This window comes from Sabethes cyaneus, chromosome 3 (genome assembly GCF_943734655.1).
Source record: "Sabethes cyaneus chromosome 3, idSabCyanKW18_F2, whole genome shotgun sequence".
NCBI lineage: Eukaryota > Metazoa > Arthropoda > Insecta > Diptera > Culicidae > Sabethes > Sabethes cyaneus.
In genome coordinates this window covers 103978444-104050532 of record NC_071355.1, presented here as the reverse complement: position 1 = coordinate 104050532, position 72089 = coordinate 103978444, and the positions used below count along the sequence as shown (strand labels likewise).

Here is a 72089-nt window from a genome sequence, read left to right as displayed (position 1 = left end):
GAGTGAGAGCTGATTTTGCTATGCTGGCCCAGCGAAAACTAATGTCGAATTTGTTTATTCAATCCGGGTTGAAACTGGATGAATTTTATCTGTCAGATAGGAGCAAATGAACACAAAAAGTTCATCCAGTTCCAATCCGGATTGAATAAACAAATTCGACATAACTCTCACTCGTTTTGTTTACATTGTTTGTTAACAATTGTTTGCTTTTGTTAATTCTATGTAGATTTGCTCTCAGAAGCGAACCATCAAACTGTCAAAAGTAACCATGCTCTCGAGCAGGGTTATTTTCGAAAAACCATCGAACTGACAAATTTTAACACCACTTCGCGAAATTTTTAACTTTTTTGTTAAAATTTGACAGTTTGATAGTTATTTCTCCTCGAGTGGTTAAAATCAGTTAAGAATGCGAACCATTTCATATTTGACACATTGATAGTTTGTTTTACTCAATGAGAGCATATTAAATACGATCTAGAAATAGTAGTTGTTTCGCAGTAACATTTTTTTCGCACAATTTCAAAAAAACGTGCCGGTCGGAAAGGGTTATCATTTATTATTGGTAGAAAAAGCTACTGACAACATGTTTGAAATAAAAAATATTTCAAAATTGGAATAATCTTGTAGGACATAGAAAACTTCACTGACACACTTTGCCCCATCCTACGTCGTCGTATACTTACTACTAGTAGTAAAATATTCGTATAATTTTTAATCAAATACTGCCAGTACGAGTAGTTGAATAAATTGATTAGTTCAAAAGAAATATGAAGATGCCCGTTAATTGTTTAATTAAATAGACTGAATCGCATAAAAAACAAATATGTACTGTTCTACTGGAATATTTTTTAGTCGAATACTACTAGCAAGAATAGTTGAATGAATCGATGCCCACCGATTAATCGGTAATCGAATATTTGAAAATTTCGGACATCACTACTTACTACGTTCTGTTAGAAGTAATTTTATATTTACATTATATCATTTCAGGTGATCGTAAGGACCCCTTAAATGCGCTTGTAAAAAATGGGGGTTCAAAACGTAATGCCTTATTGAAGTGGTGTCAGAACAAAACTGTTGGCTACAGGAATATCGACATAACCAATTTCAGTTCCTCGTGGAACGACGGCCTCGCATTGTGCGCTATAATGCATTCCTATTTACCGGACCGGATACCTTACGACAAATTGAGTCCCAGCGACAAACGTCGAAATTTTAGTCTAGCCTTTGCGGCAGCTGAATGCGTTGGAATAACAACGTCCTTAGTAAGTTCTACAAATTGCAGAAGTGCTTGATAATTATAACAATTTTGTTTATTTCTAGAGCATCGATGAAATGTGTCAGTTAGAGAGACCAGATTGGCAACAAGTGATGGGCTACGTGACGGCTATTTATAAACACTTTGAGACTTAAAGACAAAAAATCCATTAACTCTATGACTCTCGTATAAGCAGTTATATGTTTATTTTATCCGCGTTACAATGCCGTTATTTATTAAATTGCGTCACAGAACTGACGCAGCGTTGTTAAACACCTGATTTAAATTTAAAATAAAACATTCTGTAGTTTGTCTGTCGAATGAATGTTGAAGTAATTGGGATCCGAATTGCTTCTTGTCTCTTGCACCCTCGACGTAATGTTTTGAATATTTGAAAATATAAAGAAAAAACTAGCTGATTGCCCGATCTTACTCGGGGAGCCTTTGTCTCACAGCCACTTGTATATCGGTTATTGTAACCGAAATGCTTATAATGCAAAAATACAACGCTTGTTCCTCTTTCGGACGTTCCTCCCCATTTGTCGGCTCCCCCTCTTTTGTCTACCCGGCCACCTGCACATCTGTTGTCTTTGCGGAATTCCCAAGAAAACCCATAAAGAAAGAAAAACAAAGCCATTTTTCCTATTTGCACCTTCCGCTTTCAACAATGGCCACTCGGGGGGGAGTAGCTGTAGATTTGTCCAGTGTAATTATGCACCGAATCAAAGTATGTATAAAAAGTGTTCGATCATTAGTACTAATTGTTGCTGGCCGACTCCGTTTGAGTCACAGGGGTAATCATTCAAACAGCGTGGAGTTCATCTGAGAACACCATGTTTTTCCCATTGTAAACTTTATGTGGCATGCCCAAGAGTGGGCTCAGCCAATAATTTGTGCATACTTGCTCCTGGTGGTGATACTAAAAACATTGCAGATGAAAGGAATGACCGGTTTGTTGTATCCTTGGCAGAACCACTGTTGCACATAAGGTGCATTTTTTTATTAGGATAGCATGTAATACTAAACTAATAAACAATTATATAAATAAAAAGCTGTGTTTAGAAAAGTACAATTGGATGTTCATATGACCTCTAAGGAATCATTAAATAACTTAAAAGGAACAAACAAAAAATTTATTTAGTTGATTATATCAACTTTTTTCCGATTATATCAACCCCAAAAATAAATTTTTTGTTTGTTCCTTTTAAGTTATTTAATGATTCCTTAGAGGTCATATGAACATCCAAATGAGCGTTTCAGGCGTTTTAACCCTTTATGGGCCAGGCTGCGGTCCAAACAACAAAATACGTAGTCGCGGTAGATTACGCCGAAACGCGAGATTTTTCACGTATGGTGTCTTTAGCAATATTTTTTGGTATAAAAAACCCTCCATCTGACAAGATGAATCCCTTTAAAAGTGAAATACGAAATTTATTTTCTCACATATTCAAGATACAGGTTTGACGTGTTCAAGATGTAATAAGGCCATTGCAAATAATTTTAAAGGTTTTTGTCACCCCCCTTCCCCTTGGAAATTGGCTTGAAAAATCGGGGGGCAAAAAAATAATTTGTAGGATTTGAGTTATTTTTTTTCATAAAGTCAATTGTCTGTGGGTTCTACAGCCTGAAAAACTCGAAAAATGAATGTACGAGTTGAATTAATGCTTCTAGCACGAAACAGAAAGGAAAATTCCAACATGTCCCTAAAGCTGGCAGTACAAAGTTAGCAGAATATTAGCTGCACCATTCAGTTAATTGATGCTCAATTAATGCTAATTAATGCTCCTGACGACGAATTTAATGCTCCATTGTTTTATAGGAAAAAACAATGCACTGCTAGCTTTAGATAAAGTTAGCAGGACAATGTTCGGAAATGGCACTTCCGGTGCAGATAGAGCTACCCAAGTATGTCCATAATTTAATGCTCATTTAATGCTCCAGGGAAAACATAGTTTCGGTAAGTTTGGTAGTCATTTTCCATGAAAAATTGAGCGAAAAAGAAAATGTACTGCTAGCTTTTGATAAAGTTAGCAGGACAATGTTCGGAAATGGCACTTCCGGTGCAGCTAGAGCTACCCAAGTATGACCATAATTTAATGCCCATTTAAGGCGAAACCGAAAGTGGCTAACGTTATTGTGTTAGTGCGACAAACACTGTACTGTACATCTCATGTATCCGTTAAAAACCTATAAACGTTTATTTGAATATTGCATTAGTATTGGTAATATATGTCAAATAGCGGAGCTTGCAAACATAAACACAGCTGATCCGCAGCCAACCGCACCGACTTCGCACATCCAGAAATATGGTTTGTTTTCTTTGTCCAGGCATTCAGATTCAATCAAAATTAACAGCAGCAACTGAATAATGCGTAGGATCACTAGGATGTTTAATTAATCCGCTTGCATCGGAGGCCAGCTTATGATTCCTGCGTTTGCTTTTTGTTTGTTTACTTCACTCTAAGCTTATCGAAGCGGCGAAAGTTGAAAGCTCTTTAAAAGCTCATTGATGTGACGAAAGTTTAATGCCGTGTTGCTGCTTTTTCGGAAATCGCTGGTACAACGAAATATGTGCGCAACCAAATATCTATTAGCTAATTCCAAATTATACATTGGTAGCTTTTATGAACACGTAATGATCGATATGATCAGTTAAATTTTTTTCATTGGCAATTATGTTTTGCTAAGCATTTGTTGATATATAGCAGATCGATAAATGGAATGACAAGTTTTAGGAAATTATAATAGCACTGGAAGCACTGATTACGTGGCGAAAGCGTGCTCTGCCAATACAGATACATTTTTAAGGCGCAAAACAATACATGCTTCGAATGGTAGCCATTTATCCAGCCATCTTTGAGCCACCTTCGGTTTCCCCTTAACGAACCGTATCTCCCTCACGCGCCCAGCTATTAACAAAATTTTCTCGTTAATATCAAACACTATTCACATATACAGTTGGATTTCGAATTTGGCATGGTTCGATTTTGGCATGCCTCGATTTTGGCAACAAAAGTATTCGTTTTTGGTAACACAAGACATTTCACTTCCAAAAATATGCTTAAATATCAATCGGTTACATACTTTAAATAACGTAAAAATGATGCCCTCAGGATGTTAATGAAAAAAAGTTATGTGGTTTCGAACAATAATATTTTTATTGCCGTAGGACTACGTCTTACCGCAAGGTATAAATAACTTATTTGCACCGGATGGATAGCTCTTGGCGGGCTTTTTAAACATAAAATGGTTGCAATCGTTGATGAATGATATTTAGTCAATTTCTAAAGCGTTTAGATGAAATTTTTTCATGTCGAAAAAGGGTCTCGACTTTGGCAACATAGGCGATACGCATTTTGTGTGTGTGTATATATCCTATCTATCTCACGCTGTCCGGCAGTGATACTGTGAAAAAAAGGTAACTGCAGTGATGGTTAGTCCATGCAATTATCTTAGTTTCGGGTTATAGATGGTGTTAGCCTTACTGACTATTCAAAGACCCATGAAGAATGACTGAGTACTTGCAGCGCATTCCGGAATTATTTTATAGTCAGCAAACCCCGCCAGAAGGTAATACTAGAATCATATAGATTTTACTATTACATTCGGACTTTCAACTCGTTTGGTATGTTATTACCAAAAGAGTCGACCCGTATATAGTAACATGTGAAAAAATTCGACTTGAAACGATCTTACCAAATTGCTGATTGAGTCAGTATAACATTTTCTTACTAATCGCGTCATTTGAGTTTCCATCAGTGCGTCTTATAGCCAATAATTAAATTAATTTTTCCTTCTTTCCATGTGCATTATTTAAACTTACTACGGCCAAACTTTTACTGTATAGATAATGAGCAGATGAGCTGAAACGAAACAAATAATTAAATTAAAATAATATATTAGGCTTACCCGATAACAAGGCCATGCGGCTCAACCGTCTGCCCAAAATCTCAGTTTTGAGATCAAGCAGCCGGGAACCACGCAGGATCGCACCTCCTGCTTAGCTACTCAATAGAGTATTACCGGGTATGGTCGCGTGGAGACGCTAGGTGGGAGCTTGGGCTCTGGGCTGGCGAAAGCTATGTTGGACGCTTTCTCGTTTGCCTACCCCATTTCATACCTGGCAACATAGGCGACACGCATTTGTTGCCAAATTCGAAATCCTACTGTATATGCATTTTGATGAGATCAAAAAATTGTTATGCTAAAATGGCTTGACTGTGCTACAGATTTTTTTAGATCATTTTATTCATTTTAATGATTGAAGGCTACTAAGTAAGTTAAAGTTGTTTGCAAAATGTTTTGTACCTTACTGCCTTATACTAAGTTGACGGTCAAATAAACATTAGCACCACTACGGATCCCATCTGCCTTGTCTTGTCCATCATTTTTGAAAGAAATTAATGCTTGACTATTGAATAGTAAAGAATTGCAGGCAACTAACTGACGCAAAGCAGCAATTGAAACATTCAAAACTGTTCTCGGATAAAAGAGTCGCTAATTTTCCTCACTTTGAGAATTGCTGCGTTACTTCACTTGCACAAATATTCCTTCAGCCGTGCTTCCTTGTAAGACAACAGTTCCGAAAAAAATCTTGCAGTCCTATTCGCGTTTACATCCTGTTTACACTTACACGAAAACCCATTGTCAAAACTTGCGTGAAAACAGAAGCCAAAATACTTTCTTCACTTTTTTCTCACGCAAAAACCAAACATTAGCAACTTCGTAGTCGCGAATGTGGATGCAATCTGGCAAAAGGAAAGGATTGCTGCTCACTTTTCTGTGACGTTTCACCTTCAGGACATCAATTTGGACTAGATTCAATGTTTAAAATGAACTAGGTTGAAAGGAAAAGGTGGTTTTATGCTTTAACAAAATTGTTTACTTGCAGGACATCAAACTGGACTAGGTTTGTCGCAGTCCTAAGAAACCTTGTTGGGGCGAGAGGACTTTATCACTCTGGCATTCTTCCCAAGCACAGATATCAAATTGATACCCTGCGGTAAGGCGTAGTTCTACGTCAAAACATAGTTTCGGTAACTTTGGACGTCATTTTCCATGAAAAATTGAGCGAAAAAGAAAATGTACTGCTAGTTTTAGATAAAGTTAGCATGTTCGGAAGTTCGATTAGTTTTTGAGTTACGCAAAAATTTCTGTTTTATTTGTATGATAGTCCTTATCCCCCTACCACAGGGGTGAGGAGTCTCAAACCATCATAAAAAAAATCCTGCCTCCAAAGCCCCCACCATGTCAAATTTTGTTCCATTTGCTTGATTACTTTTCGAGTTATGAGGAAATTTGTATTTCATTTGTATGAGAGCCCCCCTCCTAAAAAGGGAGAGCGGTTCTAATTCATCATAGAAAAAATTCATGCCTCCAAAAACACCCACATGCCAAATATGGTTCCATTTGATTAATTAATTTTCGAGTTGTGAGAAAATTTGTATTTCATATGTATAGGAGCCCCCCTCCTAAAGTGGGGAGAGGTTTCAATTCACCATAGAAAAAATTCTTGTCTCCAAAAGCACCCACATGTCAAGTTATGTTCCATTTGCTTGATTAGTTCTCGAGTTATGAGGAAATTTGTATTTCATGTGTATGGAAGCCCCCCTCTTAAAAGGGAGAGGGGTCATTATTCCCCTCCTAAAGAGGGAGGGGAGGGGTCTCAATTCAGCATAGAAAAAAAATTGCCTACAAAAACATCCACATGCTAAATTTGGTTCCATTTGCTTGATTATTTCTCGAGTTATAAGGAAATTTGTATTTCATTTGTATGGGAGCCCCCCTTCTAAAAAGGTAAGTGGTCTCAATTCCTCATAGAAAAAATTCATGCCTCCAACACCCACATACCACATATGGTTCCATTTGATTAATTAGTTTTCGAGTTATGAGGAAATTTGTATTTCATTTGTATAGGAGCCCCCCCCCCCTCCTAAAGTGGGGAGGGGTCTTAATTTACCATCGAAAAAATTCTTGTCTCCAAAAACACCAACATGCCAAAATTTTGTTCCATTTGCTTGATTAATTCTCGAGTTATGCAGAAATTTGTGTTTCAATTGTATGGGAGCTCCCCCTCTTTAACCATCGTAAGAACCTTCCCTAGCCCCAAAAACCCCTATATGCAAATTTTCACGCCGATTGGTTCAGTAGTTTTCGATTCTATAAGGAACATTCGGGCAGACAGACAGAAATCCATTTTTTAAGGCATAGATTCGTATAGGAGCCCCCCCTCTTAGTGGGGGGAGGGGACTTTTGCCATCGAGAGAACCTTCCGTAGCCCCAAAAACCCATACATGCAAATTTTCACGCCGATCGGTTCAGTAGTTTTCGATTCTATAAGGAACATAAAGCAGACAGAAATCCATTTTTTCAGGCATAGATTTGTATGGGAGGAGCCCCCCCTCTTAGTGGGGGGAGCGGACTTTTGCCGTCGAGAGAACCTTCCGTAGCCCCAAAAACCCCTACATGCAAATTTTCACGGCGATCGGTTCAGTAGTTTTCGATTCTATAAGGAACATAGGGACAGACAGACAGAAATCCTTTTTTATAGGTATAGATGATAGACTTAGTAGGAAATCATTTTTTTTATTTATTTATGTGTCCATGTCCGCCGGTCCGGCAGAACAAAGGGATGAAATTAGAGATCTCCACTGCTGACGGTTACCCGCCATGGCTTTTACCTGTCGCCAGGACAGGTTCTCGTCTACAGCCCGGATGTCGTTGGCTAAGCTCCGTCTCCACGAGCCTCTGGGTCTGCCTCTTCTACGCTGTCCTTGTGGATTCCAGTCGAGTGCTGCTCTGCAAACCTCGTTCGCTCCTTTCCTCAAGGTGTGTCCGATCCACTTCCACCTACGCTCACGAATTTCTGTGGCTATCGGCCGTTGATGACACCGACGATGGAGTTCCTCATTGGATATCCAATTATCAGGCCACCAGGCACGAATAATATATCGCAGGCACCGGTTAATGAATACCTGCAGTTTTTGCGTTGTCTCCGCTGAGACGCACCACGTTTCGCAGGCATACAGCAGTACGGATTTAACGTTTGAATTAAAGATTCGGGTTTTCGTACGTAGAGTGATCTGGTTTGAGCGCCAAATGTTTCGCAGACCTGCAAAGGCACCCCTGGCCTTCCTGATCCGTGTGGCTATATCAGTCTTGGTACCACCATCGGGCGTTGTTTGGCTACCAAGATATTGAAAGACGGCTACCTGCTCAACTTGTTGTCCTGCTACTGTAAAGTTGGTGGAATTGTCAGTGTTCACTACCATAGACTTAGTTTTCGCTACATTGACTGTAAGACCTGCTGCCTGGGAGCTCTCGGAGAGGTCGTCTAACTTGCTCTGCATATCGTTTCGGCGTTGTGCGAGCAAGACAATGTCGTCGGCTAGGTCGAGGTCATTTAGCTGCTCCATCGTTAGAGGATTCCAAGGCAATCCTCGATTTGGTCTACTGTCAATTGCTCCAACTAATATCTCATCCATAACGATGAGAAACAGAAGCGGTGATAAAATGCAGCCCTGTCTCACGCCAGCAGTAACCCTTATGGGGTCGGACAAGACGCCGTCGTGCAAAACCTTGCACGAGAACGCCTCGTACTGAGCCTCGATGAGATGGACTAGCTTATCTGGAACTCCTCTACGCCTAAGTGCGCCCCAGATGTTTTCGTGATTGAGTCGGTCGAACGCCTTTTCGAAGTCAACGAACACCAGCAGAAGAGAGTCCTGGAATTCGTTGATCTGCTCCAATATAATGCGGAGCGTTGTGATATGGTCTACACATGATCGGCCAGCACGGAATCCAGCTTGCTGCCGCCGGAGAGTAGCGTCGATCTTCTCCTGGATCCGGTTGAGGATTACCTTACAGAGTACTTTGAGAGTAATACAGAGCAACGTGATGCCACGCCAGTTACCGCATTCCGTTAGGTCTCCTTTCTTAGGGACTTTGACCAATATGCCCTGCATCCAGTCCACCGGAAAAGTTGCGGTTTCCCAAATATTGCTGAAAAGCTGATGCATCATCTGGGCTGACAAAGATGGGTCAGCTTTGAGCATTTCGGCTGAAATACGATCTATCCCTGGCGCTTTATTGGATTTCATACTCTTGATGGCTGCTACAATTTCATCCAGCGATGGCGCCTCCGAGTTCACGCGATTTATTCGACGAACTGTAGGCGTCGTACGCTGCTGGTTTTGTTGGTCTCTGACATTTGAAACTCGGAAGAGTTGTTCAAAATGTTCAGTCCATCGCTTAAGCTGTTCTGTACGGTCAGTCAATAGCTGACCAGCTCTGTCCTTTAGCGGCATCTTTGTATTCATCCTGGCACCACTAAGGCGGCGAGAAATATCGTACAACAAACGGATATCACCATTGGCGGCGGCGGTTTCTCCTTGTTCGGCTAGGGAGTTAGTCCAGGCTCTCTTGTCCCGCCTACAAGCACGTTTAACAGCCCTCTCCAGTTCGGCGTATCGTTGACGGGCAGCTGTCTTAGCCGATCTGGTCCGCGCTCGCTCAATGCCGGCTTTCGCCTCTCTCCGCTTGTCGATCTTCCTCCAAGTTTCATCCGAAATCCACTCCCTCCGCCCACTGCGCGCTTTGCCGAGGGTTTCATCACTGGTCGTGATGAAGGCGTTCTTGATGCCGGTCCATTGCTCTTCGACGGTTCCACCAGATGGCAACTCCGAGGCTCGAGATTCAAGTTGTTCAACAAAGGCCCTTTTCACCTCAGGATTCTCCAATCGGCGGACGTCGTAGGGGCACCCAACTTTCTCCTCCCGTCGTTGGACACGTGCGACGCGCAGACGTATCTCAGCGATAACAAGATGATGGTCGGATGCAATGTCAGCGCTGCGTTTGTTGCGTACATCAAGAAGGCTCCTTCTCCATTTCCGGCTGATGCAGATGTGGTCGATTTGGTTTTCTGTTCGGCCGTCGCGGGAAACCCACGTGACTTTATGTACTGGTCTATGGGGGAAGAGCGATCCACCAATGACCATGTCGTTATTACCACAGAATTCTGTAAACAGCTCCCCGTTTTCGCTCATCTCTCCTAGGCCATGGCGTCCCATGACGCGTTCAAGGTCCGCGTTGTTTGAGCCAATCTTCGCGTTGAAGTCGCCCATGTGAATTTGGATGTCCCCCTTCGGGATTTTCTCAACCACGCTGTTCAGCTGGCTGTAAAAGCTCTCTTTCTCCTGCAGGTCGGCAGCATCTGTTGGCGCATAGCACTGGATTGCCGTAAGGTTCCTAACCCGTGTTCTAAATCTGGCAACGATTATTCGCTCATTTATTGGTTCCCACTTCATCAGGGCCGCACGTGCCCCTGGGCTCAGTAGGAATCCAACTCCTCTTTCTCGAGTAGCATTTTCACCTCGTATGCCAGAGTAGAGCAAGACTTGCCCGGATGATGTCCTGTGTTCGCCAGTACCCGGCCAGCGGACCTCGCTCAGCCCCAGGATTTCAAGCTTCAGACGGCTAGCTTCCCTTGCAAGTTGAGCCAGCTTGCCCTGCTGGGCAAGGGTCAGTATATTCCATGTTCCGATTCGTGTCCGTGTTTTCATGCTAAAGGTCGTTGCCAATAATCCGGAGAGATTTCTTCTTTCATTTTCATTAACTTTTTGTGTGTTCTGGTACAGTAGGCTGTTAACCTAAGGTCCTTATCCCGCTGATGGGGCTGCCATCTTAATGTGGGCGGGAGCCACTGTGCCCCCTTTCCTGTTAGCATACGACAACCGAAGTTGCGTACCCCAGCCGGCACCTCGTGGAGGTAGGAATAGGAGTTAATGAACAGAGGTTATGGAATGCACATGTTCACCCTTTGCCAGCCGTAGGAAATCATTGGTTGACTCAAAATTCATCAAGCCCGCCATTATACTTTTTTCACTCACCTGGATTCGAACATACATCCTGTCGGTTGGAAGCCGTCGACGAACACATCTGAGATAATCTGACATATGATAGGCACCGAGCTTTTAGCCGATGTAGTTTTACAAGTTTAAGTTTGTCAAGCGTGGAACAAACCTCGACTAAAATATATTTAAGCGCTGAAGAGTAGTTTCTTAAACCATGTTAGGCATCTGCTGTACAAGATTACTTTAGAATCATTTATTCAGCACATGTTAAGCATTCAATAAACCATTCGTACGAAACAAGCGTGAGTCGCTGAGAACACTGTGGTAGACACAACTTAAGGAACGATGGTTTTGCGTTTATTCGCCAGCGGGGTGCTATCCTTATCTTAACGAACGGTGTTTGACAGTTGACTTAACGAAAGGCGCTATTTGCAAGAAATGCAGGAAATAGCGCCCGTCTGACAGGTAAATTTGCTGCCAACCTTGTCGAGATGTGCTGAGGATGTTGGCAACACCTCCTCGACATCGCTATCTTGGTCTACAGAGTTTGACAGTACCCCCATTAAGTTGGACCCCTCACTATTGTACCCCAAACAACAATGGCCGTCGCATTGATTTTCTATGAAGTGATTTCCCGCCCAGTGTTTTTGACGTTTCAGTTTCAGTCACAGAAAAATGGCGACGTGCCGGGGGGTCGGTTGGCAACAAAAACATGGCACCCATCGCAAGCCCCTGTTATTCGCCTATTAGTTATGTGCCAGCGATGGGTGCCATGTTTTTGTTTCCAACATCTCAGCACATCTCGATAAGGTTGGCAGCAAATTTACCTGTCAGACGGGCGCTTTTCCTGCAATAGCGCCCTTCGTTAAGTCGACTGTCAAACACTGTTCGTTAAGATAGGGATAGCACCCCGCTGTTATGTGCTGATTATTTTGAGTATGGCCACGAATCATCTTCTTTTTCCATACCTCCTAAAATCTCATTGGTCAGAAAGCTTTATATGCCATCTGTCAAATTTTTATGATGGTGATGGGGTAATCATTATTAATGATAGTAAGACATCAACAAATCAATGTGGTTTCAAAAGTTTCAGATTCATTCAGTGTTGTGATTTGGCTAAGTAATCTTATCCATAGGTGCTCATTTTATTGTCTGTTCAATTAGAAACAAATATGGGGAAACGAAGATTTAATGAAAAAGGTCGCCAACATGTTGAAACTATAATAGATAATAGCGCTACAAAACAGGTAAACATTATTTCCGATATGTAGGCACACATATCAACGTGCCTCATGTGTAAACAAACATTTTTAGATTTTAATATAACCAAATGAATTTTTAGATTAAGCTTGATTTTGGTGTAAACTACAGAGAATATGGCTCTCACGATGAGGCTAACTTACTAGTTCTTCCTTCGAAAAAAAGACCAACTAAAATCAAGCATGACAAAACTATAGTTACTAAAATCTTGTCAAAAAAGCAGCGTAAGCGCCTGGAAAGGATTGTTGATCAGAAGAAGAAAAAGGAGAACCGATCGTCCTTAATTGCTGCATTAGCAAAAGTACAGGTTCCAGCGGAAGAATTGAAAAGTTACTTGAAAATTAGCGCGTTACAAACTAAGGGTTTGAAGCAGTATTTTAAAGAACAAAATTCTGCAAAATCTAGTCCGAGTAAAGTCCTTAAAGAAAAAGAAAAACGACAGAAACACAAATATATTGGCACGAGTAAGAAACATTCATCAATTAATACTATTAGCAAACAAATACGAAATAATTTACACACGGTTGGATTTGATGACAGCTCAGAGGAAGAAATATGCAATGATTCCTTTCCAGTAGGCAATTCAACAGAATCTAATGCACTAGAATACACTCCGTGTAATGAAACTACTGAAATTGATATTAGTGTGCAAAATGTAGCAAAAAATACAAAACCTGATATAAAAGATATGCAGAGAAAACCAGTTATCTTCGTTCATGTTGATCGGGATTCAAAGATTCAGGCTGCACGACTTCGGCTTCCAATTCTCGCCGAGGAGCAGATTATTATGGAAACTATTAGCGAAAATACAATTGTTATTCTTGCGGGAGAAACTGGAAGCGGAAAAACCACACAGGTTCCTCAGTTTTTATATGAAGCAGGATATGCACTACCAGAACGTGGCATTATTGCTATTACTGAGCCTCGACGCGTTGCGGCTATTTCGATGTCGAAACGAGTCGCTAAAGAAATGAACCTTTCAGAAGATATTGTATCCTATCTGATCCGTTTTGAAGGAAACGTTACCGATAAAACACGAATAAAATTTCTCACTGATGGCGTACTACTCAAAGAAATTCAAAACGATTTTTTACTGAATATATATTCTGTGGTTATATTGGATGAAGCACATGAACGTAGCGTGTATACCGACATACTTATTGGTTTGCTGTCACGGATCGTGATTCTACGTGCCAAAAAAGGAAATCCCCTTAAACTCATTATTATGTCTGCTACATTAAGAGTTAAGGATTTTACGGAAAATCATCATCTTTTCAGTAAAATCCCGCCAGTTATAAATGTTGAATCGCGTCAATTTCCGGTTACAGTCCATTTCAACAAAACAACTGCTACCGATTATGTACGAGAAAGCATTTTGAAAACCATGAAAATTCATACTAGACTGCCGGAGGGCGGTATTTTGGTTTTTGTCACTGGCCAAAAAGAGGTTAATTATGTAGTTAAACGGCTCCGAAATGCATTTCCTTACAAAAATGCTTGCATGGAAAAACATGATCTTCAAAAGCAATCATATGAACTTGATAGAAAACTTACAAACATTTGTGGTTTAAAAAATACAACCAAAAGTGGCAGTAAACGAAGTAATCGAAAATCGCAAGCTGGAGTTAAACTACCTAAGATTAACCTTGATAATTATGAAATGCCATGGGATACAGAAGATTTAGAAAAGGACCAAGTGAGTGATTCAGAATCCGACTTTGATGAATTTATGTGCACCTCTGAATATTCGCCTAGTCAATCACTTTGGGTGTTGCCATTATACTCTCTGTTGTCTTCTGAAAAACAACAAAGGATTTTTGATGCCCCTCCCGAAGGAACACGACTGTGTGTTGTAGCTACAAATGTTGCGGAGACATCTTTAACTATACCGGATATTAAATATGTTGTTGATTGCGGTCGCCAAAAGACCAAACTCTATGATAAAGTGACGGGCGTTTCCACTTTTGCAGTGACTTATATTAGCAAAGCATCTGCTAACCAACGAGCAGGAAGAGCCGGGAGAGTAGCTCCTGGTCATTGTTATCGGTTATATTCCAGCGCATTATACAATGACGAATTTATAGAATTTACAACACCTCAGATTCAAGTTAAACCTGTTGACGACTTAATGCTGCAAATGAAGAGCATGGGCATTGATAAAGTTGTGAATTTTCCTTTTCCTTCGCCGCCAGATCGTGCTCAGTTGAAAATAGCGGAAAACCAATTAGTACGTATGGGAGCTTTGCAAGAATATATAGTAAACAAAAAAAAAATTCATTCTATAAGCCGTGTAACTGAGCTTGGTCGAACTATAGCAGCTTTTCCAGTCTCTCCCCGGTTTGGAAAAATGTTGGCTCTGAGCCATCAGTATGGTTTACTTCCGTATGCTATTTGTATGGTGGCAGCACTTTCTGTACAAGAAGTTCTTCAGGAGGTATCATTCTCTGAAAATTCAAACAGCTATCAAAAATGGCGTAATAAACGAAAAGCTTGGGCTGGAACTGGCAACTCATTTCTACTTGGTGATCCTATGATTTTACTTCGAGCTGTTGGAGCTTCAGAATTTGCAAACAGTAAAGGTCGTCTCGCAGAGTTCTGCGAAGAAAATGGTCTTCGCCTAAAAGCTATTAAAGAGATCCGCAAGCTACGAGTTTTACTCACGAATGAAAGCAATGCAAATTTACAAAAACTTAATTTAACAGTAGATCCTCTGATGCCGCCACCAAATGATGCGCAAGCTAGACTTTTACGACAACTAATGCTCATTGGGATGGCCGACCGTGTGGCTCGCAAAATTCCTGATGCCGAGATCAAACTTAAATCTGATAGAATTAAGTACAAACACGCATACAATATAAGTGACGTGGAAGAGCCTGTCTTTATACATACTAGTTCAGTACATAGAAAGCAAGATTTTGAATGGGTCTGTTATCAAGAAGTGTATGAAACCATGGATGGAGGAACGACGAAAATGTTTATTCGTGGAATCACTGTGATAGAACCGGAGTGGCTTCCGCAATTAGTTCCGAGTTACTGTAATGTTATAGTACAAAATGAACCAGAACCTACATATGATGCTGCTAAAGACAGCATAATGTGCTCCGTAAAAGCAACAGTAGGGAAATCAGGGTGGAGTCTACCGATAACGATGATTGAAATGCCAGACGGTATAACAAGATCGCAGTAAGTATATTTAAACATTTCATCCATTTTCATCAGTATAGATATTCTATGTATTGTATACATTGCCTTGCCTTAAAATTGGCGGCTAGAGGAAAGGGTGATGACAAGGATTAGTTTTGTTTTTTTTTATTTTACCTTTTTTATAGAAATTTTCATAAACAATCAGAATGGCCAGCGTAACTTAGTAGCTAGCGAGCAGTGTTGGGCACCGCTAATTCGGTAATTCGCAAACCGACCAATCGAGAAACGCTAGTTATGCTTTATAATTTATATTCAGACTAGCCGAATTGTTGGCCCATAATTCCAAATGAAGTGTCGCTGTTTATTTTAAAATTAATAAACTGTAAAGTATTTTATCCATTATAATAGGTTTTTGATCTTAGTTATATTAGGAAAAGTTGTGTAATATATGCAAATTAGTAATAATTTGTATAGTGAGATTACAATGCAAGTTGTTGCGATATTTTCAAAAATAAACAGTGACTGTTAATTTGCAGTTTGCGATTTGTGATTAGCGAAACTTATCGAGCATGTATCGGTTAGCGAATTAGCGGTGCCCACTGCTAGCGAGTATTTCCCACATAACAACGGTAGCTGAATTGCAAGAGCAATTGCTGTTTACGGGTTGGTTTAAGGCGATCAAAACATGTTAACATGGCATGTTTAAACTATTTTAAGGTTTTCAAACCAGTTTTCTCCCAAAAACTGATAAACAAGCTTAATAGCAGATTTTTCTGTTAAACAATCTGCTTCTAAACAGCCATAAAATCAAACATTTTTACGACAGCTTAAAGTAGTTAAAGTTGCTTTGTAAACCAGTGGAAGCTTTCTTTCATGTGGCACACAGTGAGTACTTTTGGATCAGAAGATGGCGGTTCAATTCCCGGAAGAAGACGACATGTAATTTAATTAGCTTGCATGTACGAATTAAAGTACCGCCATCCGGGGTGAGATTGTGCCACGGGGGTGAGATTGTGCCAAAAACCAAAAATGTTAATTTGTGAAAATTTATTATATCTATAGAAACTGGTGACCTAAATTCAAAATGATGATGAACATAACATATTTATTCATAACTCAGAATGGATCACAGATAATATTAACAAACTATTTAGCCTAAACAGGGTTTCAAAGTTCGCGATCAAAAATACGCGGAAGTAATGCTTGTAAAAAATGTGCCGCATAAACCAACCCAAACAAGAAATCGCATTAACTTGCTATCTTGAAGGTATATAAACTAATCATTTACAATGTATTGAAAGGTTATTATGCGTTGGCAAAGGTTTTGATTACGAAAATAATATTTTTCGAAACTTTGTACTTTTCGAGCTTCACGGGGGTGAGATTGTGCCAAGCCATAATGATCGATCCAATTTGTGGATTTCACATACACAACAAAAATACGCCAGTATACACCAGCACACTCATATTCTTTACTATTGAGCACAATATTTGGACAGATTAGATTGCATCATCCATTTGGGAGCAAACAGCAGCATAGGTCTGCTAAATAATTTAAACTAATTTTTACATTTTCTCTGGAAACTTCAGCTACTTTGAATAAACACTCTAATAAGACGAATATATTATACCGTGTATAAACTGCCAGTTTTAAGGAGGGGGGAGCGGCTGGGATAGGTTACATGTTCTGCGGCCGCGGGTTCTCGAACGAAGTAATGGTTACTTCTGTTAAATGATCAAATAGGTATGCCCCCTTAGGATACACACCTACATATATATCCCCCTTGTTAACCCTAGAAACGCTACTGGCTATATAAAGGCTATCCATTGACTACGAACTCATTTTTAGTTATTTCAAACCTCTCCGGGTTATTTTCGTTCATACTTTTTGTATGATTCGTTGTTTTTGGCCGACCCCCTGCCCCTAATAGTCCACTTAGTTCATGGACGGCCCCCCATGTGAACTACTTTATACTGATATTTATGTGTATTGTTTATAAATATGCTAATGTTCACAGTTTAGGTTTTTAGCCTAACTTTATGTTTTTGGCACAATGTCACCCCCTAAAAGGGGTGAGATTGTGCCAAAATTCATGCACTTCCAGTAAAATTAGGTTTCATTGTAACTAAACCATCTCTACGGTAGTTGTTAATTGAACAATTTAGTATATATTGACCGGTTTGAAATCAACTTAGTTCCTAAATTGTGTGTATACTGAGCTAAAGAACAAAAATATATGCTTTTTTGGCACAATCTCGCCCCGGATGACGGTAATTCTAAATTAAAAATATAGCATACGACGCCATAGCAAAATGCATATAAAATGACGCGTTCCATTCTTTTAAAAATAAAAATAGATTATCTATTGGCTGCATAAAGGTTGATGAGATATTGATTAAGCGACCGCAGAAGCATTGCAAAACTATTTCTAAACTAAAAATAGAATTAACAGCATTACGCAAATTAGCTATTCAAAAGCGCGCAAAAATCTCTATTAGGCTCCATTACAGCTTCGAAAGCAGCCATTAACAAGCCCGAAGCTTATTAAAGTCACCGGATTTAGATGTTTAAGAGCTGAAAAAAGGTTTTTATTGCTAAAGCTAAACCGTTCTTGAGCCATAGGTTGAATAAAATCTATACCTATAAAAATGGATATCTGTCTGTCTGTCTGTCTTTCGGTATGTTCCTTATAGAATCGAAAACTACTGACCCAATCGGCGTGAAAATTTGAAAGTATAGGTTTTTGGGGCCAGGGAAGGTTCTTATGATGGTTAGAGACCCCTCCCCCACTAAGAGGCGGGCTCCCATACAAATGAAATACAAATTTCCTCATAACTCCAGAACTAATAAAGTAAATGGAACCAAATTTAGTATGTGGATATTTTCGCAGGCAAATTTTTTTCTATGGTGAATTGAGACCCCTCCCCTCTTTAGGAGGAGCATTATGACCCCCCCCCCCTTCAATAGTGGGGGGAGGCTCCTATACAAATGAAATACAAGTATCCTCATAACTAGAAAACTAATCAAGCAAATGGAACCATGTGGGGGGTTTTGGAGGAACGATTTGTTTTTATGAATTTAGACTCTTTCATAAAATACTAGCTGACCCGACAAACTTCGTATTGCCACAAATTAACCTGTGTTGTACATAAATCATGAATCTCGGATGATCTTTGTCACTATCTCGAGTTTTGCAAGCCCCCCAGTGGGCGGCGCTTCCGACGGCGGGTCACCGGCAACACTCGCGACCGGCTCGTCCTGAATGATCTAGTGTTACTATAGATAGTTTTTGTCGTCTTGTTATTGATTAATGATTTATGGAAGAGTCTCGAATTTCTCGAGTTGGATTAGTTTTTGAGTTTCGCAAAAATTTCTGTTTTATTTGTATGAGAGTCCATATCCCCCTACCACAGGGGTGAGAGGTCTCCAACTATCATAAAATAAATTCAAGACTCAAAAATCTCCTACATGCTATAATTGGTTCCATTTGCTTGATTAGTACTCAAATTATAAGGAAATTTGTATTTCATTTGTATGGGAGCCCACCCTCTTAAAAGGGAAAGGGGTCGTAATACACCACAGAAAAAAAATTCTGCCATCTAAAACTCTCACATGCCAATTTGGTTCCATTTGCTTGATTAGTTCTAAAGTTATGAGCAAATTTGTATTTCGTTTGAATGGGAGCCCCCCCCCCCTCCTAAAAAGGTAAGAAGTCCTAATTCATCATGGGAAAAATGGTTGCCTCCAAAAACACCCACATGCCAAATATGGTTCCATTTGCTTGATTAGTTCTCGAATTATGAGGAAATTTGTATTTCATTTGTGTAGAAGCCCCCCCTCTTGAAGTGTGGAAGGATCCTAATTCACCGTAGAAAATATTTTTGCCTCCAAAAACCTCCACATGCCGAATTTGGTTCTATTTGCTTGATTAGTTCTCGAGTTATGGGGAAATTTGTATTTCATTTGTATTGGAGCCCCCCTCCTAATGTGGGAAGAGGTCCTAATTCATCACAGAAAAAATTCTTGCCTCCGAAAACACCTACACGCCAAATTTGGTTCCATTTGCTGGATTAGTTCTCGAGTTATGAGGAAATTTGTATTTCGTTTGTATAGGACCCTCCCTCCTAAAGTGGGGAGGGGTCCCAATTCATCATTGAAAAAAAACTGTCTCCAAAAACACACATATGCCAAATTTGGTTCAATTCACTTGATTAGTTCTCGAGTTATGAGGAAATTTGTATTTCATTTGTACAGGAGACCCTCCTCTTAAAGTGGGGAGGGGTCCTAATTCACCATAGAAAATTTTCTTGCTCTCGAAAACCTTCACATGCCAAATTTGGTTGCATTTGCTTGATTAGTTCTCGAGGTATGAGGAAATTTTGTATGGAAGCCCCCCCCTCTTAAAGGGGAGAGGAGTTATAATTCCTCTTATAAAGAGGGGAGGGGTCTCAATTCACCATAGAATAAATTCTTGTCACCAAAAAAAACACCCACATGCCAAATGTTGATCTATTTGTTTGATTAGTTCTCGAGTTAGGAGGAAATTTGTATTTCATTTGTACAGGAGCCCCCCCTCTTAGAGTGGGGAGGGGTCCTAATTCACCGTAGAAAATTTTCTTGCCCTCGAAAACCTTCACATGCCAAATTTGGTTCCATTTGCTTGATTAGTTCTCGAGTTATGAGGAAATTTGTATGGAAGCCCCCCCTCTTAAAGGGGAGAGGAGTTACAATTCCCCTTATAAAGAGGGAGGGGTCTCAATTTACCATAGAATAAATTCTTGTCACCGAAAACACCCACATGCCAAATTTGGTTCCATTTGCTTGATTAGTTCTCGAGTTATGAGGAAATTTGTATTTCATTTGTATAGGAGCCCCCCCTCCTAAAGTGGGGAGAGGTTCTTATTCATCATAGAAAACATTCTTGCCTCCAAAAACACCTACATGCCAAATTTGGTTCCATTTGCTGGATTAGCTCTCGAGTTATAAGGAAATTTGTATTTCGTTTGTATAGGAGCCCCCCCTCTTAAAGTGAGGAGGGGTCCTAATTCAACATAGAAAATTTTCTTGCCCTCGAAAACCTTCACATGCCAAATTTGGTTCCATTTGCTTGATTAGTTCTCGAGTTATGAGGAAATTGGTATGGTAACCCCCCCTCTTAAAGGGGAGAGGAGTTATAATTCCCCTTATAAAGAGGGGAGGGGTCTCAAATTACCCTAGAATAAATTCTTGTCACCGAAAACACCCACATGCCAAATTTGGTTCTATTTGCTTAATTAGTTCTCGAATTATGCAGAAATTTGTGTTTCATTTGTATGGGAGCCCCCCCTCTTAGTGGGGGGAGGGGTCTCTAACCATCACTAAAACCTTTCCTGGCCCTAAAAACCTCTACATGCAAATTTTCACGCCGATTGGTTCAGTAGTTTTTGATTCTATAAGGAACACAGGACAGACAGACAGACAGACAGACAGACAGACAGACAGACAGACAGACAGACAGAAATCCTTCTTTATAGGTATAGATTAGTCAATAACAAGCCCTAGTAGCACAGGTGTTACAAACAAGTTGTGGTAACCGATTAATGACTAATTTCAGTCATTAATAGGTTACGGCAACCAGAAATAACAAAAGTGTGCTACTAGGGAGACCACCAGAAACTATCAATAGTAACATTAGAAGATTCAGTGCGAGACGGACACAGGCCGCGAGTGTTGCCGGCGACCTGCCGTCTCCTTCAGTTGGATCACCCCTGCGAAATGGTACTTTCTACGGAAAGATTTTCCGTGAAATAATACATCCCGCGTAAGGTTTTTCGCGAAATGGTATTCTGCGAAACTCTATATTCCGCGTTATGGTCAACCGAGAATTGGTGTTTTTTTTGTATGCCAGAAGGGCATTGGGTTAAAAGGCCACTGCGACAGTCTTAATGATCGTCTTTTGTGGCAGGCCCCGATTGCTGTACACAGTTTACGGATCGCTCACACCTATTGGTGGAGTTTAGCGGAATAGTTGTAATCCTGTGCCCCAATTCGGTACTACATGGTTTATAAAGCCAATGACCGTTTTGGGATTTAGGATCCATACCTGATATGGAGTAAGAAGGAAACTTCCTAAGAAGTTGTGCCTTGATAATGCAAGAGCTCCGCAATAGCAGAGCAGATGCGCTGAATTTTCAGGTTCAGAGTTACAAAAGCGGCAGGTGTCGGATGATACCTTGCCGATATTCTTTAAATGATAAAGAGCGGGACTGTGTCATTGGCCAGCTGGTTGCACTGAACCCTTCAATCACTGGTTTGTGTTCCGCCTCCTGGCCGACAAGAGCATTGAAATCACCGATAACGATCTTGATATCATGTTTGTGGTGGTCCAGACACCAAGATTTCTCAAAAATAGAGCCTGATAAAAATAATCGGAAAGAATGGAGCAACGAGCAATAGTAAATTGCAAGATATTATGGTGTCCCAATTATGATGTTTTTATTTCAAAAGACAAACAAATGAGAACTGTCAAAAGTTCAACCATTTGAAACATAGAGATTCGAGTAAATTTCATGAAAGTGCAGTTGCAAGACGCAGTTCATGCCAACTCGACCAAAGGTTGCCACGCCCCTTTCAGAATCCAATGAAACTTTGTGTGTGTAGAGCAGTGGTGCCTAGGCATATGCATGATGCGGGTCAAACCAGATCGCCCATGAATTCCGCGGGCCGCAATAGTCTCTGAATGGCCAGTGCATAACAAAATGTAAAATAGGCGACAACAAAAACCATTTTCTAGGAATCACCATGAGATTTAAACCGGAAAGCTTTCAGATTTACAACATGTGCGAGGCATAACGATTAGACAGAGGGACGCCTATGTCATCAAAAAAATTTCTCTTAAGTTCACCATCTTTCAAATCAGTCCGCGAGCCGTACGAATCATCTCAAAGGGCCATCTGCGGCCCGCGGGCCACAGTTTGGCTAACACTGGTGTAGAGAGTTCATGTAAATAAGCAACTTTGTATAAGCAAGTGCATAAGTTGCGTTTTTGTTTTTTAACCTGGGTTAGTTCCAACTCGACCACTAAATAAACAAGCATTTTCGTGATAATAAACAAACGTTTTAGGATTGTCAGTGTATTGCTAATGGCGTGGTTGAAACTGTGAAAGAACCCCGAGCAAACCCATCATTTAGAAAATGCATCCCAGAGCTAAACTAAGTTCAACCTGATAGAAAATGTTTTGTCAGCCATTCGATTGGAACTAGATCGAACCTAGGTTAGATCTAAGCAAAAACAAAAACGGTATTAGTTTTTCCAAAATTGGTATATACTAACTTTTGGAAAGCGCCTAATTTTTTTCTCTTTTTTTAATAAAAAAATTTAACTCGAAAATTATACCACCTGCAAAAAATGATCTATGAGTGACTTTTAGGAAATTTTCATAAAAAATAATGAAAAATAAATAAAAATAAATTTCTTCACTGAAAAGAAGAAAGCATTTTAAAAATTACAAATCGATTTCCCATAAAACGCCATCTCAGAAACTGTTGAAATTTTTTTTTGATGATAGATAATTATATGACCCACAAGTCTTCCATCGTATCGCAAAATGGTAAATTTAAGTGAAAAAAGTTTTTCTCACAAAAACTTTTTCAAGTCCTTCCGAAAAAAAAGGTATTTTAGTATTTTCGAAAATTATAGCACCTACAAAAAATGATCTATGAGTGACTTTTAGAAAATATTCTGAATTTTCATTAAAAATACTGAAAAAATTAAAAATTATTTCCTCACTGAAAAAAAAACATTGGTAAATAAATAAGTAATAAAATATATAGGATACAGGATTAAGATAAGGGAAATAATTTAGTAATACGATGGGCCTAACGGGTAACGGCAATTTAAACACAATTATAAATAACACTCACAATTAGGGTTTAAACATCACAAAACACTTATAAAATCTGCCGAAAAATGGGGATAATGGAAGGAGGAATAAGGATCATGCAAGAAGGAAAAAGGGAAATTGGCTTAAGATAAGGGGTTATGTTGGTTGAGTTGAGACAGGCTCGGTCATTTAGACTTGAACAAGTGATCACGAAGGTATGAAAAGTCGATTAAGTGACAATAAGTAGAACAACGTGTACTATTTAACACAAATTAATTAGCCGCAGCAGGCTCTGAGTAATTATTCGGAAACACGTAACTAAGAAACCAATTTATCACTGTGACCGCTTCACCGAAGGCATCATCGGCACCCGCTTCTCCGTTAAACATCGCCCCGCAGGGGAACAGAGACTCACCACCGTTCATCATTCCCATCGGCAGATTCCGCTGCCGGCCGACACCCCTACACACACAGAGATTATGTAAGATTGGTAATAAACTAAATAATTTCAGAGTGAGAGTTTTTTCCTAAGCCGACTTGTGTCTCTGATTGTGTTAACGAGCCGACCTTGAGAAGGAGAGTTTCCTTAGCCGTAAAAAGAGACCGCGAGTGTCCACCCCGGAAATCCCCAGTGGTTCGACCAGGGACTTGAGGTAGTAACGAGAGACCCTTTCGGTCCCCGAATAACAGCGGTCTCTATTTATTTGAGTAAATAAGTCATATTTTACGAAACTGGAGTTTTTTTTATCAATTTATTAAGATCACGGATCACAAGAGAAAGGAATCAAAATTTTTTCGGGCTGAAAAACAATTTGGACACCAGAGGATTAATAACTCAAAACTTCGAATATAATCAGTTTGTTCTAGCATTCCCAATTTGATAGATCTACTAGCGAAAGCGAAACTATCATAAGAAATAGTGACGTTATAACAACCATAACGCTTTATTACATTTCACATCCAATTGCAGCTTAGCTATATGGAATTTGCCTTCCCAGATTCAATTAACGTTTCTGTGTCGCCAGAATGCGATCAAACTGTTTGCTCCTTCATAAAATTATGTTAATGGATTTCTTTTTGACGTAGAAATACGTTTTACGGCAACGTTTGGGATAGAGTTATTCTATGGGCGTCACCAAAAAATGAAAGATTTTGAACGCTAATAGCTCTGTCAATTATGAATGGACTAGCTGATCCGACAAACTTCGTATTGCCACAAATTAAACTGTGTTGTACATAAATCATGAATCCCGGTTGATCTTTGTCACAATCTCGAGTTTTGCAAGTTTCTGAAGAGTTCAACCTTAGATGATTTATTTTGGCAGTTACGTAACTATGCAACCATGGGTAGTTTAATTTTCAAATTTGCAATTTTTCCTCCCAGTAAAGTAAAAAACAAATCTCCCCATCGCTTAGCCAGAAAGCGAATAATAAAGCGGATATAGCAATATTCGCCGTGATTGTATAACATTTCGCCGAATACAATTTCGTGAAAAACCTTAAACGGGATATACCATTTCACGGAAAACCTTTCATCATTTTTTGGATGGATTTAATGAATACTCCAAAAGTTCTTGTGCTGATTTGACTAAAACACACTTGCCTTCCGGTCCGTGAACTTTGAAATCACTGAAAAGCGATTATTAAAGCATATTATTGAAATTACGCAACTGACTTTATTTCTTGAATTCGTCGTACCGTTTTAAAATCAATCCATCAAAATTTTTCATCGTCCGAACTAAAAATTACAACAATGTTTACGAAGCTAACGCGCATGTATTTGTGCAGGACGGCATGACAAATGTTATTCTGCAAAATTTCTGCAGGTCAAGCAAGTTTTCTTGGCTGTAGAATAACGACGATGCCTTACGTGAGTTGTTTTCATTTATGAATGACGGAAATTAAAACGATTAGTCGACTTTTTCTTCGTCGCACGAAAAAACGTAGGAAATTTGGGTGGTACGACTTCTTTAATGATAAAAAGCATTTAAATAGATCTCAGCTCATTTTGATTGATCGAGTATGATAGACAACAAATTAAAATATTAGGGAATACCGTCAAGCGGGGTAACTTGCAACAGTTCTCAACTATGAGTGCAAGTAAAAACTTATCTATGGTACATTTGAGGACATTTAATTAATACAAAGTTATTAGGTCTAGGATAGAACAATTTCACATATTGAGAAAAAATATGCGATCAATATTGGCTGTCGTAGAATTTTTTAACTAATTTGTTACTAGTAACCGCTTAAACGGGGTAACTTGCAACAAACAATATTTTTTGGAAATTGAACGAATTTAATGATTTGTATGAGTTTCTTTTGATTAGAATATGCAAATGATAATCTGACTTGCAATTTTTAATGCTCTTGCTATTAATTTACGCATAAATGTCCTATGTCACGTTGGTGAAAATAATTTATGAGCCCCGTAACGCAAATTACGAATTAAACTTTTTATATTATTCATGCAGTTGACATTCCGTGCCTGGATCTGATAGAGCTGCCTTCTTTAAGGACCATTCACATATTACGTAACGCACTTAGGGAAACGGGAGTTGTGTAACAATGCATTACAATCCGCTATGCAAAATCGCGTCACGAAGTGGAGCGGGTGAGTTAAAAATCATCGATATGTTGGTTACGTAATATATGATTGTACATTACGTTATGAGTGATCGTAATTAGACACTATCATATTGCTGGTCGATTTCTCTCAGTGAGGATATTTTCTTTTTGGCCTCTTCTATGAAAAACTGGCTTATTTTCGACTTACCGAAAGTATCTTACACTCTTCAAGTGTGTTTTAGTATTGCTTGATGCAAAATTAAATAATAATTTGCCTCGTGCAGTTAACGGAATACAGGTTTTTATATCTACCAGCTGTTGCAAGTTACCCCGTCTGAGTACTTGTTTTACGAATAATGTGGTAAGAAGCCGGATAAACAAAACTAGTCATCATAATTCTCTTATTTTGTTTTCTTAGATCACTGCAAATCATTTTCAAAGTTTTTGTCACCCCCCCCTCTTGGAAATTGGCTTGAAAAATCGGGGGGCAAAAACATAATTTATATCCTATTACAGTTAATTTTTTTTTTATAAAATCAATTGTCTGTGGGCTCTACAGCCTGAAAAACTCGAAAAATGAGTGTACGGGTTGAGTTAACGCTTCTAGCACGAAATTAGAAATGGAAGTTCAAACAGTGGAATTTCCGAAATTCGGCCAAAAAATTTTCATTCGTTTTTGTCTTTTTGTTCGAAGATTTTTGCATGAAAAATAACAACGTATTTATTAAAAGCAAGAATAGATTTGGTTTTCACCTTCCACCCCCCCCCCCCTCCCTTCAGTGCTCCAACACCGGTGGGACAAAAACTTTTTTAAATATTAGTAATGGCCTTATTATTCATTGTACTATAAAAATGTACGTTAGGCTACTTTTATTTGTAGTGCTTGTGGGCGACACAAACGTTTTACAGACAAAAAATTGACGATGAATTTAGCACCAATTTGTGGGATTTTTTAAAAATCACCAAAACAGCAGAAAATCAATATAACAGTATCTAAGGCTTCTTTGCACTGTTAACAACAAGATTCAGTGACTGAGATAGATTAAAAATTGAAGTAACAGGTAAAAAAGTACAATAAATTATATCGATATAGTGTTGTTGCATGTTACCCCGCTGTTGCAAGTTACCCCGTTTGACGGTAAATAGTTTTGCATTGTGTTTCATAACAATGCTGACATTTTTCATAATTTGTGTTGGATAAGACGGGAATAGGTAATTACGACGAAGCAGCAACATACCCTACTATTTCGCATAGATGATTCTCTCCTTACTCGCTATCGCTGGTTCGGATGCAACTGAGGAAAGTAATAGAGGTCAGTAGGGTAACCAACGTATGTTGGACCCCATCAACAACTGTACATAATTTGACAGTTACAGCCAAACCAAATGGAAGTGTCCAAATTATGTACAGCTGCTGATGGGGTCCAAAATAGGTTGGTTACCCTAGACCTAGGAAAACAAATAAACCTATGGTGTTACCTGACTCATAACGCAACCCTATTTCCGAAATTCTAAAATCTCTCATGTTTTTATAGACAGAGGTGATTTCTGCGGGTTGGCTGCCCCCCGCAGTGGCCGGCACTTCGAATGGCGGGTCGCGGTCTACGGCCGTCTCGCCCTGAATCATCTAGTATTACTATCGATAGTTTTTGGTGGTCTTATTAGGCCATTGCAAATTATTTTTATAGATTGTGAAATTGATAAGAAAAATCGGAGGGAAAAAATAATTTGTAGTATGCAAGTCGAATTTTAGGCTCTACAGACTAAAGAACTCTAAAAATGAGTGTACGGAGTGTAAATGCGTTTACCACCAAACAAAAATTGAAATTCAAATAATAGAATTTGCAAAAATCGCTATTTTTTCTTTCTTTTTGCATGGAAAACAATAACATATAGGTATATGAAAAGCAAAAATAGAATTGGTTTTCACGTTTAAACTTTAGGTAAAAGTGCATTATTATGCTCGATTAAAAAATTCTTTTTCTTTTCAGTTGCCCAACACTGGTAGGACAAAAACTTTATAAAATATTTGTGATAGCCTTATTGACTAATTTTTTACGGAAGAGTCTAAAATTTCTCGAGTTCGACTAGTTTTTGAGTGTTCGATGTTGAATGGACTGTATGGTTCGGGAAGGAGACAATCGTTACGGAGAAAAATTCTACTCTTCTGGTTCTTAAAAGGACCTTTTGGGTGCAACGATGCTCCGCGAATGCTTCGATAGAAAATTTACTGCGATCACTTTTCTTCACCTTTATTTTCTCTTCTTGCTGTTTTACACCGTTCGCGTTCAAATTAAGACTAATGCTCTACACAGCGAGCGCTGCGCCTTTATACTTCTATGCCTCAGACCAGCAGACAGTGGGGCGGGGTTAAAATCACCTCGGCGGCAGACGGAACATTCTCCCCCGGGTGATGCAGGGCTTCAATAAGGCTAATCGGTATCAGGATCTCCAGTCGGCACCCAGTTGTCTTCGATCGGTAGTACAGAAATCTTGGTTATTGGGCGTCGATAGTTTGTTCCATCAGTGTAGACATCTACTGCCCAGATAACACAAAATCGTAATAGAAAGTTCACATTAAATCGTTTTCATGTCAATTTCACATTGGAATTGTATAATGATTAGAGTATGTCAAATCGAAGTGAACAATAAGTTGTTTTGCAGTCGTGCGTGTCTTCATATACAATTCATGACTGTGAATTATAAAGCAGGATAGACAATTGCAACATTTGATTATATCTATATCATATATTCAGGAGTATTTAGTTGCGTGTTATAAAAACTGCGCAAAATAGAATTACAAATAGTTGTCAACATTTTCGCACGTATATCGCCTCCACTTTGGTACATATATGTTCTTATATGGCGTGAAATATAACTTTTTCGTTCAGATATGATTTCGTATACCTCAGTTGCAATCGAGATATACAAACCAAATGGTTTACTGGGTGCTCTCACCAAACCATCATCACCGGGAAATACTGCTGTAATTCTACCCAACTTCCAACTGAGCGGCGGTTGATTCTTGTCTTGGACGAGGACGATCATTCCCGGACGAAGATTCGGCATTATTCGTAAGTTCTTTTTGCGTGGCTGAAGACTATTGAGGTAATCCCGAGTCCATGCGCGCCAGAAGTGCTCGCGCATTAACTGCAAATGTTGCCATCTATCTAATCGTGTTGCCTTTATGTGTTCCAGGGATGGTTCTGCTAAAGCGATAAGAGGACGACCGATTAAATGGTGTAATTACCTGCGGATCAGCCGGATCTCTCGAAACAGAGAATAGAGGCCGCGAATTCAGTACCGCCTCAATTTCAATTAAGACAGTCGCTAATTCTTCAAAGGTTAACTTCACATTTCCTACGATTCGCTTCAAATGGACCTTGGTGGACTTTACGGCAGCTTCCCATAACCCACCAAACTCCGGGGCATCCGGTGGTATGAAACGCCATTCAATTTCACGCCGCTGACAGAACTCTCGAATTTGGTTACAAGCCTGCTGATTTTGAAATTGTCGAAAAATCTCGTTGAGTTCGTGATGTGCTCCTCGGAAATTCGTTGCGTTGTCAGAGTGCAACTGTTGTATTAAACCTCGGCGACCAATCAGTCTTCTAAGAGATGCTATAAAAGCAGCGGTTGTTAGGTTGGAAACAGCTTCTAGGTGCACAGCCTTTGTACACATACAAACAAAGACTGCAACATATGCCTTCGTTATTCTTGGACGTCTTGTGCCTTCCTTTATCCAAATAGGGCCAGCGTAGTCCACACCAGTTACCGCAAATGGTGGAGACGGAACCACGCGCGATTGTGGAAGGTTACCCATCAGTTGTGTGCTATCCGTCGGATTTGTTCGAAAGCATCGGACACAACTGCGGGTTACTTGTCGAACAGTCGAACGAGCGTTTAGGAGCCAATATCGTTGTTGCAATGCATTGATGAGACCAGTTTGTCCTACATGAAGGAGTTCAACGTGCATTGTTCTAATGAGAGCCTTTGTGATTGGATTCTTATCGGGCAAAATAATTTGATGTTTTGACGCATAGGGAAGAGATGATCGATCCAATCTGCCTCCCACACGAAGTATGCCATCGTGGTATATGGCATGGTGAAACGAAAGGCCTAAAAGCAGAAACAGTCATATTGGAAAAAGCTAAAAAAGCTTGTGACGTAGGCATTTTTTTTACAAAAGCTTACAGTCGAAAACACGTGCTCTATTCATCAACGTAGGCGATGGGCACTTTTGTGGTGGTGACGTTTATGACGTACCGTATCTATCAGTGTAACGCAAAGTACTTCTGACCAACCGAAGGAGATTTTGTCGTTCACTTGTAAAAAGAGATCAACATTTGAATTATCTAATGGATTTTTATTTCTATTTATGTATCATTTAATAATTTGTATGCTATAATGTTTGCTTTTGAAAAATCCGACATTTTAGTACGTTTCATGATCTGCGCCGTTCGCGGTGTGGTCAAGGTTCTTTGCTGAACTTCTTTGCTTTGGTTCGAATTTTGCATTTGCTAGTTCCGCAAACGTGGCAACAAAGGTAGCGCTCGGTCCATTTTCTACTATTTTGTCAGTACTATTTCCTCATAGTTGCTTCCATCAGTGAATTAAGACTGTACAAATGAATTCAACTCCGCTGCAGTGGTTTCGGAGGTAACGCATTCGAGGACATAGTCGTCATTCCAGTAGAGATAGAACCTTAGGCGGGCGACGCATTCGCAGGTGCAATTTCTCCCGTTTCAATCATTCTTTTGATATGTAGCACGTCCGCCGTACTAATAAACGCAGGATGACCATATTGTTTTACATTTACTATTCACAATGAACTGGATGATATCCTTCAGTGTTGAATGATTAATGTCCTTTAAGACAATGAATTCGTGCCGGTTGGTCAGCATTTGGGGAACATCTTCCGGAAGTAAGGTGGGCATACTGATAGAATGAGTCGATGTTCCTTAACAAGTTGATCTTTGGCGGCTAATCTGACGTGTATTTAATCGTTCCGTATTAGGGATTCATATTATTCCGCAGAAATGTTTGGGTTGCAATTATTCCTACGAGAACTATTTGTTGTCCGGCAGCTTGCAACGCGATTTGATTGCTCTTAATTCAATCTGCACTTATTTTAGTGACGCTCCACAACTGGCAAACCATTTTTTAGCGTGAAGCCGCTTTAATCCACACGTCTACATCTGCACACAAGTACGCTCATTGTTTGAATTTGCATCTGTAGAGAATATATAAGAATTACTTAGAAATATTATTACAAAATTACGTACGTACCTTGACTTTAGTTTTCGTAAAATAAAACAAATATTTCGCCTTAGATGATTTGTTGCTACAGCTGGTAAACACTTAGTAGGCGACATCCATTTAGTACGTCACGCAAATTTTGACCAAAATCAACCCCCCCTCCCCCCCTTGTCACATTTCGTCACACATTCGTGACGCCCCCTTAGAAAGTACGTCACGTCACGGAAACCCCCCCTCCCCTTCACAACAAAAAAATTTTCATTCATTTTCAAAATATTCATTCCAACCTCATTATAAGTCATCGATTCACGGATTTTGAAGATGATCTTCAATTGCTGCAATCGGATAGGCTTCAGAAGTCGCTGATGTGCCGTCGATTAATGTTTCGCGCATATCCACGCCCTTTACATTCATCCACTCAAATTCGTCTGATCTAGTTGAAAGAATCAGAACTTCCTGCTGACGTCTTGCAGCAACACACCTTGGAAGAACTTTTCTGACGGATTTTGTCATTTTGTGTATTTCTTCAATCGTGTAATCATTCAACACTAACTTAGATGCGAAATTTAATCCGCAAGTGGCTTAAACTCTATCTTTCAGAGAGCTTTTGAGTGAGGGGCAGTATAAATTATACCGAAAAACCTTAAAAGCAGCCGTGGAACTTCGGTATGAGTTTTTGTTCTTCGATTGAGTTCAGCACGAATATCAAGGTAAAACATTGCCATGGGTCTCTGGCAGCTTCCGGTAACCCTTCAGGAGTTTGTGCGACTGCTATTTGTGGTTGCAAAAATCTTTTAGGCAGGACGGTACTCAAGCAGCTCTTCAACGGTGTACTGCATATTCTGTAAAACCTTAATGGAGAGTTCATACTACATAGAATAAATGAGAAATGAGAAATGAGAAAAATGAAAAAGTGTTCATTCAAAAAATTTTACTATTTGTTTTAAAATCCATCAGTACGTTAATTTTATAGAAGCCTTCAATAGTAGTATCTTAAAATGAAGGGTAAATAATAATTTCCCGAATAAATTTTCCATATGATTTTTTTTCATGTGACGTCACATAACTTCATACCCCCCCCCTCCCCCCTACGTCACAAATCGTCACGATTAGGTCAACCCCCCCTCCCCCCTATAAGCGTGACGTACTTTATGGATGCCCCTAAGGTTGCTGTTTGTAATACGAAAGCAACGAGAAAAAGCTGCAAACTTCCTACGTCACAGAGCAACGTGTCGCCCTGCCCTGCACAACAAAAGCATATGCTCCACTTCGCCTACTGTTTCACATTACCGTTTCACCATGTCTAGATACACCATGGGTATATGGGTCTAAGATTCCCAATACGTTTAGCTGGTTGGTTGGCTAAAAGACGTTTAATCTCATCGCCTAAATATGCCACCTGTATTACCTTCAAGATGACCATATTTGCTCGTCTCAGCTCGTTAATTGTGTGATAGCATAATGTAAGACGATTAAGCGGATTCTTTCGGCAGTTATCGATAAACCGAATAATGTTCGCCATAATGCGTTGAAGTTTCCGGAAATTATCAAACATGTACAGAAATGGAAAGTGATCTGAACTTACAGTAGACGTAGCGACGACGGCTTTCAGTTCAGGCAGAAGTACATCTGGTACATTTTCCATGCGATCAACGTGGTATTGTGTTTGGACAAGAAATGATGGTCCATTCCACCACAGACAGTTCTTACTCAATGCCTCTGGCAGTTGGCCTCTGGAGATAATATCTGCAGGATTGGATTGCGATCGTATATAACTCCATTGATACTCTGCGGTGTGTTCACGTATTTCAGCGATGCGATTGCGAACAAATTGTTGTAGCTGATCAAGTGGTTTTTTCATCCAGGACAATACAACCGTACTGTCCGACCATAGGACAACTTCTCGGAGTTCCATCTTCAAGGCAGGAATTACTTTGCTCAGCAATCGAGCTAGCAATAAAGCAGCACACAATTCTTTGCGTGGTATGGATAAATCACTAAGCGGTACTACCTTTGATTTGCTACTTAAAAGTCGTAAATGTGCTGAACCGTCAACGAACTCACTTCTTAAGTAGATGCAGGCACCGTACGCGACAGAAGATGCATCAGCAAAACCATGTAATGCATACGATTCTGCATTATCCAGTGTTACTCGCCTGGGGACCTTGACGAGGTTTAGCATAGGCAGTTCATTTCGAAGATCTAACCATTGTTGGTAGCTCTCGTTATCTACTGGTTCGTCCCATTCAGCTTTCTTCTTCCATAGTTGCTGTACCAGTAGTTTAGCTAACACAATGACAGGGGATATCAGTCCAATAGGATCAAAAAGTCTAGCTACTTCAGAATAGATGATCCTTTTGGTTTGAAATCACGAGTCGGCGGCTGATGGTGGGTATTTACAATGAGGAAAATATCATTTCGTGGATCCCATAGTAAACCCAACAGCTTAATCACCTCGTTTGCTCCGTATTCAGGTACGGGCATTTTTTTCTCTCGGCACTGTTCAGGGATGTCCCTTAAGAATGCATCGGAATTCGAACACCATTTATGAATGGTGAAACCTCCTCGGTTGAGCAGCGTCTGCAATTGGTGTCGGATCTCAACAGCTTCATAGAGAGTGTCGGCGCCGGATAGTGCATCGTCCATATAAAAGTCTTCTTTCAGGACACGGGCTGCGGTAGGCATTAACGTGGCTTCATCTTCGGCGAGCTTAATTAAGCAACGGCTGGCTTGGAACGGGGCAGATGCCGTACCATACCATAAGTCACAGTGTTCAGTTCCAACACTCGAAGGCGGTCTGAGGGGTTTTCCCTCCAAAATATGCGTTGAAATGTTCTATCTTCTGGTGCCACTAAAATCTGACGATACATTTTCATTATGTCGGCCGAAAACACGTACTTACACTTTCTGAAGCGTAGCATAATTGAGAACAGGTCGTCCTGCACTACTGGGCCAACCATGAGTACATCGTTGAGAGATTTTGCTGAAAGTTTCGGCTTTGCACTAGCATCAAACACCACTCTGCATTTAGTGCTGCTGCTAGAAGGACGGATTATCGCGTGATGTGGCATATAATACATGCGCACGTCAGGAGGATCTTTAGATTCATCGATCTCGTGGCAATGGCCGAGAGACTCGTATTCTCGGATGAAGTCCTGATATTGCACCTTCAAGTTTGGAACTCGTTGTAGTCGCTTCTCCAAAAAGGAAAATCGCTTGAGAGCGAGTGCACGGTTGTCAGTCAATTGGAAAAAATTCTCTTTAAACGGCAACCGAACAATAAATCTGCCACTCTCATTTCGACGGCAAGTATTCTTAAAATGTTCCTCGCACGCTTGTTGCTCGGATGAATATTTACTTACATTAGGAACATCTTCTATTTCCCAAAAGCGACGCATCCAATCGTCAACGTCACCAACAGAAACTAAATTGGCATGCTGCAACGAGGCTGCCAATAAATTTGCTTCTACTGCTCCGGCTACAATCCACCCTAGGCTGGTTTCTCGTAGTTTCGGTAAATTCTGCGCAAGCTGTAGGTGTCCAGGTTTTATCAAATCACAAAATAGCTCTGCGCCTATTAATAAATCCACCTTCGCTGGCGTATGAAATTCAGGGTCGGCTAAAATAAATCCATTTGGAATATTCCAGTGCTTAATGTCAATCTTCGTTGTCGGTATAGGTTCAGTTATCTTCGGTATGATCAAACATTCAAGTTGATTGTGGTAATCGTAATAGCGGGAACAAAAGTGTACTTTTATCTTGTCCTTTGCGTGCGTCCGGAGAGCATTAATTCCAGTGATTGGGACCATAGCACGTTGCTTCGGGATAGCCAGTAAATTGGCCATTCGTTCGGTAATAAAGTTCACTTGCGAACCGCTGTCTAGCAGCACGCGGCATGGGTGCAGTTCATTCTTTCGATCAAAGACGTTTATCACTGCGGTCAGTAGTAGCACTGTTTTCGTGGCTTGAGTATGGTTACCAGAACAAGTCGTTGAAATCGATTCAATCTCGGGTGCGACAATCTTCGGAGCATCAGCTTGTTCATTTGGGACAGAAGAGCTTAGGCTTACTTCTCGGGTTGCAGCTTCTGCATCATTGTGGAGTTGGGTGTGATGTCGTTTTTGACATTTGCGACAGGTTTTTTGGAAGGACAGTCCTTGGAGCGATGTCCTCTTCTAAAGCAATTAAAGCAAATTCCAGATGCTTTAACCTTTTCTATCTTTTGAGCAGCGGAGAGGTCGTTCAATTTGTTACATTGAAAATTCAGATGCTGGCCACCACAGAATACACAAACGTTGACGGGAAATTTCATTTCGGCTGGCTTTGCCACAGCGGTGTGGCTTCGGTGTAGTGGCATCTTCACGGGCATAGGAGGATTCTTCGGTTTGGGTTGATGGCTTAATGGCTGGGATGCTGTTTCACAATTCTCCAGTATTTGGCATCTGGATTTGAGAAACGCAATCGTTGGATCGTACTTCGGCAATTCTGCTCTCTTGAGACTTGCTTCCCAAGCTTTTCGTGTGAACTTATCAAGGGAGTTAGAAATCAGGTATACTACCATATGCTCAGAGACACCGGTCAACTCCTGCTTTAGAAAACGTAGGCTTTCGATATGCCGTGTTGCCTCGTCTAGCAGGCTACGCAAATCCTTATAAGTCTCTGCCGACATTCTCTGCAAATTTAGTAGTCCTCTGATGTGTGACTCTACGATTACTCTTTCATTTTCAAACCGTTCAGTCAGCACATCCCATGCTTGGCTGTAATTTCCTTCGCTCAAAATTTTAGCATCAAGCACACCGGCAGCGGAACCGATCAGTGCCTTATCAAGGTGATAAAGTTTAATAGCATCAGAATCACCTGACTTGGCCATCAGATCCTGAAAGATGGCTTTAAATTTAGGCCACGCGGAGTAATCACCATTAAAGGTCGGAATGGGCATTTTTAAAGGCTGCTGTTGTATAATCATTTGCGATGATGCCGGCGATGGAACAAGTGAATGGGCTTTAGCGGTTAAAATACGATCTTCGACAATCGTAGACACAAAATTGTACAGTTTTTCAAATTGTTCGTACACTTCTTCTTCTTCGGAAACTTCATCATCAGTAATGAGGGCCATCACTTCACTGTGAAATCCGCTGAATTCGGTATAAGCAGCTGACAGGTTTTTCGAAATCACATTTAGCTGGGCCAATACCATCGATTAGTCGAAAAAATCGATTGGTTATAACCTTTACGTCCCGATACCAGAAATAAGGATACTTGCAGTTACACTTTCGGCTCTATCTCCATTGTTGTTCAATCGATTTCTAGGCAACTGACGTTAAAAGAACTACATTAGATTGGTCGGTAAATAGCAGGTTTTTTCTTGAGCTGTTTTCTTTTCAGCTGGATACCAGGCTTACGACTTTACACCTCTTTATCGACAGACTTCACATCCGTATTATTAGAGGGTTATTAGAGTAGAATGGGACAGTTGCGAAGCTAGTGCAACAACTCTACTGATTCTATCTAGCAGCATCACCTAGCCGAGATTTGAACATACGAATACGACGACCGGTTTGTTAGATCAGCATCGTATCTCGAAACCAACTAACTGGCCCATCGCATGTGGTTAATTTAGTAGCTAAGCGCCAGTCACTGTAATAAATTAAATTTGCTAAAAATTGTTGAATAATAAAATTTCAAAAAATCCGGTATAATCGATCGGCCAGGTAATCGATTATCTAATAATCGGAACATAAAGCAATCGATTAAAAATTAATCGATTATTTTGACAGATAATCGATTAGTTTGATTAATCGAGAAGTAATCGGACATCACTAGACTTCCCTTTGCACGAACAGTGTGCACGACAGAACACGATCAAACACGTCCCACAAATTCAATCACGTAACGGGTTCTCTTCTGTGCACGGACAATGTGCGACAGAACACGATCAAACACGTTCACTCGTACGATGCGCAGTCGGTTTTTTCACAAGCGGCGCGGACGGCAGAACACGAATAAACACGTTACGGCACGCGGTACGCAGTTTTTTTTTTGTTCGAGAGCCGCGAAATTTATAAAATAATTTTCGGGTGGCGTGTAAAACAGCAAGGCACGCTTCGGTTTGAATCGGTTTATAATCCTCGGGTTGGATTATAATCTTTTGGGTCGGATTTCCTTATCCGGCTCGAAGGACCAAGCTTATGTTCGATGTTGAATGGACTGTATGGTTCGGAAAGGAGATAATCGTTACGGAGAAAAATTCTACTCTTCTGGTTCCTAAAAGGACCTTTTGGGTGCAACGATGCTCCGCGAATGCTTCGATAGAAAATTTACTGCGATCACTTTTCTTCACCTTTATTTTCTCTTCTTGCTGTTTTACACCGTTCGCGTTCAAATTAAGACTAATGCTCTACACAGCGAGCGCTGCGCCTTTATACTTCTATGACAGTGGGGCGGGGCTAAAATTACCTCGGCGGCAGACGGAACATTGAGTAACGCAAAAATTACCACAGGGGTGAGGGATCTCAAACCATCATAAAATAAATTCATGTCTCCAAAATCCCCACATGCCAAATTTGGTTCCATTTGCTTGATTAGTTCTTGAGTTATGACGAAATTTGTATTTCTTTTGTATGGGAGCCCCCGATCTGAAAAGGGAAAGGATCATAATTCACCATAGACAAATTTTCTGCCTCCTAAAACCCGAATATTCAGATGCTCCGTATTATTACATTGAATGCACCTACTTTCTTGCACAGTACAAGATTTGTCATCGTGATCTTGTCCACACTTGTCGCATCTGGGTTTGCTGATACAGACCTTTTCTGTATGACCGTATTTCTTGCATTGCTTACAATACATGGGACTCGGGTCGAACCGGAATGAATAATCTTTCGATTTCTACAAAATTCGGTAGTACCGTGCCCTCGAAAGTCACACGAACACAAGCCGATTCCGAATAGATCTTTTTTTCGCCTTTAGTAGAGCCGACTGTTAGCCGACGAGCCCCAGGAATACGAACCGACTTTAGCGATAGGTCATTGAACCTTCCACTGCCGTGTTTGGTTAACTCATCGCAGTCAACTGAAGAATCGATTATTACCTAGGTAACCAATAAGCATTAGTATAAGCAGTAAATCAATCGTTTATTAGCATCCCTGGCATTTTATACTGCAGGTTGCTGCTTATCAGCCTTTTTACTGCATAACTGTTGGTAAATTGGCATCCACAATTCTATTTAAATTCTTCTTGTCGGTAACTAGCTGCAAAGAAGCATTGTCAGCACTATAAGAGGGCTAGCAGTAACGTAGCCGCATATTTTGCCAAAATAGCGTTTAAGGCAACTTAAATGCTTATTGACTTACATTTAAATTGCATTGGAAATGCTTATTGGTGACCTGGGTACACCATCAATTTCTATCTGTTGGCACGGAAGATACACTCGGTACTCAAGAACGAATAATTGGTCTAAGGCAATTGCATTGGCCTCCAGACGATCTTTCAGCATAACTTTTAACTTGTTGCTATTCAGCTTTCTGATTTCAGATACCGATTTGTACTTTCGGCTTAACTGCTTTAAAAGCTGTACTAGGTCTGAAGTAAACAGTATAAGGTCCATGTGATGAGTCCGGGTAAATCTTTGCACGTGGAATCTGTGAGGCAGAAGTCTGACCTTCTAAATCCGAATCTATTTCTAGATCCTCAGAATCCGGTAAATCGGGGACCTCGAGTTCCCCTCCTTCTAGAACCACATACTTGCAATCCAGCAATCACTAGTCACGAACAAAGCACTTGCTACAGTATAACGATTTATCGAAAGCAAAATTAAAGTTTGAATTCCGCTGAAGAACAATAGAACAATAGATATCGATGACTTTGGAAACACGACTGATCACCACGAATGTCGCCGAACGAATGGCGAGAAAATGCACTTATATTTAAGGCTTGTTCGCGACAAAATTTGGACACCCCTAAACACACACAGCTTCGGAAATACATTAACAATTAGTGAAATATTTTGCAAATAGGTAGACGTATGTCTGTTCTTTCTGAAAATATAACACATGTTTATATTACAAGCGCTCAGCGTAAAATGGCGTCGAAAGAAGAGCAGGTGCGAAAAGCAATTGTGATCTCTCGTTAAGAAAACTTTGCCAAAAAGCTTGGATTTCCTCCAAGCACTGTTCGCGTGCTTTTAAATCGTTCGATACTCGCTTGACAACAGCTAGGAAGAAGGGAAGTGGAACGAAAACGGATCTGAGGAACCACCACAAGGATGCGAAGATAAAACAAATATTACGGAGGAGACCAGATCTTTCTGTACGTACCATTGCTAGTAAAATAAAAATGTCGCCAACATTCGTGCACACTTCTAAGCAACGACAAGGCATGAAGTCTTTCAAGGTGAGGACTGTGCCAAACCGTAATGATAAGCAAAATACGACGGCCAAAACACGCGCTCGTAAGCTTTATCGCGAATATTTAACGAGGTTTCCATGCGTTATAATGGACGATGAAACGTATGTCCTAGAAGACTTTAAATAGCTTCCTGGTATGTCTTTTTACACTGCCATGAAACGGAATGGCGTTGCAGAGCATTTTAGGACAAAGAAGAAAGCCAAGTTCTCCAAAAAATATTTAGTATGGCAGGTCATATGCAGCTGTGGTCGAGTAAGCAAAAGTTACATCACTACGGGAACGATTAACAAGGAAATATATCGTGAAGAATGCCTGCAGAAACGATTGTTACCGTTCCTACACGGCCATGATGTACCCTCGCTGTTTTGGCCTGATTTGGCATCCTGTCACTACGCCAAAGATGTTTTGGAATAGTATGATGCTAATGGAGTTCATATTGCACCGAAGGAGGCGAATCCACCTAACTGTCCAGAGTTACGCTCCATCGAGCGGTATTGGGCTTTGGTGAAGAGTGAGCTGTCCCAGCACAAACAACAAGCAACAACTATAGATAAATTTCGAAAATCTTAAACAAACGCAGCTAAATTGGTTGCCAACAAGTCTGCACTGACCCTCATGGCAAGGGTAAATTCCAAAGTTCGCCAATTTTTCATGCAGACCAAATAAGTCATGTTCATTTATTTGATAATTATTAACGATACACACATAAATGATAGAAAATTGTTTCATAGATTAAACTTCTAGCAAATTTGTTTTATTGCAAAATTAAGATGTCCAGATTTTGTCACGAACTAGCCTTACTAAAAGTAGCTTGAGCGAGGATAGAAGGTGATAATAAATAAAAATCAAAGCAGCTCACAGCATTTAATATAGTTTTAGGAAGCACAAACCTAGGGAGAAGCAGAAAGTGCATTGGATTCACGGATTTAAATTAAAGTTCCTAAAAGCAAAATCACTAAACATAGATTTGACATAAAGTTGCTCTATAATCACTATTCTGTTATCATTCTTATTTAATGTACTCTGCTACAGGAATTTTATAATTTATATACATACCCTAATTTACCCCTAATCGCATATCAGTCCCATATGCATTTTCATCGTTTTTGAGTTAAATATCATTCTCTCTTTTTCTTGCTTTACTATCCATTAAGAATACAAAAAAGCTGTTTTTATTCCAAAAAGTCTGAAAAAAATATGAAGACAAATTGTCTCATCTTAAAAATAATCGCATATCAGTCCCACCAAATGTTTTTCCTGGGTATGGCCATATATTTTACTTCAGTTCATATAAACAATATTTGTTGTCGTTTTTACGCTTTTTAATTATTAAAAATCATCAGTTAATTATTAAATACAGGGTTGTGTCAAAGAAATTCCATACGAAAGTTAAGGGGGGACCCTGCTCTGGAAGATCGAAAACTAATATATTTTCGTAAATTTTTTTCAGATGCTAGAATTATAGTTAAGTGTTGGGGTATTTTGGTTATTGGTTAAGGTATATTTGAAGATATATTTTGTATTTTTGGATACCAGAATAGTGATTATTATGCTGGCAGCAAGTGGGCACGTGAATGCCCTCTAGAAAATAGTTCCTTGCTGGCGGTACGTACTGGGAACCAACGGAGTATCGTAGAACGGATTTCAAGGATGATTTTGAAGCTTTAGGTCAATACCTAAATTGTTACGTAACGGTTTTTGGAAATTCGAAAAATTACCATAATGGCGACAATTTTTCCAAAAGAAAGGTGTTTTTTTTATGAAAAATCGCCAATTAAGAGCCTATAAAAATTGAAAAATTGAGATATCAAAAAACGACTACGTAACAATTTAGATAATTCATTTTTACATGCTGAAAAAAATTCAACCAAATTGGTTCACTAGATTCTGAGGTATACGTACCGCCAGCTAAAGAAACATGGTTTCGGGGAAAACGCGTTCAAAGTTTCGTACAGCAGTAGACTTCCCTTGAGGTGGCTCCACAATATTTGCCGCAAGTTTTCAACGAGACCAGATATTAAAAAATCCTCTTGGCATGACAGTTCTGAAGGAATAAACGTCTCGAAAATGCAAAAAAATAAAATTCGATTTTTCCGACTTTCCAGAGTAGGGTCCCCCCTTAATTAAGTAATTTTCGTTGAAACGGGGCCACTAATGACACGTGAGATCTTCAAATATTGGAACTCTTATACTTGATTGGAACTTGATTGGTTGGAAATGGTTAAAATATGAGAATTCTTAACACCTCGAAACAGTGGATCCCTCGTTCGCAAAGGGGCTCGATGGTTTAAAAAAAAAGTTGAATTTTTAGCAAAATATTGAAATATATATTATGAAATGTTTCCTAAATTTGCAATGAAACAATTAACAAATGGAATAGTTCTGTAAAGAATAAGAACAGGTTGAAATTCCTGAAGTAAAAATTAAATTTTTTGGTGGTTATCTTGGATTTGGTCACTTTATTGGATTTTATGACAAAAATCGCCGTTTTCACCATGAGCATCTCAACCGATTTAATTTTAAGACCACCATTGGAAAGCTGAGAAAAATGCTATTCGTAGCATAACTACTTCTATCACAGAACGGTTGTGTTAGGATGGCAGCTCTGGTGAGTGACTGTGACAAAGTGTTACCTTTCCCTTGTCATCGTGTAACGGTGGACCGAAACGGAAATAAAAGAAAACGGATAGTATAGGAGACAGCTAAACGAGTTATTAAAGTTAGATCATTCGTGGCACGATCGTCATACGATACAAAAGTTATAGTTCTAAGATTTCTATTCTCACATTTATATATACATTGAATTATATGCTATAAGTGATATTTACATTTAAACTATAATTGAAATTGAAAAGGTAAATTAAAATGATACCTATTGAGCTTAATCTAATTAAAAAATATTAGTCTACTTTGTAGCAATTCCCGATGGTAAAATTGATTTGTTAATTGGAGAGTATAGTGACGAAGACTAAAATTTGTAAGCATAGATTTGAGACTGATTTAACTATTTAAACTTTAACTATTTAAATTAAATACAATTACAGCTTCAAGCTGCTAAATCCAATAGCTGCTCTGGAGAATTCGTCTTTTATCCGAACAAAACTTGAAGAAATTTTAATTTCGGATAAAACTAACCTCAAAATGACAGACGAGTCGGGTGCGAAAGAGGTGACTAACCGGAATCGTATGTTCTGCGAGGACACCGATAGTTCGGACGATTTAGTCCAATGTGATGTGTGTGATTTTTGGGCACATTTCAAATGTGCAGGCGTGACGGAAACCGTAAAAACCGAACCGTGGAATTGCTCGAAATGCAGTAACCAACTGCACGTGTCGAAACTAACCAAACGGGTTGGGCCAAAGAAAGGCTCTAATAAAAGGTCTGGCGCAAAGAGTGATGGGGGATCGGATGCCGGGCGTTCGCCCGAGGATAATTCCAACGAAGACATACTTCTACAACTACGCCACGAACAACAGAAAAATGAGCAAGCGCTAGAAGAGCAAAAAATCCTCTTCGAACAGCGTTTGCAGGTGCAACAAGAGCTGATGGAGAAGAAGCGAAAAATGCAGCGAGCAATGTTGGAGCAGAAATTGTTGCAAGAAAAGAAAATGCTAGAGCTGCAGCTGGCTGACGAAAAGGAATTCCTACAGCAGCGAAAACAGCTTCGTGATAACTTTCATCGTCTGAAAGTCGATGTTAGCCTTCAGTATGGCCCCGAAGAGGAGGCAAGATCTATTCCCGGTTCTGATGACAACGATGAAGTGTCGAAAGTGCAAGATTGGATGGAGAATTGTTCGAAGGACCCTAGAGAAGGACATTCTCGAACTCTGAACGACAATTTACTTACGCGAGAACGGAGCCGTAAGGAAATCGTCGATAACCTCACTAAGCAGCAGCCCGATCCACAGCCAGAGGATATTGAAGCCCTCGGCCATGTGAACGACTTGACAGAAGAGGAGGCAGCAGTAATTCGAAACATTGTAAATCGTAGACGAGTGAATACTGCTAGGGCGCATTCGGCAAGAGGCCCCACCAGTGAACAATTAGCCGCTCGTCAGGCAGCATCTAAACACCTTCCCACGTTCAGAGGTGAACCTGAAGTATGGCCTCTGTTCATTAGCTGTTATGAACATACTACTGCTGCGTGCGGATATACTAACACCGATAACCTGAAACGGCTTCAGGACAGTTTACAAGGACTCGCGGAGGAAGCCGTTCAAGGTCGCCTGCTTTTACCGGAATCTGTTCCAGAAGTCATAGAGGATCTGCGAAAGCTGTTTGGGAATCCTCAAAAACTACTTAAAACCTTAATGGCTAAAGTACGACAAGCGGAACCGCCAAATTTGGAAAAAATGGAAACGTTTCTTTATTTCGGAATCACTGTTAAACAACTATCCGATCACCTGAAGGCAGCCAAACTGCCTGATCATTTAAATAATCCGATGCTCGTGCAAAAATTGGTTAACAAGCTGCCATCGGATTACAAACTCGACTGGGTGCGCTTCAAACGTGGTAAAACTGGAACGCCACTGAGACTCTTTACGGATTTTATCAACGAAATTGTGTCTGAAGTATCGGAAGTAGCAGATTTCGCCGTAACCGAACAGAGTAATCCCATCCCATTACTCAACAAACCCAGAATAAAAGAGTTCGTTCACGCACACCAAACTCCGGCTGTATCGAAGCCGAATATACAATCTCCCCAGCAATCTAGAAAACCCTGCAATGTTTGCAGACGCACGGACCACAAACTACGGTTTTGCGATGATTTCGCGAAACTATCGCTGCAAGATCGCATCAAAGTGGTGGATAAATATCAATAATGCCCCATCTGCTTAAGCGATCACGGAAAAGCACGGTGTACGTTCAATTACCGATGTAATATTGACCACTGTACCGGACGACATCACTCGTTGCTTCATCGATCGGAAGACAGCTTCCAGGCTGCACACACCGAATTCAATGCGCACTTGAGCTGCAAAAACCCGGTTATATTCCGGGTCATTCCCGTTACGCTGCATTATGGTACGTCTTCCGTAGATGTACTAGCCTTTTCGGACGAAGGCGCTTCTGCTACGCTTGTCGAGCAAGTTGTGATCGATAAGTTAAATGCCCACGGCACGCTAGAGCCGTTGGTAATTGTATGGGCAGCCAATATGGAACGACACCAGAATTATTCCATGAAGCTCGATATGTTTATTTCCGCGAAAGGTTCAAAAATAAAACACGAACTAACAAATGTACGTACCGTAAACAAGTTAGTGTTACCGAAGCAGAAAATTCAGTTTAATAAAATAATTCCTTTGTATAAGCATCTGTACGGCGTTCCCGTGACAGACCGCACGAGAGATGCTCCAAAAATACTGATCGGGCTCGATAATATCCACTTATTCGCGCCGGTGGAATCCAGACTTGGAGGCCCAGGAGAACCAGTCGCCGTACGATCGATTTTAGGTTGGACTATTTACGGTCCCTGCCAGCAAAGTGCATCAGTACGATCATATGTTAACCATCATGTCATCGAACCGATGAGTAATCAGCAGCTACAAAACTCCATCCAGTCAGTATACGCAATAGAAGATATTTCGGTACCATCTGCAGTAGTTCCACAGTCGGACGAAGACCGTCGAGCTTGGGCTATATTGGAGCAGACTACGAAACGGATTGGAAACCATTTTCAAACGGGACTGATATGGCCAGCGGACAACCTGAAGATGGCTCCTCTAAAACTTCTTAGCATTCCACGTCTAGAACGGCAGGAAACAATGCTCGCGGCAAGAATGGTGGATACAGTAAAACCGAATCACTTCTATAGCGTCACAAAAACTTTCATCTGGACTGAGTCACAGACAGTATTAGCTTGTATTCGTTCCGATGTACAAAAGTATCTGTCAGACTGGCAATACGTGTCATCGAAAAATAACATCGCCGATTGTCTCACAAAGTGGGGACGTCCCCCTGACATGGCAGCAGAAAGTGTATGGTTGCGTGGTTCCGAGTTTATTCAATGCTCGCCAGATACCTGGCCTCAGCATAAGCCGATTCCTGAAAACATCGAAACAGAGTTGAGAGCCATTCACATGTTCCATGAAATAAAACTGACAGAACCCTTTGCTAGTCTTACCAACGTTAAAAAATGGAATGTTTCGGTAAGAATCATTGCTTGTATATACTGTTTCATATTCAACTGTCAGCCGATAGAAACGCTGAAACCAACAGTAAATCTTGTAAAATTCGTTAAAAAGATAGTTAATGCTAAGCAGACATCGTTACGCCAGGACGAATTCCTAAGAGCGGAAAATATGCTGCTTAAAATAGCACAAAGTGAAGCGTACGGAGATGAACTAAAGATATTACTTACGAATCGTGATCTGCCATTCGATCAATGGATTACGCTGGATAAATCCAGTCCGCAGTTTAAGATAACACCTCTTTTCGAAACGTCGGGTGTGCTCCGTTTGGAAGGAAGAATCGAAAGGGCAGAATTCTTGCCTTTCGATTTAAGTTTGTCCATCGTGCTTCCAAAGGACAATTCTACTACCGAGAAATTAGTGCATTCCTATCATGAGCGTTTTGGACATGCCTGCAGAGAGACGATCAAGAATGAAGTTAAACATTGTTTCTTGATTAACGGTCTCAGTTCTAGAATCTCTAAAGTAGAGAAAACTTGTATGATGTGCAGAGCTCGTAAATCCCAACCACAAAACCCTCGAATGCCAGCGCTTCCAGTTCAAAGACCAGTTCCTTATCAACAGACACAACAGTTCACTGCTGAAATGTGTAAAAAGTGGACAACCGAATATATTTCTACAGTGAAAAAATGCACCAAATGGTTTGGTGATACGAGAGTTTTGCAAAAAGGTGATTTGGTGTACATAATAATCGGAGATCGTCGTAAACCGTGGGTCGTCGGCATAGTGGAGCAACCAATAGTTGCAAGCGGCGGTCGCATACGTCAAACCATGATTCGTATGAACAATGGTTTGTTCAAAAGGGCGACAAACCAGCTAGCAGTGTTGGAGATCAATCAAGGTAACGCTGATCCGGAGCCTCAAGCCGGTTGAATTCCCGATCAGGATTACGGGTCGGGGGATTGTTAGGATGGCAGCTCTGGTGAGTGACTGTGACAAAGTGTTACCCTTCCCTTGTCATCGTGTAACGGTGGACCGAAACGGAAATAAAAGAAAACGGATAGTATAGGAGACAGCTAAACGAGTTATTAAAGTTAGATCATTCGTGGCACGATCGTCATACGATACAAAAGTTATAGTTCTAAGATTTCTATTCTCACATTTATATATACATTGAATTATATGCTATAAGTGATATTTACATTTAAACTATAATTGAAATTGAAAAGGTAAATTAAAATGATACCTATTGAGCTTAGTCTAATTAAAAAATAATAGTCTACTTTGTAGCAATTCCCGATGGTAAAATTGATTTGTTAATTGGAGAGCATATTGACGGAGACTAAAATTTGTAAGCATAGATTTGAGACTGATTTAACTATTTAAACTTTAACTATTTAAATTAAATACAATTACAGCTTCAAGCTGCTAAATCCAATAGCTGCTCTGGAGAATTCGTCTTTTATCCGAACAGGTTGCGACTGAGAAGAACTGAGACTGATATGCGATTATTTAGCTACTCGATGGCCTAAGTAATCGCATATCAGTCTCTACCTTATTTTTCATTGCCAATTTCACAAAAAATGCAATATTTTGATAAAGAAGCTTGATATAGCTTCTATTTCATTATATTATCTCGAAAAAATAGGAATAAACTGCGCTCAACAGGTGAAATAACCAAAACAAAAAAAATACCTTCAAACGCTGTTTTCTCACCTCGATGATGATGCAGATAGGACTGATATGCGATTACACGGTGTTACACGGAAAAAATACTTCTCAAATGACCTAGTGTACGTTGTTAGTCACACCTAGTACATCATAAAAACACATTTGAAATCTTCCTACCACCCCCAAAATTTCAAGTTATTGTAAAAAAACGTTTTTTGGCTAGGTGTACACATACTATCATGAATAACTCAATATTTTTTCAAGCAATTTTAAGTGTTTTATACATTTTTGGAAAGCTTAGAGGACAAGCTTTTAGAATATATACGCATACACTATGGTTCTACAAAAGTTAGACGAGATTTTTTCAATTAAATATGAAATTTAACTACAAAAATGAAATTTTTCTCACTTTAGGGGTCTATAAAGTGACCTTAAAAATGACTCATAATCCTGAGCTCAACATCACTTGTTTTATATTCAATCCTAAGACTTTGGTCAAAATTTCAGCCAAATCGGTCAACATTTGCAAATTTGAGAGCATTTTTAAGAGTTTTAGATTTGTTGCTTCTCATATATCACTCGCCTAATCTTACATCGTGTTCAAGATGCTCAGTTGTAAGATTAGGCGGGTGATATATGAGAATTCTACAACTCTTAAAAATGGTGTCAAATTTGTAAATGTTGACCGATTTGGCTGAAATTTTGAGTCTGTTTTGTGCATGCATGCAGTTTTGTGTTTAAAGGTCTTTTGTTGCCCTTATTTTAAGCACCAATACACACATAACTGAAAAGCTCTATTGTGCTTATTGTTATTCGCTCACTAATTGTAGTATACATTTATATCAGTGCAAAAAGAATAGTACACGCACACGTACGATACTGGCCCCTTGAGACTGATGTATGTGAGAGAAACGAACAACGAGCTCATTCGTGGAACACCTATTAATACGTTCGGTCGATATATACGAATAATAAATATGATTTCTAAATACGTCGATTAAACCTCTTTGATTCCCTTAATATACCTTACACTAATGAACATATTTACATTACAGATACTTTTCCAAATTTTTCTTGGCTGGGGATGTATGCCCGAAATTGAAAAAATTCCGAGAATTTTTGCTGTCATCTCCAGATACCATTGTCAAAACGTATTCCTCAACGATCCCGCGAATAAACGCATTAGTAAAAACTATTCATCATAACGAAATTTACAATCGAACCCGACTGGAGCAACTTTGGAAAACTGATCAAAATTGTAAATATAAATATAATCATATACAAAATCTGTGTGATTATTCTCGAACAAAGAGTACAATATTTTTTTTTTAGTTTTGCTTGATGAATACATGCAGTTTCTGCCAGCTTCTTGTCAGGAGGACGTTCGTCGTGTATGGCCTCCAGTCAATAATATAACGTGAGCAAACGTTTAATATTCTTTTATATGTGTCACGGTTGGTATATATTCAAAATGTAAATAACCTTGTAACATCTGTTTTGGCAACTTTAATAAAACTTCAATTTTTCACATAAATGCCAATGGCATCATTCTATCTTTATATCACACTTTCCGAAACTTCTATTATTTCTATCATATTAAGGTTCAAACTCGCGTCGTTGATTTCTGGGATGGGATTACAAAAGCAGTTTTTATACTAAAAATAATAATTTTGTTTGTGAAGCTGATTTCACTCCATTCTTAGCGTCTGTCAAAACACAATAATAAATTTTCATGAACATACCTTTTGTTTTAACTTTTAAGCATAAAGACTGCTTTTGAAATCCCAGAAATCAATGATGTGTGTTTGAAAAGCAGAAATTTTTTACAAAGTGCCAAGCCTCCAGTGCCAAGTACAAAAAAAAAACTTAAGCGTTTTATCTTACATTTATTTTATCAGTCCATCCATGATACACCCCATGGAGTTTTGAAATATTCTTCTACTTATATACAGTCAGTCCACAATTGTGGGTCTTTTAGCTGTAGCTGCCTATTTGCGTTTAAATATCATCTAATAATTGATCAAATTATTAGTGCTACTAATGAGTAACAATTCTATTAATCAATTAGTATAATATTCAGGCATCAATCGGTAGATAGAGCTAATGATAAAGACCCATAATTATGTGTGACCCATAATTGTGGACTGATTGTAATGGTTATTTTGAATTCTCTGTTTGAACCTAGAATGTTAACGTCGATGTCTTCTTCAAGTAACCATTTCACTTCCCAATCACTTTAAGGGGAAACCGAAAGTGGCTCAAAGATGGCTGGATAAATGGCTACCATTCGAAGCATGTATTGTTTTGTGCCTTAAAAATGCATCTGTATTGGCAGAGCACGCTTTCGCCACGTAATCAGTGCTTCCAGCGCTGTTATAATGTCCTAAAACTTGTAATTCAATTTATCGATCTGCTGTGTATCAATAAACGCTCAGCAAAACATAATTGCTAATGGAAAATAAATTTTGCTGAACATATCGATCATTACGTGTTCATAAAAGCGACCAATGTATAATTTGGAATTAGTTAATAGATATTTGGTTACGCACATATTTCGTTGAACTAGAGATTTCGGAAAAAGCAGCAACACAGTATCAAACTTTCGTCACATCAATGAGCTTTTAAAGAGCTTTCAACTTTCGCCGCATCGATGAGCTTAGAGTGAAATAAACAAACAAAACGCAAACGCAGGAATCAAAAACGCAATCCGATGCAAACGGATTAATTAAACATCCTAGTGATCCTACGCATTATTCAGTTGCTGCTGTTAATTTTGATTGAATCGGAATGCCTTGATAAAGAAAACAAACCCTTTTTCGGGATGTTTGTAGTCAGTGCGGTTGGCTGCGGATCAGCTGTTTATGTTTGCAAGCTCCGCTATTTGACATATATTACCAATACTAATGCAATATTCAAATAAACGTTTAGGTTTTTAACGAACACATAAGATGTACAGTACAGTGTTTGTCGCACTAACACAATAACGTTAGCCACTTTCGGTTCCGCCTTAATTCGTTATGAATTAAGGGGTAATCCTACTCCGGTAGATCGAAAAATAATGGATTTTCGTTGAAAATTTTCGGATGCTAGAATTAATGTTAAGTATTCGGGTATTCTGGCTATTGGTTATGGTATATTTGAAGATGGTGATAGCCGGGCGCGGGGATGCTCCCTAGAAAACGGGTCTCCTACGAAAGGCTAAGAATCAAAAGGCTGGAAAATCATAAGGCTGAAGCGCATTTTTTACAGATCTTTTTCCAAATATTACAGCTTTATTAACATAAAGATTAATTCTGAGTCAAATTCTGCTGTTACAGTTATTCATAGTTCATAGTTCATAGCCATTCATAGTTGGACGGAATTCAAACAAACATCCAAGTTAAGTTTTTGAAACAGTTGAAAAATTTCTTGCTCCTCATAGGAAAAAATTAGCCCCCCATAGAAAAATTTGGGCTAAAACTTAAGACATAAGAAAAAATAAGTGTAGCTAATTATTTTAAATGAAAACTCAAGTGCAATTTTTATTTGCGTCGCTTTAAAACTAAAGCCAGATAGGTGCCATCGTTTCGGCCATGTTGGATTCAGTACCGTTTCACCTTAATTTACTTATTTAGCATTTAGTTTTGATATGCTGTCGAAACACTGATAAAACAAAAATGCGGGGGCTTTAGCCAGACTTCGCCCCCCCCCCTCACAGGAATAAACCGCCAATGCCTGAAGTAATACTTGTAATCATTATGGTTGCGGTTTCTACCAAATTTCAACAATCTTACAGAAAATATTTCCCATTCGATCTGTTCAATAACCCAGTATGTGTTGTCCTTGTTCAATGCCGCTCGTTCGGAATTGACATTAAAGCACTCTGCGGACGGAGTGACAAACGAGAATCGACGGGCCCGTCTATAGGAAATTCGTGTCCGTCACCTTACAGCTTCGTATGCGCGAATATTTCCCGAAACGCTTTTTCTAGAAAACAATTTCCCCGGAAAATATTTTAGGCATTTTAATTAAGAAATTAATATTTTTTTTGAAACGATGGTTCTGGAATTGATGAAGGGACGGTAGGGGAAAGAAATGAAAAATTTTTGGTGAAGGAGGGGAAGAGCGGAAAGGAAGGGGGGGGTATTGGTAGCTATGCTTGACCAAGCTGTAATCTAAGATTATAACCGGATTCGAACCCACAACACCCACCAGGGCATGTGGTTCGCTGGTACTTGTACCTTTGAACTATAGAGGCGCTGGACAAAAGGAGACCGCAAAATCCACTTCTCAAGAATAGCGACGCGTTTGGTTGGGTTATCGACACATATTGTGCCGCTTCCTGCATCAATTGCAAATTACCACCGAGCGAGAAGTTTTAATCTAACTACTATTTACTTTCAGGACGACGACACTATGCCGGCCTTTACGACTTGAAAGGTACTGCACGTGACGTTGTTCCCCTCCTCTTCCCCTCCTTCACCAAAAAAATTTTCATTTCTTTCCCCTACCGTCCCTTCATCAATTGCAGAACCATCGTTTCAAAAAAAATATTAATATATATGTATGACTGCAGGTTAAGACTAAAAAAACTTGATATTAGTCTAAGAAATTAAGTTACTCGAATGCCAGTTCCTCGGAAAGCAAGTTGTTAGAAATGAGTGACTACTTTCATAGAACACCATTTAAAAACGAACAGTTACAAAAAAAAGTTACAGTTCTCTAAACCTCGCTTTTTCGTGCAAAATTGCTTTGAAAATACTTATTAAACAACAGTGTCCTAAAAATCAGTTAAGCAGTAGCAAACTAGCAGTTTGTGATTTATAGAATGGAATAGTTCTAGTCATTGGATTTAACTGTTGCAGTTAAAAATTTCGACAGTATGTTATATAAAACTTTCGCGGCCTTCTGCCTGCTCAAATGCCCCCCCACCATGGCCGACGCTTCCGACGGCGGGTGGCCGGCGAACACTCGCGGCCTGCGGCCGTCTCGCCCTGAATCATCTACAGAAAACCCAAATTAATCTACTTAGCGGTGTGACCTGGCCTTTCTACTGCAACAATAATTATTTCTCAGGAACATCTATAATTAAGTCGAGTGCGTTTTCCTTTTAAGGACCCTTGTGGTTTGCAATAGGATGACGACTGGGTCCATTATAGGAATTCTAGTGTATTTTGCATGAAGAGGGTCCACTAATGGCGACATATGTCGCATTGTAAACCGTATAATGGACCCTCACTTGCTCGATTTGACGGCAATAATCATTAAATTCAGTATAATAAATATATATAGAATGCCAGTGTCGCTGCAGTGCGCGTGGTAAACATCACACATGTTCAGATAATGTATTTACATTATATATGCATATTTGTGTGTGCCTGAGATTCATCAAAAGGGGAATCTCATTGTCAAACTTTGACAACCAGTTTAAAATTTCAAGTATGGCTGCCAAGTAATGTGATTGGATACTTCTCTTGCTTTAAATTTTTGAAAAAATTGGTGCAAAAGGGCGCACTTGTGGGATTCAATTCATCCGGACGAAAAGAAAATGAGCGTTTAAAAACATTTCACTGGCATGAAAAAACAGCGATGAGCGCACTAACGACAGCACCAACCAGCGCACAGATAAAGAACAGATAAATAACAATGAGCAACTTTGACAATGAAGTTCCCGATTCACAGACTTGATACAGATTGTTAACATCATGTTTACCACAATAAGTCCTGTATAGAAAAACAGCGACACTGGCATTCTATATATATCTATACCTATAAAGAAGGATTTCTGTCTGTCTGTCTGTCTGTCCGTATGTTCCTTATAGAATCGAAAACTACTGAACAAATCGGCATGAGAATATGCATGTAGAGGTTTTTTGGTGCCAGGAAAGGTTTTAGTGATGGTTAGAAACCCCTCCCCCCACTAAGAGCGGGGGGGGCTCCCATATAAATGAAACACAAATTTCTGCATAACTCGACAACTAGTCAAGCAAATAGAACAAAATTTGGCATGTGGGTGTTTTCGGTGACAAGAATTTATTCTATGGTAAATTGAGACCCCTTCCCTCTTTATAAGGGGAATTATAACTCCTCTCCTCTTTAAAAGGGGGACTTCCATACAAATTTCCTCATAACTCGAGAACTAATCAAGCAAATGGAACCAAATTTGACATGTGAAGGTTTTCGAGGGCAAGAATATTTTCTATAGTAAATTAGGACCCCTCCCCACTTTAAGAGGGGGGGCTCCTGTACCAAAGAAACACAATTTTCCTCATAACTCGAGAAGTAATTAAGCAAATGGAACCAAAATTGGCATGTGGGTGTTTTTGGAGACAAGAATTTTCTCTATGATGAATTGGGACCCCTACCCACTTTAGGAGGGGGGGGGGTTCCTATACACATGAAATACAAATTTTCTCATAACTGAAGAACTAATCAAGCAAATGGAACAAAATTTGGCATGTAAAAATTTTCGAGGGCAAGAATATTTTCTACGGTGAATAAGGACCCCTCCCCACTTTAAGAGGGGGGCTCCTATACAAACGAAATACAATTTCCTCATAACTCGAGAACTAATCAAGCAAATGGAACCAAATTTGACACGTGGGTGTTTTTGGAGACAAAATTTTTTTCTATGATGAACTGGGACCCCTCACTTTAGGAGGTTGGGGCTCCTATACAAATGAAATAAAATTTCCTCATAACTCGAGAGCTAATCAAGCAAATGAAACCAAATTTGGCATGTGAATGTTTTCGAGGGCAAGAATATTTTCTATGGTGAATTAGGACCCCTCCCAACTTTAAGAGGGGGGGCTCCTATACAAACGAAATACAAATTTCCTCATAACTCGAGAACTAATTAAGCAAATGGAACCAAATTTGGCACGTGGGTGTTTTTGGAGACAAAAATTTTTTCTATGATGAATTGGGACCCCTACCCACTTTAGGAGGGGGGGTTCCTATACAAATGAAATTCAAATTTCCTCATAACTCGAGAACTAATTAAGCAAATAGAACCAAATTTGGCATGTGGAGGTTTCTGGAGGCAAAAATATTTTCTATGGATTTCCCCACTTTAAGAGGGGGGGCTCCTATACAAATGAAAAACAAATTTCCTCATAACTCGAGAACTAATCAAGCAAATGGAACCAAATTTGATATGTAAGTGGTTTTGGACGCAAGATTTTTTTCTATGGTGAATTGAGACCCCTCTCTTCTTTAGAAAGCGAGTTATGGCCCATCTCCCCTTTAAGAGGGTGGGCTTCCATACAAATGAAATGCAAATTTCCTCTTATCTCGAGAACTAATCAATCAAATGGAACCAAATTTGGCATGTGGGAGTTTTAGATGGCAGAAATTTTTTCAATGGTGAATTACGACCCCTTCCCCTTTTAAGAGGGGAGCTCCCATACAAATGAAATTCAAATTTCCTTATAACTTGAGAACTAATCAAGCAAATGGAACCAAATTTGGCATGTGGGAGATTTTGGAGTTTTGAATTTATTTTACGATAGTTAGAGACCTTTCACCCCTGTGGTAGGGGGATATGGACTCTCGTACAAATAAAACAGAAATTTTTGCGAAACTCAAAAACTAATCGAATTCGAGAAATTCGAGACTCTTCCGTAAAACATTAGTCAATACAAGACCACAAAAACTATCTATAGTAACACTAGATCATTCAGGACGAGACGGTCGCGAGTGTTGCCGGTGACCCGCCGTCGGAAGCGCCGCCCACTGGGGGGCTTGCAAAACTCGAGATTGTGACAAAGATCATCCGAGATTCATGATTTATGTACAACACAGGTTAATTTGTGGCAATACGAAGTTTGTCGGGTCAGCTAGTATATATATATATATATATATATATATATATATACGTTACACCACAACTACCCGACCAAAGCGCACCCGAAGTCAAGACGTCAGCGAAAACCTAGCCGGGACCCATAGCAACAAACCGAGGAACCAAACCATCAACGAAACCATCGATCAACAACCGATGACGACTGCAAGACCCGATCGAACCACGCGGACAAAGGTTGAATCAGAATCGAACCACCCGAGGAAACGACGCATCAGCAGATTCAGTAGATATAAGCCTTATAGAATTAATTTTCAATTCAGTCTTGTGTGTAGTTAGGAACGATCAAGTGTTAAAAGTATAGTGAATAAATTTTTTTTATGCTAACGTGAAACTTTATAGCATAATTGGCGCAGTCTTAAGGCCAAGTGGTTAAACGAAGTGAACAGTGTTAACAGAGCGAACATCTAGTATCACAGTCACGAAGTCTACAAAGGAGGATTAATCCCGCCACTTGGAATCCGACACTATCTACCCAGGCTCCAGGAGATGAAAATAACAATCTACCTGTAAGTAATCCACGACTTTTAATCAAAAACCATACTAATTCAGAGGTGCGAGCCCCCACCAGCGGTAAGCAGACACCTGAAATATCCAAAAGAAAAAATAAAACTAACTAACCACTAATCGCGAAAGCGCAGTGTAAGTGAATATCGTACTCGTACTCAAGCATGGCTGAATTTAAATCAGACCTTTCGGATACGGAACTGGACGATGTTCAACCAGTTCCGATTCCACAAATTACAGTTGAAAGTTTGCTCCAGCACATTAAGAGTCTAACCAACAACCAAAACGAACTAATCGGTCAAATTAGACACTTGAAAGCAAAAGCTGAGGATCCCTTCTTACAATTTAGGACCCCAGACCCCATTAAAAACTTAGCAACATTTGCGGGTAATAAAAAAGAGACCCACGCTTGGCTAGAGGACGCCGAAAATACTCTTGATCTTTTTAAAAGCTATCAAGACGAACCGGTGTATAGTCAACTGGTCAGGGCAGTGAAAAATAAAATTACGGGAGAAGCAAAAGAAATTTTGATTGCTGCTGGTAACCCGAACGGTTGGGCAGAAATCAAGGAAGTAATTTTAAACTCCTACGGAGACAGACGCGATCTAACGTCGCATATTCAATCCTTGTTCTACATTACCCAAGGAAAAAAGACGTTAACTGAATATTATAACAAAATCAAGACCATCGATACTGCTATCAAATCAACAGCAGCAATGATGGAGGACTACGTTAACTCAACAAAAGCAATAAATAGCCTAGTGAGCTTAATAACGCTCACCAGATTTATAGACGGACTGACGGATGATTTACCAATGCATGTCAGAAGCTACAGGCCAAAAAGCCTGGAGGAGGCTTATGCCATCACAACCCAATACGCGAATGCTGCATACAGACAAAAATTTAATAAAAGACCGCCATCCGACCATATCAACAAAAACGTTAGACAAACAAATTCTAACTTTAATAATCCAAATGTACCTCTCGTTAATATTTCAAAACCGCCTACAAATTTTAATAACAATAGTAACCAATTCATCGCAAAACCGTCCACCTCAAATTTCAATAACCCACATACAAAATCTTATGGGTCCGGAAAATTTAAAACAAGAGCCGCCCCACCGGACGACGACGTTTCGATGAGAACGGCAAGGTCTCATACAGAGGTTAACAACCATGAAACCGAACGCAAACACTGCAAGGACGAATTTGACACCTCGCAGCAACAAGACGAAAACGTGCTTAACTCGGACGACGACGATTACTTTGTCGACGAGGAATTAAATTTTCACGTGGAAGAAGCACCACAAAGAAAAAAATAAAAAATGACAACAATTTCGTTCCGTACATAACTATCCAAACTTCAAAAGGTGAAATGAAATTTTTGATCGACACAGGAGCGAACAAAAATTTTATCGCCAGCACACGTAAATATTGAAAACTGTAAGATAGAGCCAACATCAAAAGTGACCAATATAAAAGGCACACACATCATAGATAAATCGGCATCATTTGACCCATTTCAAATTAACAAAAAATTAAAATTTTTCATTTTCGAATTTCATAAATTTTTTGATGGACTCATTGGATACGAGTCACTACGAGATCTTAATGCGAAAATCGATGTTAGCAAAAACATTTTGAAAATCGGTAGAAAGACCTTCCATATGAAAAAGAGATTCCCCGAAAAACATAAAATAAACTTAACAGAACAAAAATTTCAATTTGTAAAAATCAGAACAAAAAATGATGGAGATTTTCTCGTAAAAGAAGAAAAACCTTTCGACAATTTTTCAATATTACCAGGCCTCTACAGAAGCACAAACAACGTAGAAATTGAAAATGACCCGTTCGACCTGACGGATTTACCAAAAACGGTCGACCCTGCGAAATACACATTTAGAGACGATCACATGAATGATGAAGAGAAGCATGCCCTCAAGAAAGTGATCAACAACTATAGAGACGTTCTTTACGTGGAGACAGATAAACTGTCGTTCACCCACAAAATAAAGCACAACGTCAGAACGGTCGACAATGTGCCAGTACACTCCAAATCGTACAAATATCCTTACGTATACGAAAGTGAGGTACAAGACCAAATAAAGAAAATGCTTGCGGACGGAATAATCAAGGAATCTATATCACCATACACCTCTCCTGTATGGGTAGTCCCAAAGAAACCTGATGCGTCTGGCAAAAAGAAATTTCGTTTAGTCATTGATTATAGAAAACTTAATGAAAAAACAATCAATGATAAATATCCCATACCAGAAATCACGGATATTCTGGATAAATTAGGTAAAGCAAAATACTTCTCAACGATCGATTTGGTTTCTGGCTTCCACCAAATTCAGTTGGCAAAGGAAGATACAGAAAAAACCGCTTTTTCGGTAAACGGTGGCAAATACGAATTCACTCGTATGCCATTCGGATTAAAGAACGCCCCAGCGACGTTTCAAAGAGTCATGGACTGCATTCTAAGAGATTTAATCGGAGTATGCTGCTTCGTCTACATGGACGATATAATTGTTTTCTCCAGCTCCCTTCAAGAACACGCAAAAAATCTATCTCAAGTGCTTGAAAAATTAAAGGACGCGAGATTAAAAATTCAACTTGACAAATGCGAGTTTTTTAGAAAAGAAACTCAGTTTTTAGGTCATACAGTCTCTGAAGACGGAGTACGACCAAATAGCGACAAAATAGAAGCTATTAAACAATGGCCACTACCTTCAAGTGAAAAAGAAATAAGGCAATTTTTAGGAATGCTCGGTTACTACAGGCGATTTATCAAGGATTTCGCAAAAATCGTTAAACCACTAACAGTACTCCTCAGGAAAGAAACTGAATTTGAAATTACACCCGAAATAAAAAGGTGTTTTGAAAAATGTAAAGAACTTTTAATGCTTGACCCGGTATTAGTTTACCCAGATTTCAATAAAGAATTTTTACTGACAACAGACGCAAGCGACTATGCCATAGGCGCTGTGTTGTCACAAGGTCCGATAGGGCGTGACAGACCTATCGCATATGCTTCAAGGACATTAAACCAAACAGAAGAGCGCTACTCAACGACAGAGAAAGAATTCCTGGCAATTGTATGGGCAGTGAAACACTTCAGACCTTATCTTTATGGAAGGAAGTTTAAAATGTTCACAGACCACCAACCACTAACTTTCTCATTTAGTAACGCAAACCATAGAATTATTAGAGGAAAATTGGCTTTAGAAGAGTTTGATTATGAACTTATCTATAAACCAGGCAAACAAAACGTAGTCGCCGACGCATTGTCACGCGTAAATTTGAAAAACCATTTAAACATGCATTCGCAATCATCGCTATCTTTAAACGTTGAACCGTCTGAGCGAGCAGCAGAAGATTCGGATGATGAAAGTGACATAATGACGGTACACTCGGCAGACACAAGCGACGATTATTTTATCAGATATACCGAAAGGCCAATCAATGTTTTCAGAACGCAAGTTTTATTTAAAATTGGTAATATAGAGTTATCAGCGTACGAGCAAGTCTTTCCAAAATTCCATAGACACACAATTGTCAGAAAAGAATACACCGAAGAAAACGTGGTAGAAATATTAAAACAAACCCTCAACCCGAAGGGTGTAAATTGCTTAAAAGTCCCCGTGTCACTAGCGCAATTGGTCCAAGAAACTTACAAAAAACACTTCTCAGGTAATAATATATACAAAGTTTTCATTTCAGAAACCTTACTGGACGACATAAGAATGGAAGAAGAGCAGGATGAAACCATAAGAAACATACACCACTATGGACATCGTGGCATAAAGGAAAATAAGAACCAAATAATGCAAACCCATTTTTTCCCACAACTCGACCGAAAACTCAAAATTTTTATCAATTCATGTGATATTTGCAAAAAAGCTGACAGAAAACCACCGAAACTAATAAGAAAGAGTATATTTGGAGAAAAACCTTTCGATCGAGTTCATATAGACATTTTCTTTTTAAAAGGGCAAAAATGGCTCACTATAGTCGACTCCTTTTCCAAATTCGCAAACATCATCCCATTAACCACTAGAACTATCATCGACATAAAAACCGCGATTACCGAGCACATTCGACAGTTCGGAAGACCAAAGAGTATAGTATGTGACCAAGAGCCATCTTTTAGGTCTATAGACTTCGTAGGATTCCTTAACGATCTCGGAATCGAAATACACTTCGCGAGTGGATCGAACTCGAACGGTATAGTGGAACGGTTCCACTCGACACTAATAGAAATTTTCCGCACGAATAAGGCGAAGTTTAACAATCTGACGATAAACGAACAAATAAACATCGTAATAGACATCTACAACAATAGCTTCCATTCAGCCATCAAAAACCAACCGCGAAACTTAATATTCAATAACTCAGGAACAACAAATATGGAAGAGATATCGGAAACAGCAAAAAAATTACAGTCAGCGGTAAAAATCGAACTAAATAGGCGAAAAAACAAATATGAACAACAGCACGAAACTAACAAAAAACCCACAAATCTTTACCCTGGCGACATTAAGTATATTAAAAACTCACAACGCCTAACAAAAGATAAAGACCCATTTAAAACTACAACCGTTAAAACCAACAATGAACTAACATTTGAAGATGTCAATGACATCAAAATACATAAAAACAGAATAAAAAACTAACCAATAAACCAATCATTTAATTCTCGTTACAGTTTACCATTCATCGCCTTAATAAACAGTACCAAATTTAAAGATGTATCCCATAACAATGGCATAATAGCCATAAAGCTAAAACAAGTCAGGATAAGGTTAGGATTTGAGAGGATTATACATAAAATTAACATCCAATCTATCGAGAATAACATAGACTATATCGAAAGAACAGCTGAAAACCTGAAAATCATTGACCATTTACGTAACACACTAGATTTCAAAATCCAATATGCTAGAGGAAAATTGATGAGTTTGTATTCCCACAGAACCAGAAGAGCACTAGTCAATGCATTAGGATCAGTGATAAAATTGTTAGCAGGCAATCCAGACAATGACGATCTAGAAATCATAAATCAGAGTTTAGGTACCCTAGCAAAACAGGAAAATTCAGTCTCGAAATCTCTATCAAGACAAATAATCATCAATGAAAAAATACAAAACAAAATCAATAATATTACGGATATTCTCAAAAAGATTAACAAACACATCGTAGAGCAAAGGAACAGTTCGTTAACTGTTAGGGCCGATTTGGAATACATCAACCTGATCATAAACCTTGACTTAATAATCCAAATTCTTAGTAATATAGAAGAACAAATAGAATTTGCCAAATTTAGCGTTTTAAACAGAAATTTATTCTCATTTGAAGAGAAAAAATATATTTTTAACAGACTAAATGCACAGAAACTAAAATTAGATTACTTAGACCAAATATTTCAGTATAGCTCAGGAAGCGTAATTGTAGGCCGAGGCGAAATTCTAATACTGGTGAAAATACCCATTCTGGACGACAACGAGTTCGATCTGATCAACATTCAACCGCTCAACATAAATAACACACGAATCCACACAAACATAAAGCTGGTGGCAAAGCATGGAGACTCCATTTACAAACAGACTGAACATTGCGACATATGTGAAAAGACAACTCTTCTCGAGGACGAATGCATCTATAACCTCTTAAATCACCGCACACCAAAATGCGACATAAAACCCGTAAGACAAACTACCCGTGTAGAAGAAATCAAGAAAGGAATCATACTTATTGACACAAACGAAAAAGTACTGATTTCCGATTCATGCAACAGCTCTAGATTGATCAACACTCCGACAATCATAGAAGCAAACAATTGCACAATAAAAGTGATGAACATTACATACAATAGCCAAGTCTCTCTGGAAAATAACGAAGAATACCTCCTTCCAGTGTTTGGAAGCAAGATGATACAACTAAACTACACGGAAGAACAAAACGAGTTCTCTCACCTCAAATTGGAAAATTTGAACAGCCTCCAGGACGTAAAACTGGATTTGCATCGTTCTAAAAGAAGAACAACCATTGCACTATGGTCCAGAAAGCGATTTTAGACGGACAAAAATGATTGCGCCTTAACGGGATATTCTAGCTCAATGAAGTCTTCGGCAACTTTTTGAATGAAAACATGACGCATCTTTTAAAAGGGTCGTCTAATGTTCAGATGATACCGTAACAACAAGTCAAGTAATAACTTTTTAAATAAGTTTGTTTTCCATTTTTTAGTTTCAAAACATTAAAGATAAATTAATTTCACGTAACTTTTCTAAACTTTCCAAATTTCTAACTCTTACGTATTTTCAGCAGTGGACCTTTGTTTATGGACGACCCGTAAAATCATATTTCCTCTTATAACTCTTTTATCTCAACAGATAGCTCAATATGATGTTCTACAAAAATTTGTATACGTAAGAGAAGAATATTTTTGCAGAAGACTGTTTTGCTTTATCTTTATGAGTTAATAAGTTATAGCCGAATTCAGGTTAAAAACAGACCAATTTTACTGAAGCATAACTCAAAAAGCGGCAAACGGATCTTGATGAAACTTTGGCGATTTAATATACACATATGCATAAAGTTTTTAGCAAAAAATGGTGGAGGTGTTATTTTTTTAAAAAAAGATAAAATTCTTTGAACTTTATGATTTACTATAGCTAAAGTTTTCGTTTTATCCATCCCTAACTGCCCAGGTACAGTTTCTTGCTCAGTTTCAAAGCGTTAAAACATAATTTTGTATAACTATTTTTTTAGAAAATGTCTAAAACATAATACAAAGCTTGTTGCTTTACTATTTATGTTTTATCGAGACAAATACGAACGCTTATCTTATACATCTTTATAAATACGAACGCTTATGCCTACATTGAGAGAAAAACTATTATATATACGCTGATAAATTACATAATTAAGAAATCTAAATACTATTTGCACTGTCCACTGTTGGAGGCAAAGGATACCAGCCATAGAGCTATACATATAGATTGTTCTGTGTATTCCCGGAACTTGTTACAATTCTTTTTGTACAATGAGATAAATTCTTTAATACAATAGCCTTTGTTTCTTACCGGCTTGGGTCGTCTTGGTTGGTCTCCTGGAAAAAACTACAAAATGGCGGACTTACAACCCACGCCAACACCAATGGTCACTGAGCGGAATAAAACTATAACGAGCAAACTTCAAAGACAAGCAAAAGGAAGTGCAAATTTAAATAAATTTACAGCTCGAAAATTACCAGACCATACATTTATTTTTTGTTTAAGCAATAGTGTTAGTAGGTTTTTTTTTGTTTCACTGTACTTGCGCAATTCGTCGGAAATCTCCCTTCTGGCACACCGCGTGCCGGGATGGTTGTTGCTCTTCGTTGGTCGACTTGCTGTAGGCGGCTGCGATGCAAGGGGTGCTCCGGGGGTGAACGACGATGGTCAGCAGAAGTACGCAGCGGCGTCCCGCTTTAGCAGAAGGGGTCCACAAAATGGAGGGCAGCTCCGGCTACCAGATTTAACGTGGCCTAATAACGAACGGCGACACTTAGTCGAAACACGGCCTTAAGACGAACGGCCGGATAGACGCCCGGAGGCACTGCGCACACCACTCTTCGGCTCTACATTTCAACGGCAGGATTGTTATTCACTACTGGCAAAGTGGTAGATTTACTTTTGCCAACACTTATCTTCCTATTGGGTAGAATAACGGCCAACTACTGGCTACGCGCACTAGTCACCTCCGGGTCTCGTCTGTTTCCAAATTCAATTTTTAATAATGATCTCCCGCGCTCGCTTAAGCGAGCCCTTTTATTCATCATCTGTCCGCTTTCCATCTTAGACCCTCCCTGCATCGCTCCGCCTTCCCTTGTTGTCCTTCCTCCAAGCATTTATGTTTCTTATTTTCTAACAATTTTTATCGTTTTTATGTTGGTGTCCCGATCAAACTTGAACTTAATAATAACTTTAACATTAACAGTTGCATGCGAATTATTTGTTATTCTACTTTCCTAACCCTAAATTTAAATCCTAAATAATATCAAGCAAAACTAAACTAACCAAAAAATATAACATGCAACAAATAAATAACAAAAAAAAGGAAAATAATTTAAATTAATAACAGGGAAAATAATTTTTAATAAATAATATTCGAGGACACCAACTTGGGCTATTAAACATAAAATAAACGTCTCTCAAACATGCAAGCACAGAGAACTGACATTTATTTTACATTCAGACATTTACTTACAATATTTACAAAAAAAGAACAATATAAATAAGGGTAATAATCAAGCTGGCCCAGTGACCAAAGGATTTTATTGTGACCGTGGCAAAATATGGTCACAATTTTCCCCGAGTCGGATTAAAAAAAAACTGAAAGTTTTTTTTTCTATTTGAGTGCTGACATCCGATGCGACTACTTCTCTTCCAGTATCAGTGCAAATTGTGGGATGATTGTTTCATGATAATCAGAGGATCTCTATCCCGCATTTTGTATGACACTAGAAGAGTGAGCCTGTCCACCATTCGTCATCGTTTAATGCGACAACTTCTCCCTCAGTATCAGTTCAATTCGTGAGATGATTTGTCATGGGAACCAGAGGAACTCTTTCTCACGAATTGTATGACACTAGTGGAGTGTGCCTGACCACCAACGTCACCGTACGATGCGACAACTTCTCCCTTAGTATCAGTTCAATTCGTGAGATGATTTTTCATAGAAACCAGAGGAACTCTGTCTCACGAATTGTATGACACTAGTGGAGTGTGCCTGGCCATCAACGGCAGATGCGACTACTGCTCCCTGAGTATCAGGTCAATTCATGAGATAGAATCCCGAAGAACTCTTTCTCATGAATTGTGTGACACAGAGGCAGTGAGCCTGTCCATCTTCGGGATGCGACTACTTCTCCTCCAAAACCTTTACCATTCCATGGATGATTTTTCATATTAGACAGAGGATCTATTTCCACTTAATTGTATTAGGTATTAAAGCAGTGAGCCTGGCCATCCGCAGTATGCGACTACTTCTCCTTCAATACCAGAACTATTCAGTGAATGATCATGTGAAACAGAGGATCTCTTTCCATGGGATCGAAAAAGGTTTTAAAGCAGTGAGCCTGTCCATCCAAACACTCCATCCGAAAACTGTCAAAATCAGAATCAATCAAACTCTCCGATTGTCCTTACGGAAGATTCTCAGTGTTTATTATCGAATCTACGTGTTGCGTCAGATAAAAGATTTTTCTGCCATTGCCGCGCATGTTGAGTAGGAATGTCTAACAGAACCGATTACGAACTAATTTTACTCCACCGAAGCCTTATCAAACAACCGGCTATCTGTTTTTCTTTTCCTCGTCGCAAATATCAATTTGGACCAAACGAATTTCAATTTCCTTCTCATTCGTGCTATTCGGTCATTCATTTCATTCATCCATCCCTACTGTAAATTTCTACGTTCATTCTAGTCCTTTTAATCAACATCATTCATACAATTCAACCATTCCTTTCATTCTTCCTTCGCATTCATTCAAATCACGCACTCACATCAATCGCAACTTCATACTACACTATTTATGCTAGGGGTCCCTAATCTTAAACTTATACTAAATAATATCATCAATACTATGATGCACGATGTAAACTAGTTCACTCATCATGAATTTCCCTATAAAACATCTCAACTCGTGAGAACAGAAAGTGGGAAACACATGGAATGATACTATTCACGTTAAGCGTGTATTGTCGACTGGCTGCGTACGTGCGCAGACTGCTTCTGCAGCTTGACACAACACAACCCTGTCGTCGACTAGTTAACTTATGTTTACGGTTCTGTTCTGTCAAAATCATCCCAAACATTAATCTCACCTGCGGAACACATCGCGCTCAAGGCGATAATTTTAGGCAATTTTAGGACAGAAAAGCAGATTATACGGACAATTTTCGGTAAGTATATGTAATTAATGATTTTCTTTTCGGTTTTTCTTGTAGGTTCAACATGTTTTCGAAAAATGGAGCTATGCAGACGGAGAAGCAGAGGAATGGTGTTGTTCACGAGTTTTTTTTTTAATAAAGTGATGCACTTTTTAGTGTTTATGCCGTGTTTTTCTTCTTTGTGGAATCAGAGGATGTGTTTTTCTATATTTTCGCGCTAGTCCAGAACGACTTTTCGCGTCAACGGTGTCGGGATTATTTACGCGTCTGTGTTCTGCGAACCGCGATTTTGGGCCGCGTGAAGACCGTTTTTTAAACAATACGGACAGTAATTTGTCGGGAAGCCGCGTAGGCCACACCGGCTACAGAAGAGTCCGCGGGGCTGCCGGCACATGGCCATATGATGTCCGGCTCGACCGCAATTGAAGCATGTATTGCTTGCGGGAGGTACGTGTGCGTTAATTAAGTCGTCGATATTAAATTTAGGACGGTTTTGATTCCCTGAAGGTCCTGCTACAGGTTCCGGTTGGGAGGAAGAGCTGGAAATATTCGGCTGTTCCTGCGAGTTCGCGTTACGCTGATCATTTTTAGACGGTTGGGAAAAGCGATTTTGTGTATTGCCAGTAGACGGAAGGTTCCTACTAACGGAAGTAGCGGCAACTTGCGCGCTACTCTGCTGAGACTGTGGCTGGTTCTTGGCTTTCTTTTTGGATTTCGAGCTCGTATCGTCAACTACCTGGACGGTCCTATCGTTTCCGAAAACTCGGTTGTAGGAGGAAAAATTAATCGAGTCTAACTTTTGTCCCGCAGACACAAGTGAGACTAAATCAACTATCGGAGTAAACGCGAGAGCACGTTTATAATCCGAGCGAATGTTCTGTAGTAGAATCTGGAGCTTTTCGTATTCAGGTATTTGAACATTCATCGTACGAAATAGCTTTTCGATTTCAAAATAAAAATCGTGGAAGGACTCGTTTCTTTGTTGCTGTCGCTGATATATCTTCTTCTTTATCCAGGCATCAAGCTCTGGATGCATGAAGGCACGCTTCAGCTCAAAGACGAGATGCTGCCAACTCAGCAATCTACCACTCGCGCGCTGAGTCATATACCATTTAAGTGCTGAACCAGCGAAAAGTGAATGGCTGATTCAAACAGTTCTGTTTCCGAAATACGCTCAGCTTGAGCTAGTGCATGAACCAATTCTAGAAACTCGTTGAGCTTCCAACCTTGGTCTTCTCCACCATATTTTGTAATGGTCCATTTAGAAACAGGTAGAGTATGCCGATTTGGAATCGATGCAAAATGGGAATTATGCACAGGTAAGTTTGGTACGGGATAGGCATGTTGAACAGGAGTTGGGATATTATGTGGGACAGAAGGATAATATGGATAATTCAAGGGTGCACCGTAAGGATTAGGATTTTGAAATTGATAACTAGGATGCGGAAGGGAACTGTGGAGGATACGGGGATAATCGGGAAGTGTTTGCGTAACGGTATCTCTCACCAAAGGGTTTGAGACTCGTTTCGAAACGGGGTATTCAGGAATGTTGGGAAGAGGAAGGTGGTTCTGAGAACCATCGAAAGGATTTTGATATTGAGAGTTTGGATAATTGGAAAAGGAAGGGAAATTTTGCAAAATACCGAAATCATCAGCAGTTTGTGTGGCTGCTTCTCTTGTAGCTTTCACTCGAGCCAATTCAGACTCCAGTTCTACAATACGGGCTTGTAACGAGTGAATCCAGTCTAAATCTTCTTGATTCAGAGGAGCTGCTCGTTGGACTACTGTAGTAACTTCAGCTGTATTCTCAGAATGATCCCTATCATCAAGAGACAACGCTTCTATCGGGGGATCAGTTTGAACTGAATCGGTGTTTGCATTGCATGAATCACCTTGATCCGGACCAGTCAACGATACGGAACTATTTCCAAAAACAGTCTCAAGACCTTCCGCGAATTCGACCAGAGTATTTTGTATTTGACCGTGGAGATTTGGCGAGCCCCTTGAATTGGATAACGCTATTATCATGCGAATACTAAAGTGCAACATTCTTGTGTAAATAACCCTATCGTCTGCATCTCCGCTCGCCTTTACCCCCAACTCTTTTTTCAAATCCGAAAACTTTTGCATGCATTGCTTCAATTCATGCGTCGGATCCCCTACCAAAATACGCGAACCTTTGTCGATAGTACCTGCTTTTTCCGCCCCGAGTTGCTCTTTCAACCACTTTCTTTTGCGAGATCTGTCGAGACTCGGTGCAAGATTCACTGCACGGGATTCCATTTCGTGGTTTAATTCCTCATCAACCAAACACTCCACTTTCATACCATAGTACCACTCAAACAACAAATCGCTAGCCTGGTCGAACGTAAGACGACTAGTGGCCATCGTGAAACAAATTCTCAAAAAAATTCACGAACAACCAAAAAAACTCAGTCGCAATCACACTTTAGAGACACCCTCTTATTTTTCTACGCCTGTAGCATAGAAAAACCACACAATTTTTTTCACCCACACTCGCAGTCAGAACTAGCAAACACCAAACACTCACTAATTAGTTCGAACAGCAGAAAACTACCGAACGAACTAAATTTTCCCCCACAATCACTATCCCGAACACTCGATGTAGCACTCTCAAAACTAAATGTCACTACTTTTCCCGAACGTTCACGCTGAAAAATCCATCCAATTTGGCCAAATTTGTAAAAACCACGACAGAAAAACGGAATTAAGCCTGCTTTTTCTGTAAATGATTCCGCAACCAGCAGCGAATATAAACAGTGTTTGACAATTATGTCACTGCTGCAGATAGCAACGATGAACGAGCATACTTATCGATCGGTGTTTGACGTTACTACTCATACGAACGCATAGCTTTCGGCACTCGAATTATAAGATTTTTTTTTTATCATCACCCGCAACGATTCGTTTTATCACTTCTTCTTCTTTGGGCAAATCTTCGCAATTTAATTATAAAACTGATGACATTCATTAACGATTAGTGAAATGAATTTTCCCCAGGAGACCGACTAAAAAAAGGGGCTTATTTCTGGTCTAAGAACTAAGCCACTTTTTTTATATTTTTGCGTTGGGCGCCAATTGTTACAATTCTTTTTGTACACAATGAATAAATTCTTTAATACAATAGCCTTTGTTTCTTACCGGCTTGGGTCGTCTTGGTTGGTCTCCTGGAAAAAACTACAAAATGGCGGACTTACAACCCACGCCAACACCAATGGTCACTGAGCGGAATAAAACTATAACGAGCAAACTTCAAAGACAAGCAAAAGGAAGTGCAAATTTAAATAAATTTACAGCTCGAAAATTACCAGACCATACATTTATTTTTTGTTTAAGCAATAGTGTTAGTAGGTTTTTTTTGTTTCACTGTACTTGCGCAATTCGTCGGAAATCTCCCTTCTGGCACACCGCGTGCCGGGATGGTTGTTGCTCTTCGTTGGTCGACTTGCTGTAGGCGGCTGCGATGCAAGGGGTGCTCCGGGGGTGAACGACGATGGTCAGCAGAAGTACGCAGCGACGTCCCGCTTTAGCAGAAGGGGTCCACAAAATGGAGGGCAGCTCCGGCTACCAGATTTAACGTGGCCTAATAACGAACGGCGACACTTAGTCGAAACACGGCCTTAAGACGAACGGCCGGATAGACGCCCGGAGGCACTGCGCACACCACTCTTCGGCTCTACATTTCAACGGCAGGATTGTTATTCACTACTGGCAAAGTGGTAGATTTACTTTTGCCAACACTTATCTTCCTATTGGGTAGAATAACGGCCAACTACTGGCTACGCGCACTAGTCACCTCCGGGTCTCGTCTGTTTCCAAATTCAATTTTTAATAATAATCTCCCGCGCTCGCTTAAGCGAGCCCTTTTATTCATCATCTGTCCGCTTTCCATCTTAGACCCTCCCTGCATCGCTCCGCCTTCCCTTGTTGTCCTTCCTCCAAGCATTTATGTTTCTTATTTTCTAACAATTTTTATCGTTTTTATGTTGGTGTCCCGATCAAACTTGAACTTAATAATAACTTTAACATTAACAGTTGCATGCGAATTATTTGTTATTCTACTTTCCTAACCCTAAATTTAAATCCTAAATAATATCAAGCAAAACTAAACTAACCGAAAAATATAACATGCAACAAATAAATAACAAAAAAAAGGAAAATAATTTAAATTAATAACAGGGAAAATAATTTTTAATAAATAATATTCGAGGACACCAACTTGGGCTATTAAACATAAAATAAACGTCTCTCAAACATGCAAGCACAGAGAACTGACATTTATTTTACATTCAGACATTTACTTACAATATTTACAAAAAAAGAACAATATAAATAAGGGTAATAATCAAGCTGGCCCAGTGACCAAAGGATTTTATTGTGACCGTGGCAAAATATGGTCACAAACTGTACATATTTAACCTTCTAAAGAGGCAACGATAGATAATGACTATTTTTCAAGAAAGCACACTCAAAAGAAAGTCAATTTGATATTCATGCAAAAGTAATAATCTGGACTAGCAACAGTTAAGGCATATTATAAAATCTTTATTTTGGGTTTCATATCCAATCCTTGTTTTTTCCAAATATTACAAAACTCAGTGCATAGTTCATCACTGAATATTTTTGAGGTCGAACATTTTGTTTTAGATGTCCTATGTTTTCAAAAGTAATAATTGACAAAAATCGTGCAATTATTTTCGTCACAATTTTCCTGAATTTTTGATTTTAAAACATAAGAACTCTTAAACGCATAGTCAGAATGTTGCAATGCTGATGCCAAAATTTCAATCTATTCTCAGCACAGATATTGTGTTATCCAATTAGAATAAATTTCATATATGGCTCTAAGACTCTCAAAGCAAAAACTATCTACAGAAGTCTACCCGTTGAAGGGTTAGTTATATGTTTGCTAATAATTATTAGCATCTCGTGCATTCGCCCAAATAAATCAACGTGGTGTATATTTAATAAATGTTGAAATTGACTGAAGTTTTTTGAGCGTTTCAGTGGAATAAATCCCGATTTATTTCCATTGTTAATTTTATAGTTTTAAATGGATTTAAAAATCATAATAGAATTCTTCTTGAATTTCAATGGTAAATTTCCCGAAAAGTATAACAATTAGTGGAATTTCCTTCGTAAGTAGTTCGATTACGCGCAAATCATAAGTTTTCCGCAGCTCTGCTTCATCTTCGTCGTTTTTCACATCGCAGTTATTTTTAGTCTATAAAATATTTTCAAAAAACATTCAAAACATATTGCGAATATACGCGTATAACAGTAAAAGTCCGTGTTAGTATCTAAAGGGATCGTAAAAATCGTTTAATTCAAGGTTATTATTAAACATTCTTTTAGTTTTTTCGCTTAAAAACAAGATTGCGAATGTAACTCTTTGAATGCATTCACTATTTTAGTATCAACCATGGTTATTGGCAGTATATTTGTTGTGTATAGTATTCCGTGGTCGCATACTTGATTACTTGAATGTGAATCTATGAAGAAAACGACAATTTTAGCTATAGTAAATCATAAAATTCAAAGAATTTTATCTTTTTTTAAAAAAATAACACCTCCACCATTTTTTGCTAAAAACTTTATGCATATGTGTATATTAAATCGCCAAAGTTTCATCAAGATCCGTTTGCCGCTTTTTGAGTTATGCTTCAGTAAAATTGGTCTGTTTTTAACCTGAATTCGGCTATAACTTATTAACTCATAAAGATAAAGCAAAACAGTCTTCTGCAAAAATATTCTTCTCTTACGTATACAAATTTTTGTAGAACATCATATTGAGCTATTTGTTGAGATAAATGAGTTATAAGAGGAAATATGATTTTACGGGTCGTTCATAAACAAACGTCCACTGCTGAAAATACATAAGAGTTAGAAATTTGAAGTGTTTAAAAAAGTTATGGGAAATTAATCTATCTTTAATGTTTTGAAACTAAAAAATGGAAAACAAACTTATTTAAAAAATTATTACTTGACTTGTTGTTACGGTATCATCTGAACATTGGACGACCCTTTCAAAAGATGCGTCATGTTTTTATTCAAAAAGTTGCCGAAGACTTCATTGAGCTAGAATATTCCGTTTAGGCGCAATCATTTTTGTCCGTCTAAAATCGCTTTCTGGACCATAGTGCATTGGAGGAGGAATCCTCCTCATACTAATCATTATCTGCTCTCTTACTATTTATATTATCAACAGAAAAATCAAATCAAAGGAAGAATCCTTTCTAGAAATCCATAACCATGCTGGAACCACCACGGAACCTAAAGACCCTATCAAGCAAATTAAACCGACACCATTACCAAGTCTCATCCTTTTCGGTAAATCGCCCGAGGACGGACGACAATCTAAGAGGGGAGGC

At 39.3% G+C, this 72089-nt stretch overlaps 2 protein-coding genes across 3 annotated transcripts in view; both read left to right on the top strand.

Moving 5' to 3' along the window:
- The window catches only part of LOC128742369 (cytospin-A-like), a 193267-nt gene extending 191696 nt beyond the window's left edge, over window positions 1-1571 (top strand). For both annotated transcript variants that reach the window (XM_053838709.1, XM_053838708.1), the window contains 2 exons: window positions 991-1265; window positions 1324-1571. In XM_053838709.1, coding sequence (XP_053694684.1) covers window positions 991-1265; window positions 1324-1413 — 365 coding nt within the window. In that variant the 3' untranslated portion in view covers window positions 1414-1571. The remainder of the gene's footprint in view (window positions 1-990; window positions 1266-1323) is intronic.
- Window positions 1572-12176: 10605 nt separating this feature from the next.
- On the top strand, window positions 12177-48933 carry LOC128741125 (probable ATP-dependent RNA helicase kurz). The gene is made up of 4 exons (XM_053836711.1): window positions 12177-12356; window positions 12452-15552; window positions 48468-48670; window positions 48745-48933. The coding sequence occupies exons 1-4, from the start codon at window positions 12282-12284 to the stop codon at window positions 48831-48833; spliced, it is 3468 nt and encodes a 1155-aa protein (XP_053692686.1). The 5' UTR covers window positions 12177-12281; the 3' UTR covers window positions 48834-48933.
- The last annotated feature ends 23156 nt before the right edge of the window (window positions 48934-72089 follow it).

Coding starts and splice junctions, on each gene's coding strand:
- LOC128741125 (XM_053836711.1), top strand. CDS start 12,282: ATGGGGAAACGAAGATTTAATGAAAAAGGTCGCCAACATGTTGAAACT. Junction 15,553..48,467: donor GACGGTATAACAAGATCGCA/GTAAGTATATTT, acceptor TTTACATTACAG/ATACTTTTCCAAATTTTTCT. Junction 48,671..48,744: donor TTGGAAAACTGATCAAAATT/GTAAATATAAAT, acceptor TTTTTTTTTTAG/TTTTGCTTGATGAATACATG.